Source organism: Ornithorhynchus anatinus, chromosome 10, assembly GCF_004115215.2.
Source record: "Ornithorhynchus anatinus isolate Pmale09 chromosome 10, mOrnAna1.pri.v4, whole genome shotgun sequence".
Classification (NCBI taxonomy): Eukaryota; Metazoa; Chordata; class Mammalia; order Monotremata; family Ornithorhynchidae; genus Ornithorhynchus; species Ornithorhynchus anatinus.
In genome coordinates, this window is record NC_041737.1 from 51556123 (window position 1) to 51611444 (window position 55322).

A 55322-nucleotide genomic window follows, 5' to 3' on the forward strand; every position below is an offset into this window, starting at 1 on the left:
GCCGAAGGTCACACAGAAGACAGAGTCGGGATTAGAGCCCAGGTCCTTCCGACTCCCGGGCCCAGGCTCTATCCGCTAGCCCACGCCGCTTCTCTCGGGATCCGATTATCGTGTATTTACCACATTATCAGTAAGCGCTTGACAGATACCACAGTAACTGTAATAATCGGCATCCGACTGGGGAGGGGACGCAGGCAGGCAGCCTGCCGGTTCTGGAGATTGCAGTTTGGAGAGGATTTCATTTGCCCTCAGCCCTTCAAGGGCGGGAAGGAGTCCTAGGATCTGGGGGGAGAGAGAAGGCCCAGGAGGCCCCTCGGACAGAGGGCCGCCCAGGCGCCCACCCCCACGTGGGCACGGCTGCCAGCCTGACCACCCCCCTGGGGGGATCGGAGGCATCGGGCCTCGTCTCAAGGGGTCGGGCCGGCCACCAGGGTTTCTCCGAATGTGCAGCCCTGTCTGGCGAGGGAAGGGGGCACTGGGGAAGGTGGTTGGCCGGGGGAGGGGGATTGGTGAGGGGGAGGGAGGGAAAAGGGAAGTTCACGCTCAGGGTTCGGGTACAGTGATCTGCATACAGCAAGCGCTCAGTAGATTCCATTACTAGATTGACTGAACGGAGGGAGGGAAGGGGAAGAGTGAGAAGAAGCGGATTAGTGGAAGGGGAAGAGGGAGAGGAAGAGGGCTAGAGGAGGGGGAAGGAGAAGAGGGAGGGGGAAAGGCTACAGGAGGAGGCAAGAGAAGAGGAAAGGTGGAAGGGGGCTAGGGGAAGGAGAAGGGGGAGAGATGAAGGGGGCTAGAGGAGGAGGAAGGAGAAGAGGAAGAGATGAAGGGAGGCAGAGGAGGAGGAAGGAGAAGAGGGAGAGATGAAGGGGGATAGAGGAGGGGGAAGGAAAAGAGGGAGAGATGAAGGGGGCTAGAGGGGGAGGAAGGAGAAGAGGGAGAGATGAAGGGGGCTTGAGGAGGGGGAAGGAGAAGAGGGAGGAAGCAAGAGGGTGGGAGGAGGAGAAGAGGGAGGGCGGAAGAGGGCTAGAGGAGGGGGAAGGAGAAGAGAGAGGGAGGAAGGGGGCTAAAGGAGGGGGAAGGAGAAGAGGGAGGGAGGAAGGGGGTGGGAGGAGAAGAAGAGGGAGGGTGGAAGGGGGCGGGGAAAGCGGAAGAGGGAGGGAGAGGGGAGGAGGAGGAAGAAGAAGGAGGGGGAGAAGGGGGCGGGGGAAGAGGAAGAGAAAAGGGGAAAAGGGGAGGAGGAGGAAGGTGCGGGGGAGAAAAGGGCGGGCGGCCCGGCCCGGCCTGGCCCGGCCCCTCCGCTCCGCTCCGCCGGCCTGTCCCTCCCCGCGGCCTCCGGACCGCCCGGGCCCATCCTCCGGCCTGCCCATCGGCCTGCCCATCGGCCTGCCCACCCCTCGGCCTGCCCACCCCTCGGCCCCTGCCCACCCCCCGGCCCCTGCCCGCCGCTCGCCATGGTGGAGCAGGGAGACGAGGCTCCGCTGCTGCGCTGGGCCGAGGGCCCCGCCGTCTCCCCGCCGCAGCGTGCCGCGCAGCGTGCCCCGCAGCCCCGGGCCGGGGCCGGGGCCGGGGCCGGGGCCGGGGCCGGGGCCGGGGCGGGCCGCCCGGAGGAGGAGGAGGACCAGATCGTGGCCGTCTTCGTCGTCACCTTCGACCCCCGCACCGGTAAGCCCCCCCCCCCCCGCCCCCCAGCCGCAACCGGCCCCGACCCCCGACGCCCGTGCCCGCCGCGGCCTGCCCGGGACCCCCGCGGGGAGGCCCGGCCCCATCCGCACATCTGTAATTCTACCCATTTATACGGATGCCCGTTTATTTGTTTCGATGTCCGCCCCGCCCCCCCCCCCCCCCCGACTGTCAGCCCGTGGTGGGCAGGGATCGCCCCGCCATTGCCCTATGGTACTTTCCAAGCGCTCAGTGCGACGCTCTGCGCACTGGAAGCGCTCGATAAATACGATTGAACGGATGAATGATCCGGATGGACGACGCCCCCGGAGGTCCCTTGGAAGTGAGCCCCCCGGGGTGGCCGGAGGCCGGCCATTCAGTTTCTCGGCCTGGTCCCGTCGCCCTAGGCCGCCCGTCGCCCCCCGGGCCCCTCCCCTCGTCGCCTCCGCCCTCCCCAGGTAGCTCGCCGTGCCCGCCGGCGCCCGGGCCGGAGGCCTAAGGAAGAAGGCCAGACCCGTCGTGACGGGGAGCGACGCCCGCGGAGTTTCGGCCCGACTGCGGGTTCTTCCTCCCGGACGGGTTCCCGCCCCCTGGAGCGAACCGCCCCCCGGCAAACCCCGAATCCCTGACCTCCCACCCGGGCCGGAACCTCCCCCGGTCTCGCTCGTGCCCGTTGGGCCAAGGCCGCGGGGCCCCGGCGGGAGCGGGGAGGCCGAGCCCCGTCCTGGGGTTGCCCGCTTGTCGAGGCCGGGCGGCAGAGGGTCGCCCCGACCCCCGGAGACCCCAGGGAAGAAAGGAGAAGCGGGGCCGGGACCCCCCCGCCACGGGAGGCCCGTCGGAACCGAAGCCTTTCGCGTCTGCCCGAGCCCCCCGCCGCCCGCCGCCACTCCGTTTTGAGGGTCTCCGAGGGGGTCTGTTGGACGAGATCGCTGACGTGAGCTCTCGTTAGCGAGCGGGGAGACGGCCCCGGGGTCACGATACCGGTACCCGTTGGGCGCTTTACCGCGCGCCGGGCACCGTACCGGACGCCGGGGCGGACACCCGCGGATTAAACTACCGAAGAACGCCGGGGCGGACGCCCACAGGTTAAACCGGACGCAGTCTCTGTCCCATATGGGGCTCACGGTCTCCGTCCCCGTTTTACGGCTTGAGGCCCAGAGAAGCGAAGTGACTGGTCCGTGGCCTCACGGCGGACAGGTGGCGGGGCCGGGGTCAGAACCCGTGACCTCTGACTCCCGGGTCCGCGCTCGTTCCGCCGGGCCACGCCACCTGGGGTGGATGGCGGGTGCGGGTTGGGTTTGAGGCTGACGGGCGAGGGCTCGGTGCCCGGCTGAGCGGAATCGGAGCTGACCCTGTGGGCTGGGGAGGGAAGGGCCCCCGTTTCGGCCCCGTCCCGTACTCCCCTCGGGCCGAGCGGAAGGCTCGCGGCTCGCCCCCTTCCTGCCTGCCTCGAAGCCCAGTACCATAGACAGATCCCACTGAGGTGGCCGCCCGGCCAGCAACACCCCCCTTCCCAGACAGCTGGTGATGCGGGCCGAGAGGGAGGCCCGGGGGGGAAACGAGAAAGCGCCCCGTGGGCCGCACGGAGAGCCGGCCCGCCTTTCGGCCCGACCGGGCCCCCTTCCGGGTCCTGGACCTGGGCACGGCCCGGTGGGGTTCACGAGGAAGAAGAGTCCCCCTCCTTCCACCGGGCTCTCTGGGCCTCTGCTTCGTTTCGGGAATGGAGCCCCCGATCGGCTCCCGGTCCTCCCCGGCCCTGCGCCTCGATAATATGGGACCGGAGCCGCCGGGTCCGGAGGGGCCAGCCCATCCCCGGGATCGGTGCGGTCGCCGGTGCGGCGGAGGGGACGGGCCGCGAGGGTGTTGGCTTGCTAGCGTCGAAGGCGGGAGGCCCCGGCGACCGGATTGCCCAAGGCCCTCTCCTTTCACCACTTTGTTTCCTGTCAGGTGTCTCTCGGGCGTGGCGGCGCTTTCGCCCGGCTCCGGCCGGACTCTGAGCCGGCGGAGTCCGCCGAACCCGCCGGCCTGGGAGCCCCAGTCGGAGGGATCCTGGCCCCGGGGTCGTTAAGTGGAAAGGAGAGAGAGTCAGGCCCCTCACCTTGAGCTGGGGAGCCTATGGGCCGACTGGCTTATGTATTCGGGACACGCCGACGGATTTATTCGGAGCCCGAGCGCGAGCTGAAGTTAGACATTTAGGAGAAAGTCCCAAGGACTGGGCTAGCTCGTGCTCACGTGGCAGAGGGAGGCCATGGAGCTCCCCCTTCATCCTTTGACCGCGAGCCCCTCGGGGCGACCGAATCCCACATCCACGTATTTTTTTTCCCAGCGCTTTGCCCACAGTAAGCGTATAATCGATACCGCGACTACTGATGCGAACGGGAAGGCCACACCCCCCTTACGGCTAAGAGTTCTCTAGGGGGGACTTGGTTGCCGGAACTGTCGCGTGACTTTCCCTTAATGCCGTGTTTACCTTGAATTAAATAAACAGAGGAACCGGGAGCTCAAATCCGGGTCGCCGATGCCGTGGGGCGAAACGGGAGAGGGTAGAGGAAGGGAGAGATTGTAGTTTGAACAAAGGTGATCTGTGGAGCAGCGGCGACTGTAGCTTGGAGCGGGACGAGGCCGGGGGCAGGGGGGCCAGCGAGGCGGCCACATGGGTGTGGCAGGAGATCGGACCCGAGTGGCGGCCGTTGGGGTGGTGAGGAAGGAGCGGGGAATGTTGTAGAGGAAGAACAGGTAGGATGGAGAAGTTTAAAAGGATGTGAGAGCGAAAGGGCAGCGAGGAATCGAGGTCTAGGGTGTATTTAAGTCAGTGGCCCGATCCTGTTCTGTCTTTACTACGTCTCAGATTCTGACCTTCTCCATCCAAACTGCTTCCGCTCAAAGTGCCTGTCATTTGACTACTGCGTCGGCCTCCTTGCTGACCTCCTTGCCTCCAGCCCTTCCCCATCTCCAGTCCCTATTATACTCTCTGCTGCCCACATCATTTTTATAAAAAAAAAAAAGTTTAGTCCACTCCTCCCCACTTCTGAAAAAACCTCCAACGGCTGTACACCCGTCTCCGCGTCCAGCGGAAACTCCTCCCCGTCAGCTTCGAGGCGTCGTTTTCTATGGTATTTGTTGAGCACTTTACAATGTGCCGGGCACTGTACTGAGCGCTGGGGTAGATATAAGATAATCAAGATGGACCGAGTTCCTGTCTTACAAAGGGCTCTCGGTCTCAATTCCTATTTTACAGATGAGTTAACCGAGGCAAAGAGAAGTTAAGAGTGACTTACCCAAGGTCACCCAGGTAACAGTTGGCAAAGCCGAGATGAGAACCTCAGCCCTCTGACTCCCGGGCCCGTGCTCTTTCCACTAGGCCACACTGCTTCTCATTCAGTCAGCTCTTCCTCCTACTTGACCTCCTTTCCCATTTCAAACCAGCCCACAGACCTCACTCCGCCGATACCAACCTACTCCCCGTGTCTCGATCTCGTCTCTCGTTGCCGCTCCCGTGCTCACGACCCTTCCCTTCATATCTAACAGACTCCGTTCTCCCATCTCCAAGGCGTTACTTAAATGCCATCTCCTCCAGAAAGCCTTCCGTGAGTAATCCCTCACCTCCCCACTCCCTTCTCCATCACCCATGCGTACCCCCAAGCATATTGATACTCACCCCGCCCACACAGCGCTTAATTACAGATCCTTATACTTAGTAAGAGATTAGTCAGGGAAGGCTTTCTGGAGGAGATGGCTTTTCAGGAGGACTTGGAAGGTGGGCGGTCTGCCTCAGGTGAAGGAGGCCGGGGGGGGGGTGATCCAGGCAGCGGGAGGGTGGGAGCGAGGGGGGTCGCCGCAGTGGCCCGTTCTCGCTGCCCTGGCCGCGGCCGCCCCCCCCCCCCCCCCCCCCGGCTCCCCGTGACTCATCAGCTCTGGTCTGTGGTTTCCCGGGATGTGTCCGTTTGTGGCAGCCATTGGCTATAGAGACCTGCTCCCGCCCCCCTTCCTGGACCGCTGACCCCGGCCCACCTTGGCTTCCCACGCCCCGCGCTCAGGGCCTCCTGCCAGATCCCGAGCGGGGCAGTGGGACGCAGGTGAGTCGCTCCCGTCGCCTGGGCCCGTCCAGGCCGGCTGTCCTGGGGAACGGTGGCCCCACCTGAGCCGGGCCCTTCTCACCCCCCAGGCAACATGGTGGAGTGGTGCTTGCCCCAGGATATTGACCTGGAAGGAGTCGAGTTCAAATCCATGGCCAGCGGGTCCCACAAAATCCAGTCAGATTTCATGTAAGTACGTATTCAGCTCCCTCTGCTCCCCCTCTTCCCTCGCCCCCCACCCCTCGTCCTCCCAGGAGGGCTCTTTCTAATAATAACTCTGGTATATGTAAAATGCTTGCTATGTGCCAGGCACTGTACTAAGCGCCGGGGTTGGATACAAGCAGATCGGGACAGACACAGACATTCCACAGACGACGGAGGCGTACAGAGAAGTGACTTGCCCAAGGTCACCCAGCAGACAAGTGGCAGGGCTGGGATCAGAACCCATGACCTTCTGACTCCCAGGCCCGGGCTGTAGCCACTAAGCCACGCTGCTTCCCCTGACGTGTGTCCTGGGGCGGGGATGAAGGGTGGGGAGCCATCTTCCGCTATTAAAGGGGGAGGTGGGCTTCCTCTGGATTCTTCAGTCAGTGGTATGGATTGAGCGCTTACGTGCACCACTACAGTAAGCGCTTAGGAGAGTACAGTATAACAGAGTTGGTAGACATTACCCTTGCCCACTTGAACTTACAGTCTAGAGGGGATCCTTGGAAGTTTTTCAGTCCCCTCCTCCGTCACTGTGAAAATTCCTCATTCTCTTGGAATAAAGGAAGGCTGAGCCCTTCACCCCTCCGGTCGCCCCCCAACCTCCCCGGGATGGTTTGGGCGCCTGAGGAGGCGGGGGTCCTGAAGAGAGGGAGTCTCAGCCGTAGGTGGGCTGTTTCTCGGCTCTTGCTCCTCTCCTCCACCCGCTGGATCAGAGGTCCGTGCTGGGCGGACAGTTTAGGGGGATTGCTGCGGTCTCAAGGCGGCCGGGCCGGGCCGGGGGACGCCGGAAGTCAAGCCGGGGCGACCCTGGAAGCGGTTCCCTCCCCCGCCCCCCGGAGGGGCTCCCGGCGCGGAAGCTCGCCTCCGGCCCACCCCCGGGTCCGAGCCCGACGTTCCCCCGCCCCTTGTGACCCTGGGCCGTTCGGTCCCCAGATACTTCCGGAAAGGGGCCTTCTTCGGCCTGGCCTGCTTCGCCAACATGCCCGTGGAGAGCGAGCTGGAGCGCGGTGCCCGCATGAAGTCCGTGGGCATTCTGTCTCCTTCCTACACCCTGCTCTACCGTTACATGCACTTCTTGGAGAACCAAGTTCGGTAAGCGGCCACGCGCACGCGTGCGGAGGCGCCTGTCGTCGGGGCGCACGTCCACCCTCCGCGTGTCACCCCTTGTCCATCCTGGGGTCATCGCCGCCCCGGATTCTAGATATTCCCCCTCTGTCTCCCACCACCTTCCCCGCTCCGGTTTCTGAGGGCGCCCCTTCCCGTCGCCGGCTGGGAGGGCGCTTCGAGTTAGCCCAGACCGCCCCGTGATGACCCTTTGGCCCAGGACGTCGGGGCGTGGCCTCATCCCGGGGATGGCATCTTCAGGGGGCAGGGATGGGACCCTGGGGGCCATTAGTCTCTTTCTCCCTTTGGACACATGAACTTGCTAGAAAGTCCTTATCGACGACGATGATAATAGCGATACTAATACTAATGACTGTCCCGGGATTTTGATGATATCGGGGGGTCCTTTGGCGCGGCGTCCCGGCACCCGGTCTGGGGTGGGAGGGGATGGTCTCGGCGGGAGCGAGGCTAATCCGCGTCCGTGCCCCCGTCCCCTTGAGAGGTCCGGAGTTACCCCTGGGAAGGATGGCGGCTGCGGACTCCAGCCCTGCCCCCTCTGCCAGCGCCCCCCACGCTGGGCGGGTCCCTGTCCCGCCGGCGCTGTCGGGAGAGAGGAGGCTCGGCCTCCCCAGGGAGCCGGGAGGACGCGGGGCAAAGCCAGGGCCGGAGGTCGCCGGTGGCCGCCGGGCCGGCGGGGGCAGGGGTGGTCACCGTGTGTGCTGTGCAGACACCAGCTGGAGACGCCCGGATACTACTCTCACCTGGCCGCTTTCTACGAAGACAAGAAAGGCGTGCTCCCCGTGGGCAGGGACACCCCGAACCCCCAGCAACCCGTCCACTGGCTCCCCTCCCTCCACAGATACATGTACCCGGAGATGAAGGTGAGGTGGGTCAGGGCGGTGACAGCGACGCTCACTAGGTGCCAAGCGCTCTTCTAAGCCCTGGGGGTAGATCCAAGATCATCAGGTGGGACGCGGTCCCTATCCCCCGTGAGGTTCACGTTCTAAGGGGGAGCCCCGTTTTACAGATGGGAGTACCGAGGCCCGGGGAGGCGAAGTGACTTGCCCGAGGTCATGCTGCGGGGAAGTGGTGGAGCTGGGAGGGGAAGCTGGGTCCTCTGATGCCCAGACCCGCGCCCCTTCCACCGGGCCGCAAATAGATGGCGGAGGCCCTCTCGCTCACCTTTCCGCCCCCGGCCGGCCCCGTGGGCACCCGAGCCTCGCGCGGAGTGGGGCGCGGGGGGCGCCGGGGGACGAGGGAGGGGCGCTGGCGGAGAGGCCGCGGGGCCTCCCGGCCCGACACCCTGCGTCGTCTCCTCTGCCCGGCCAGATCACCCACCCGGCCGGCTGCATGTCCCAGTTCATCAAGTTCTTCGGGGAACAGATCCTGGTCCTCTGGAAGTTCGCCCTGCTCCGCAAACGCATCCTCATCTTCTCGCCCCCACCCGTGGGAGTGGTGTGCTACCGAGGTGATTGCCGCCGGCCGGCGGGGCGGAGGGAGGGAGGGGCCGGACGGGGCGCCGGGGGAGAGCCCGGGGGTCCTGGCCGAGAAGGGGGGGAACCCGGGCTCCGCAGGAGCAGCAGCGGGTGAGGAAGTTGGTGAGGGCGGGCGCCGGGGGCCCTGGACGGACCAGGCCAGACGGCTGGGACGCCGGGGCCCGCCGCCTTCCCGGACCCGGAATGTGCAAGCCCGACTCCGCGGGGGCATATCTCCGCAAACCTCCTTTCCCTTCCTTGCCCCCTCCCGCCTCTACCCCGACCTCTTTACCTCCCTGGACGACTGCTAAAGGTCGACGGTCCACGTGATTCTGAACCCTGGGGATTTTGGGACATCTAGTCAGGAAGAGCCTCCGGGCCAACGCCCCCGTTCCCATCCCCCGGAAACGGACGGGGGCGCGTCCGGCACCCCAGTTGGCTGACGGTCCCCGGCCCCCCCGACCCGTGTCCGCAGTGTACTGCTGCTGCTGCTTGGCCAATGTGTCTCTGCCCGGGGTCGGGGGCGCCGTGCCCGACTCCAAGCCCTTCTTCTACGTGAACGTGGCCGACATCGAGAGCCTGCAGACCCAAGGTTCCTACGTGGCCTGTGAGTACCGAGTCGCTCCCCTTACGCGTGCCCGCCCCGTCCTTGCCCCTTCCCCCCACCCCTCTGGGCCGGTCCCCCGCCCCCTCCGGCTCCATCCCGCCCCCTCCGGCTCCATCCCGCCGCCGGGGTGCCCGGGGACCCAGGCCGGGCTCCGACGGGGCCGTTTCCGGGGTAACCGCGCTGGGCGGGACGGGGCCCCGCGAGGCCGGAATCCCCGGCTGCTTCTCCCGCCCCCGGAGCGCTGACCCGGCCCTCCCGCCGCTGGAGCGTGAGGTGACGCGGAGCTGGCTTCCGGCAGGCACGACGGAGAAGATCTTCGAGGAGAAGCGGGACCTGTACGACGTCTACGTGGACAACCAGAACGTGAGGACGCACCACGAGCACCTGCAGCCCCTGCTGAAGGTCAACAGCGCCGACAAGGAGAAATACCGGCGGCTCAACGACCAGAGGTGACGGGAGACGGGGGCGGGCGAGGGCCCCGGTGGGGCTGGCCTGGCGGGGAGGGACATCCCAGGGCGGGCCGGCCGGAGGGCTGGGTTTGACTAGTTCCCCCGCCCCCAGGCAGATGTTGCTGTATTCCCAGGAGGTGGGAGAAGACAGCACCTCCTGCGAAGAGGATCTCTTCATCCTGTGAGTGTCCACCCCGCTCCCCAGTGCATCAGACACTCGGGGAGCCCCCGGGGACCCCGCGGACGGCCCCCTGCCCAGCCTGGACCCAGCAACTCTTTAGCCAGCCAGGGCCGGGCCCGACCCGGATTCTGAGGGAGGGGAGAGTCGGGGTGTCCCGTCTGATCATCTTCACAACCGTAATCATCATCATGGTGTGCGTAGAGATGCGTAGAGCGTGCCAAGCGGGAGGAAACCCAATCTCTGTCCTCCGAAGGGGGTCGCAGCCTAAGGAAATTAGATTAAGGGACTGGGATGGCTTTCGTTCATTCATTTGGTTTTGAGTGCGCACTGTACGCAAGGCACTGTACCGAGCGCTTGGGAGGGTACACTGTAACAACAGACAGACACATTCCCTGCCCCAAACGAGCTTGCTAAATACCGTGACTGCTATCGCTGTGGTTTTCGAATGGTAGTTGTCACGCATCTACTATGGGCCGGGCACCGTTCTAAGCAGAAGGTGGATACGAGATAATCGGGTTGGACACGGACCGTGTCCCGAGCGGGGCTCACGGCCGTAATCCCCATTTTACAGATAACTGAGGTGCAGTGAAGTGAGGTGACTTGGCCGAGGTCACGCGATGGACGAGTGGCAGAGCTGGGATTAGAATCCCGGGACCTGGGACTCCCAGGCCTGTGCTCTTTCCACCGGGTCCCGCTGCTTCCCTGGTCTCCTCGTCCCGGGAGCTCCGGGTGGGGGCCGCTTTCCCCGTCGCCCCCCGACCCCGCAGTCCCGTTAGGCTTGGGGAGAGTACGTGGGGCTCCCTCCCTTCCTCCTCCAGTCCCAGGCTGGGCCCACCATCCTCATTACCCTCCCCAGCGCTTAGAACAGTGCCTTGCGCAGACTAAGGGATTAACGAATGCCATCATTATCATTATCGGTGGTATATATGGAGCACTTTCTCTGTGAGAACACTGTACTGAGCACTGGGGAGAGTACAAGAGAACAGAATTGGCAGACACGTTCCCTGCCCTTCACGGACCAGCGGAGTCGACCCCCCCCCCCCCACCGAGGATCCCGGGGTGGGGGTCCCGGCTCAGGCAGGCTCCCCCACCGGCCTCGGTCGGTCGGCCCGTCCGTCCCCGGTGAGACGGCCCCTTCTCCTCTCTCCCTCTGCGCGCCGCCGCCTGGGGCCGGCCCCCCTCCCGCCGCCCTCCCGCCGCCTCCCCGATCAGCTTCTTCATGGAGCAGAACAACCGGATATTCCAGACTTTGCTGGAGGTGTCGGCGAGCCAGGATAAGACGCTGACGGCCGAGCACGCCCGCGGCATGGGCCTGGACCCTCAGGGGGACCGGAGCTTCCTCATGGACCTCCTGGAGGTGTACGGCATCGACGTCATGCTGGTCATCGATAACCCCTGCTGCCCCTAAGGGGCGGCGGCACGCACCCGCACGGGACCGCCCCCCGAACGGTCCGGGGGCCGGCGGTGCCCGCTCCCGTTTTTATTTAATAGGTTTCTACAGAAAGGTATTTATAAAGCTCCCACCCGTGGGATCTTTTTTTTCCATTTTCCTCCCGGGCCCGCCACGCACCGATCTCCTCCCCGTCCCGGCTCGGACCTCTGGCTACCGACACCCGCCGCGCTGCGCCGCCGCCGTCGGGGCCCAGTCCGCCCCGTGAGGCTAGAGGTGGAGGCGGGGGAGGTCCGGCCTCTCCGGGGGGGTCCGGGCACGGGGCGGGGAAGGGATGGGAGCGGCCTACCCGAGGGGAGACCCGGGCCCTGGGCCGTTTCCCCCGGCGTCGGTCTTGGGAGTCGCCCGCCGGCGGTTTCGGGCATCACCCGCGGCCCGGCCTCGGGCCCCGAGGCGCTCCCGCTTACGGACGGCCCGTGCCCGCCAGGTTTCTCGAGCGCGGGGGGCCGAAACGAACGCTAGCTTGTTCTCTAGGACTCAGAAGAGGTCAAGAGTTCAGCGAGATCACCCGGCCTACATTTCCCTTTTTGCGCTCGAGTGGCGGTTCTCGTTTCCCACGTTTCGGCTCCCGCCGGCGGTGAGTTCCCACGGGCAGCGACTTCCCCGTTCGGTCCGGCCGAGAGCGGTCCGAGTTCCACGGTCGGCGCCGGGGGGCCGGGGGAGGTCCCGGCCCAGGAATCCCTCCTCCCTCGGTCCCTTGACCCCGGCCCGGAGGGAGAGGGTCTCGGGAGCCGGGGGTCCCCGGCAGCCGGGGAGGAGGGGGTGCAGGGTTGGGGCGCCGTGGTCGCGGAGGGAGCCACGGGGTTGAGAGTGCTCGTCTTGTTCCCCGGTTTGCCGGGGTCGGGGCGCGAGTCCCAGTGGATAATAATCATGGCATTTGTTAGGCGCTTACTATGGGCCGAGCACTGTTCTAAGCGCTGGGATAGATACCAGGTAGGTTGTCCCACGTGGGGCTCACGGCCTTCGTCCCCAGTTGGCAGATGAGGTAACTGAGGCACAGAGGAGTCAAGTGACTTGCCCAAAGCGGCAAGCACCACCCTCAGCCCGATACCAGGCTGCCAGCGGTGCCGGGCAGGGGGCTCTCGGGCCACAGATCGGCGTGTGTGTCGGGGAGGGGACGGCAGCGGGACTCGGGGGATAGGGGTGAGGGGTCCCCGAAGGGCCGCTGCGTCTTTAGCTCCAGTCAGCGTCCGGACTTGGGCGGGCTTGGGCTGGGAAGCGGCCAGGCCCGTGGACGCCGGCCCCGGGGACCGCGCTTCATTCTGGGGAGATGGGGCCGAGCTCACCCTCGGCGCACCGCGGCTCCTCCCTCACGAGCGGCCGGCGCGGCCCGCTCGGTGGCCCACCGGCCTACTGCTCGAGGGCCGCTCCGCCGCCTCCGCCGGCGGTGCGCGCCCGCCGTGTGTGGGGCTCCGGGAGAGTGTCCCGAGGGGCAGGGACCGTAAGGAATGCCCACCTGTGTATTTTCTTCAAACGTGCTATCTGTTAAGCGCTTACTGGACGCCAGGCACCGTCCTAAGCACTGGGGTGGATACAAGTTAATCAGGTTGGACGCAGTCCGTGTCCCGCACGGGGCTCACGACCTTAATCCCCATTTCCTAGATGAGGTAACCGAGGCGCAGAGAAGTGAAGTAACCTGCCCAAGGTCGCACAGCAGACAAGTGGAGGAAGGGGGTTGGGAACCCAGGTCCTTCTGACTTCCAGGCCCATGCGCCAACCACTGGGCAACTCTGCTTCTCCCCCACTACACAGTACCGTGCGAGTGCTTAATAAATACAATCATCACTATTATTATTAACAGACCGCCTCCTACGCTACGGTAGGTGGTAGATAGGATCCCCACCCTTGTGGAGTTTACAGTCCGCTGGCAGGAACGCCGTCGAGTGTGGCGGCTTAGGTGGCGGGGGCTCGAGCGGACTCTGGGGGCGGGGGGGGCCTCTTCCTGAGGTCAGGCCCCTCCGGGGTCACCGGTGCTAAAGAGAAGCCCCCGACCCACCCGGGGACTGAGAATAAAAATTACGGTATTTGTTAAAACGCCCGCTGCGGGCCGAGCGCTGTTCTGAGTGCCGGGGTGAATACAGGGTGATCAGATTGTCCCACGTGGGGCTCGGTCTCAATCCCCATTTTACCGATGAGATAACTGTGGCACGGAGGAGTTGAGTGACTTGTCCAAGGTCACGCAGCGGACAAGTGGCGAAACGGGGATTAGAACCCGCGACCTCTCCAACCGGGGCTCTCGCCACCAGGCCACGCCGCTCCTCTCGACCCAAGCTGAGGGCGGGGGCTGGGATCACTGAATCCCAAACGCAGTCTCCGGCTCTTTGTAGTCCACAGCGCTTTCACTTCATCTCATTTTATCCTCACAGGGTCTCTGTGAGGAAGGGGAGCCTGCGGTTTTTATCTCCCCCTTTTATAAGTGAGATCCGGGGCCCTGGGTTCTAATCCCAGCTCTGCCACCTGCCCGCCGTGTCCACTAGGCCAGGGCCCCGTCCACTAGACTACGCTGCTTCTCCCCGCCGACCTGATTGCATCGTCTCTAACCCGGCGCTTGTAAAAGTACTTGGCAATCAGTCGATCGACGGTATCGGTCGGGCATTTACTGTGTGCGGGGCACCGTATCAAGCACTCGGGAGACTACAACTCAATATAACATATTCCCTGCCCACGACGTATGGGCGAGAGCACTTAAGAACCACAGTCATTATTGTAAAGTGCTTATTTTTCACCCGGGGCCGAGGGCCGATCCGGGTCTCTAAGGTCCCGCCCCACCCCGGCTCCCCGACGGGAAGAGACCGGGCCTCGGTGGGTTAGGTGGGGGTGCCGTACCTAGGGGTCGGTGGGGACTCTGGCCAACCCCAGGTTCTACCTCAGCAGCCGGGGCGGAGTTTGTCTGGTGCGTCAGCCGCAGTAGGGAAGAGCCAGGGTTCCCGGGGCGGGGCAGGGTCCCCGGGCCGGGGGGGAGACCCTGGCTCCCGGGGCCCGGGCCCACACGGGGCCGCAGCCGGGCGTCTTCTCACCGCCACCGTCGTGGATGCGGCGGGATCCTGAGATTGGCTGCTTTGAGCCTTCAGTTGGAAACCTAGAGGTGTTCTTGCTAGTAAAAAAGCAATCTGTGAGGGGGTGGGGGACCCCCAGGACCCCCCGACCCTTCTCCCGGGCACCAAGGTGTGGCTCAGATGCCCCATCCCCGTCTGCCCCTGTCTGGTATCTAACCCCCTTCCCTTCTATCCCGTCTGTCCTCCAACCCCATGCCGGTCCCAGTAACCCGTCCCTGTCTAGCGTCTAACCCCGTGCCGGTCCCCGTACCCTATCCTTCCCTGTCCCCGCCTCGTTTCTGACCCCGTCGGCCCCCTCAAGCCCTCTCGCTTGTGAAGCCGCTCCGGCCCCCTCGGCGCTCCGGGAAGGGGATGGGCCACCGGAGCCAAAAGGTCAGGGGCAGAAGGAGCATTTGAAGAGGGTGCGTCTCCCCGTCCCGAAGGCCGGATCACACAGCGGGGACCCCGTTCTCCACCCCCACCCCTCCGCCCCAGGATCAAGCCTGAGAATGGAGGGCAAGGAGAAAGCACCGCGCCTCGGACCGAGCCTCGAGGGGCGGAGCGCGGCCCGATGGGCGCCTGTCACCGAGGCCGCGGCCGCCGCGGCGGCGAAGGGGCGATAGGACTGGACCCGGGTGGCCAAACTGGCCCTTCCTGCCTCCCGCTCCCTCTGGGGCCTGGACCCGCTCCGGCCCCCCCCCCCGCCCTTTCTCCCCCCCCAGATAATGTGATTTTTTTAAAGCAAAAATCTCGTTCTGTATTTTTACTATGACCGATGCAACAGAGTATGTTTGTTCTACGGGGCTAACGGATTTGGGAGCAGCCGGGTGGGGGAGAGGAGCGCGGGACTTGGGAACGAAGTCCGTCTTTTTCTTACGTGAGATGGGAGGTTTATTTTTGTATCCGACCACGACGGGGGCCGGGCGGACGGGGGAGGCTTTCCGGGGCCCGGTCCGGGAGAAGCGGGCAGGGGCGGAGGCCACGCGTCTTCTAGGGGTGGAAGCGTCACCTGAGGGGACAGCGGCCCCCCGGATGCCCCGACCCGAGGAGAACTACTGATCCAAAAGGTACTGACTGTGACTATTCTGCTTGGGACCAGATTCTTTTAATAAACCCTGCCAAACTAAACCGCCGTTGTCCTCGTGCTTGCTGCTAATGTGCACGTTCCTAATGTGGGGTGGGGAAGACCACGGGATGGCCAGTGACGGGGAACAAGGAGGGTAGAGGATTGGGGGGAGACAGGAAACGGGGAGGCCCTGCTTTGTCGGGTGACTAAGGCCGCTCTTTTCGGAGGGTCCTGGGAGGGCGGGGAATGTACCTCCTCTCCCAAGCGCTTAATACAGTGCTCTGCACACAGTAGGCGCTCGATAAATACCACTGACTGATTTGGGAGGAGGGAGCTGGGGTGGTGGCGGTCTAGGTCTAGGAACCCGGCCCTCCGGTTAAAGGTTGCAGGAACAAGATAGGACTTACAGAGCCGGGGGAGCTACGGGGTGGGTTTGGAATGGTCCCTTTCTCCCTTAAACACGATAATAGAAACGCAACCTCCCCCGAACAGGTCCTTGGGGTGACCGGCCCCAGAAGCCGCCCCAGGTCTCGTGGGCCCCGATGGACACCTTTGGGAGAAGGAACCCATCTCAACGGGCCCCAGGTGGGCCACTGTTGTGGGTGAGATGCGGTCTCCCCAAGGAACCTGCTCGCGCCAGGGCGGGGGCGGGCGTTAAAGGCGGCGGGCCGCCCCACCGGGAGGCCGGAGTCCACCCTCGACGAGGATCCAGCCAAGTCCCTACCCCGGCTTACGTTCTCCGGGCCTCGGTCCCGGCCCCGCCCCGGAGCGCCGGGGCCGCACGGACGGGGCCCCGGGGAAGCAGCAGGGCACCTGTCGAACTCCTCGCGGGAGCCCTCACTGGGCGGCGGTGGGCCGGGGCAGCCGGGCGCGGATCGTGGGGTCACAAAAGAAGCGCAGTTTCCGGGGCAGCAGCCTCACCTCCACCGGCATGGCTTCGTACTCCTCGGTGTCGATGCCGAATGAGCCCCCCGTGCCCTGCGGAGGGAGACAGAGCCCGGTCGGAACGCCGGCCGCAACGGCTCGTGCCATCCTCGGGCTCTCCGACTGGGCCGGGCTCGTCGGTCGCCTGGCGGTGCTGCGGCGTCTTTGCCCGGGGAGGGGAACCCCCGACTCCCCTACGTCTTCCCTCCCCCTGCCCGCCGCTCTTGGGCGGGGCCGGGCTGCCCCGGGCCCAGATCTCCTGCAGCTCTAAGGTCTGGCTCTTTCACAGGGTGAACGGGCACCTCCCCGTCAGGACGGGGAGGTGAAGTTTTCTGAAGGAAAGCAATCCTTAAAAACGAAACTCTAATAATAATAATAATCATAATGAGGCATTTGAGCGCTTACTACGTACAGAGCGCTGTTCTAAGTGCTGGGGGGATACAAGGTGATCGGGCTGTCCCACGTGGGGCTGACGGTTTTAATCCCCATTTTCCAGATGGGGTAACTGAGGCACAGAGAAATGAAGTGCCTCGCCCCAAGTCACGCAGCTGACGAGCGGCGGAGCTGGGATTAGAACCCATGACCTCTGACTCCCAAGCCCGGGCTCCTTCCACTGAGCCACGCCGCTTCTCTAAATTAAAGAAATATCTGTTAAGCGCTTACTATGTGCCGAGCACCGTTCTAAGCACTGGGTTAGATTCAGGGTGATCAGGTTGTCCCACGTGGGGCTCACAGGCAATCTCCATTTTACAGATGAGGGAACTGAGGCCCAGTGAAGTGACTTGCCCAAAGGCACACGGCTGGTAAGTGGCGGAGCGGGGATTAGAACCCATGACCTCGGACTCCTAAACCCGTTCTCTTTCCACTGAGCCTCGCTGCTTCTCTCCTCTGGGAGGGGAGAGGTCCTCGAGCTGGCCCCGGGCCCCCCCGTCGGCTAGGGGAGCTCCCGCTTTCCCGGCACGGGCCGGCCGCTCCTAGAAGTCCGGATCCCTTCCCGTCCCCTCGGCACCGTACTCGTCCGCTCAACTGTACATATTTTCTTTACCCTATTTATTTCAGTGACTTGTACATCGCCTCGATTCTATTTAGTCGCCATTGTTTTGACGAGACGTTCTTCCCCTCGACTCTATTTATCGCCATCGTTCTCGTCCGTCCGTCTCCCCCGATTAGACCGTGAGCCCGTCAGACGGCGGGGACCGTCTCTATCTGTTTAGTACAGTGCTCCGCACATAGTAAGCGCTCGATAAATGCTACTGAATGAATGAACCGAATGAATTGGACGGACGGCCTGCCGCCGTCCGACCCGAGTCTTCCCGGGCCCGCCCCGTGGGCCCTGGAACGGGCTTCCTGACCCCGCGGCCTCCAGTCTCTCACCTCGGGAAGGAGCAGTGTGCACCTGCTGGCTTGCAGGCACTGCGTTCCTTCAGGGCACAGCTGCGGGTCGCTCATCTTCTGACTCCTGTTGGTCAGAAAGGAAAGTCATCAGCGACCTCCCCGCGGAGGAACTGGCGGGGAGATCTCCGGGCTCCCCGAACCCGTTGCCGGAAGCCGACTGGGGCCCGGGGCCCGGGATGGCCCCCTGTCCCCAGCCGCGTGTCCCGAGCCCCGCCGCTGACGCCTCCAGAGATCCGCACCAAGTTCGCTTGTTGGAAACACAACCCTTTCGGGTCGTAAGGCGACGGTACAGCAAAGCCTCGGGCCATGCCGCGTCCCAGCTGGAAAGGCAGACCAGCAGGACGTACGCCCGCCGGGAAGGCGCGGCCGTCGGCGGGGAAGGTCCCTCAGCGACAGACCCGAGAGCACGAGGGACGGTGGTTGCGCACGCTCCCTGTGGACTGAGGCTCCCGCACCCGCCCTTTCCACGTCCCATCCAGCGAGAGCCGAACTCCGCTCTCTCTTCCCTCACTTCCTCCCTTCCCCGCCAGCCGGACGGGACCAGAGCGGCGGCTGGATCGATCCGTTATCCTAACGACGATGGGACATCAGAGATGACGGACGTCGGCGACGGACTCTCGAGGAGCGGCCTGGAGGCTCGGTTGATTCTTCGTCTCCCCCGGCCTCCATTTCCACTCTGCGTTTCTGGGCCAGGCGCTTCCATCCACATATCGCCGTCCTTGTTTCTAAGCGCCGGCTCACGTCACTGCCCCTTACCTTCTTCCTCCTGCTCAATTTAGACCGCGAGCCCCACGTGGGACGGGGACCGTGTCCGACCCGACTGACTCGTAGCTACCTGCGGGGCTGAGGACGGTGCTTGACCCATAGTGAGCGCTTCAATACTATTCGATCGTATTTACTGAGCGCTTACCGTGTGCGGAGCTCTGTGCTAAGTGCCGGGGTAGGTTCAAGGTAATCGGGTTGGACGCGGCCCCTGTTCCGCACCGGGCTCACAGTCTCAATCCCCCTTTCACAGACGAGGTAACCGAGGCACGGAGAAGTGAAGTGACCTGCCCGAGATCCCACAGCAGACAAGCGTGAAGCAGCAGAGGCAGCGTGGCTCAGTGGAAAGAGCCCGGGCTTGGGAGTCAGAGATCATGGGTTCGAATCCCGGCTCTGCCACTTGGCAGCTGTGTGACTGTGGGCAAGTCACTTCTCTGTGCCTCAGTGACCTCACCTGTAAAATGGGGATTAAGACTGTGAGCCTCACGTGGGACAACCTGATTACCCCGTATCTACCCCAGCGCTTAGAACGGTGTTCGGCACATAGTAAGCGCTTACCAAATACCAACAACCACAACAAAAAACAGTGGCAGAGCCAGGAATAGAACCTGGGGCCTTCTGACTCCCAGGCCTGCGCTCTACCCACTAGGCCACGCCGCTCCTCTACGTTTCTCTGTTTCCGCTCCACGTTACGGTGCGTCCAGCGCTCAGTCGCAGTGCTCGAAATACACGTTCCCCGCCTACTCCGAGCTGTCCGAGCTGAAGGAGGCTGGCCCGCCCGGGGGAGGGGAGGAGGGGCTCCCGACGGGCGTCCGGAGCCGCAGAGCCTCTCTGCGAGTTCGGGGACGGCCTCTGAGCCGGAGTGGAGGGGGCCCGGGACCTCCCCCCTCAGACCTCTTGGTTGGCTCTCCTGTCGGTGGCCCGGGCTGGGGAAACGGTGCGTTTCCGGTCAGAGGAGTCCGTCCAGGCCCACCGGGTTGGGCCTCGGATCCAGACTCTTTTCTCCGGCTTCAGCTCCACCTCGCCGGCCCTACCGCCCAAATCCCTGATCCTTCTCCTCGAGAGGCACCAGAGGGAGTCCCGGGATCAGAGAGCCAGCGGGGAGAGAGGTGCCGTCGTGGGGGACGAGGAGAGGGCAGAGCCCCCGTCTGAGGAGGACCTGGAGACCGGCCGCCGGGGCGGGGCGCGGCGGGACTTAACCCGGGCTGGAACTCCCCGAGGAGGGGTGAGGAGGGGAGAGCCGGGGAGACGTACCGCCCGGGGGCCGAGGGGCGGCAGTCCCCTCGCTCGTCCCTCCCGGCTCCCGTTCGAAAGCCTCGGGGCGAAAGACCCGGAGCCCCGGGGTGTCCGGCCGCGCCCCGGCTGGCCGGCGGGGCCGAGGACGGACGCCGAACCGCGGGCGGTCACGCGCCGCCCGCTCCCGCGGACCTCCGCGCTGGGGGCCGCGCGCGCTTACCCCTCATCGCCTTTCGAAGCGGAATGACGGGAAGAAACCACGCCCGAGCCCCCTCCGCCCGCCCTCGATTCCGGTTCCCGCGAGCCCCGGGACAGGAGAGTCGCCCGCCCCGCGGAGGGGCCCCCGTCCCCACGCCCGCCACACTTACCCCACGCTGACGAAGTCTCCTTTGCTGATGGTGTCCGGCTCAATGCAAATAGTCATGGAGTCTTCGGTGCGCTGGAGAAGGGATCCGGGAAAGCCCGCGTCAGAAGCCGGCCGCGGGAACGGAGGGGGGCGGTGGGCCCCCGGCCCGGAGGGCCTCGGGGCTCGGCCTTTGGAAGTATAAAATGGGGGCCCGGTTCTCAGAGCGGCCTGTCTCGGGTGGCAAGATGTCTCTTCCCACTCCGGTCAGTTGTTCTGAGAAGCCAGTGGATGTGGGGGGCAGTACCTGACTTCTAGGGGAGAGGAAGAGAAAATGGAGACCGCAGGAAGCCAGAGAAAGCTGCAAGGGATAGGAGAGATGGGAGAGGAGAAAGAAGGGTTGGGAGAGAGATGAAAGGGGAGAGGAGGAAAGGGGGGGGGGAGAAAAAAGGGGAGGGGGGGGGGGAGAGGACCCAGAGGAAAGGGAGAAGGGGAGAGGAGAGAGCGGGGAGAACAATACCCGTTCTCCCTCCTAGTTAGATTACAAGCCCCCTCTGGGCGGGGGCTGGCTCTAACCCGCTCATAGCGGATTTATTTATATTAATGTCCGTCTCCCCCTCTGGGATCTAAGCTCCGTGCGGGCAGGGAACGTGTCTACCGACTCTGTTGCACTGAACTCTCCCCACATGCTCAGTACAGGGCACTAAACACAGTAAGCACTCAATAAATACCACTGATCGACTGCATCTACCGCCGGGTGTTCAGTACGGTGCTTGGCCATAATGAGCGCCTCACAAATATGACGACTCTGGACAGAAGGGAGCCCAGCCCCCGCTCGTCGGTCCAGAAGCCCTCAAGCCCATACGCTTAAATGCCTCCTACGGACCGTCGCAGCCAGCCCCGTTCAACAAGTCGGGGAGGAAGACACGTCGGGACGGGCAGAGGAATGAAGCGAGGGTTGGTCCCGAGGCATCCCCGACGAATGGGGGGTGGAGAAACGACCCGGGCGGGAAGCAAAATGGGTGCATCCTTAGACCAGGCAGCTTCTCGGGAAAGCGGCTACGACCATCACGTTCCCAGTCGAAGAACGAGGGTGCGCTCGCACTCTCTCTCACATCCGTCCCCCACCCCCCACGCGGTAGCCAGACAGGACGGACACCGCCTCTCTCGGCCCCTCCCGACCCTCCGAACCGACCCATCCACCCTCCCTTCTCCCTCGCAGGCCGGAACACTCGGAGTTATAGGAAGGCGAGGCGGGCGGGTGGATGGCCCTCTCTTACCGTCGGGTCGAGCCGACTGTTCTGCGTGGTGATGGACAGCTCAATGGTGGACAGCCCTACTTCCTCCCAGGCCTCCGGGGTCACTTCTTGGGAGATGGCTGTGGAAACGCATTATGGATGGGTCAGTTTCCCCCACCGGCGGCCCTCCGCTGCAGACACAGATGTCCGGTGCTGCCGGCTGCTCAGGTCCGCTGCTTTTTCCATGCTGTTTTTGCTGCTCCTGCCCTCCTTCGGCTCGATTCACTTCCCACCCCTCGCTGAAGACCGCGGAGGCGGGAGGGCGCAGAGCGGGAGCCCTGTCCCTGACAGAGTCCCACTGGCAACGAGACGGAGCAGGGAGCGAGGAACAGAAACTCCCTCTTTTCCCCTCAACTCCCTGCCCAGGGGTTCCCCAGGTGGGAAGGAGAACTCGGGGGTGGCCCGGTGCCATTTTCATGGATGATATGACAGCTGGGAAATCCTTTCGGGGACTGGCACGCTCTTATTTCTATCCTCAAAGTTGTGTCAGTCCTTTCCACGACAGGGCTTCGCACTCCTCCCTCGGGAAGCAGCGTAGCCTGGTCTGGAAGCCAGGGGACCTGGGTTCTCATCCCAACTCCCTCACTTGCCCGCTGAGTGACCTTGGGCAAGTCACTCCACGTCTCCGAGCCTCAGTTTTCTCATCTGTAAAGCGGGGATTAATTACCTTTTCTCCCTCCTCCTTAAGGCTGTACTCCCCACGTCGGACAGAGACTGTGGCCGGAGCACTGGGCTAAGCACTTGGGAGAGTACCGCGTATCAATACAACGGACACATTCCCCGCCCGCGACGACCCGACTATCCCCTTTCTGTCCTGCATCTACCCCAGCGCGTGGCCCAGAGCAGGTGCTTAAAGAAGCCCACGGCGGATATTCCAACTGCTCACCGGTCTGAGGGCGCGTCCAGTAGGAGGTCAGCCTTCGGTACAGCCTTCGGTACAGGGGAGGCCGGGGGGGCCTCTCTTCCGGCTCCTCCGGGGGTCTCTCGGTTGGCCCCGTGTACAGGATGGAGGCCCGATGTATCTGGGGCCACTCCTTGTCTCCCAAAAGAGAGGAGAAAGTTCAGACGCCGGTCAGGGAACTCCCCCCGCTTGGGAGTAGCGGAACGGACAGAAACCATTCGATTCTCTCTAGACCGTAAGCCAGACGAGTCGGTGGTAAATCTGGGGACCGAACAGAAGCCTTCCTACTCCCAGACCAGTGCTCTCTCCACTAGATCAAGCTGTCGGCATTAAATGGCTTGGCTGCTGTGTGGTGGCTCGGCTCATAAATCGAAAGTCTCCCCATCTGCTCTGGAGTGCAGGACTCAGCCGTCACGTCTGCCTCTCTCCCTCCTCCCCGCCGATCCTGGCTGTTCGGCGAAGGATGCGGTTACCGGAGGGGAAGAACCTCAGACGAGAAGAGAATCCACAAGGGCCGAGGATCCAGCGACGGACCGCTTGGTCCGTTGCTTCTCTGATGTTGATCTTATAACTTTGGGTTTCTCTGTCCTGGAGGCAAAGCTACACCAAAAGAGTGGTGGGTTTGCATACAAGGAATGCCATCTGAGTGGGGTTGCCCTGAGGTACATTAGTGGCCCCCAGAGATAATATTAGCTACTCCCCCCTCATCTGGGGATCAACCTTTCCTTCCAAATGTGGGGTAGAACGGGGATAGGCGTTTTCGGGGGTAGACGGGGTCCGGGCTTTGAAGAGCTAACAGATCACATATCACAAACCACCGTTTTGGGTCTTTTTCGCCCCAAGAGGTCCAGCTCAAAAAGCCGTGGGGCCGACCAGCCTACAGCCCCCTCATCGTGGGCTCCTTGCTTCCCCCGCCCCCATCCCCGAAATCCCGAACGTATCCACGCGTAAAAATCCAGTGCAGTGAGCTACTGATTTGGGGTTTTGCCCCATCTGAGTTTCGTTTACCTTAAGAGTGCTGAAGAAGTGAGCGGCTTTGGTTTTCAGAGGCCCCAGGTACCAGTACCTAGAAAGAATTCGGACGAAAGGAGCTGGGATGAGAAGGGTCACGATTCCCGGGTTAGCGTTCACCAGTCCAAAGCCCCGCTGGTGGAGGGAAGGCGCATTTCGACGCTGGCTATTAGTGCTTAATGTCTACAGTTCTTTTTCTTCTTCTTATTACTAAGGCTGCTTCTCTTTCCCGAGTACTCTGGACGACGGTGTGACTTTGTAAAGCGCTACATAAAGGCATTTGATGACGACGACGAAAAACGGAGGCTGGAAGAAGCATCCTCGATCGTCGTCAGCATCACTTTCCCCATCTCCAGCGCTAAGAGCCTCAGAGAACGGCATCCCGTCCGGACTAAGGAGACCTCGGTCCCTGCCTGCCCTTGAGGAGCTCGCAACCTTACAGGGATCCAGACATTCGGCTGGGTCAGCCCCTGATCGATCCCAACCTCCGCAGGGTGAGAAGACAAGGGGGGTGATTTGGGTTCATTTCCCTGCCATTCGCGGCTTCACGAAGGCTTGCAGCGGGGCCTACGGGGAAAGAACACAGGCCTGGGAGTCAGAGGGCTCGGGTTCAAATCGTTCCCGTGAGAACCCGAGCAAGTCGCTTCACTTCAAGGACCTGTTTCCTCACTTGTAAAAACGGGGATAAGGTACCCGACCCTCCCTCCCGCTTAGACTGGGAGACCCTTGTGGGACAGGGATGGTGCTCGATCTGCTTATATTGTATCCAACCCAGTGCTTAGTACAGTGCTTGGCACAAGTAAGAGCTTCCCAGATACAATTATTATTATTCCACTACACTGTAAGCTCTTCTACTAGAGCGGAAGCTCCTCGAGGGCACCTTGATGGTGTCTTCCAAATATACTACATTGACCTCTTCCATGTGCTTAGTACAGTGCTCTGCACCTAGTAAGCGCTCAACAGATATCACAGATTGATGGTCTGATTGTCGATCTTTTCAATCTCTTCTAAGGCCAGGCTACGATGATCTACGGGAAGTCGGACACGCAGACGATCTGCAAGAGGGGGAAGCGGGTTGGAAGGGGCAGGGAAACGTAGATTTCGGTATTGACGTATCCATTCTACGTTAATGTCGGTCTCCCCCAGACTGTAAGCTCGCTGCGGGCAGGGCACGTGTTTGTGAATTCTGTTGTACTGTGCTCTCCCAAGCGCTTAGTACAGTGCTCTGCACACGATAAGGGCTTAGTAAACATGATTGACTGGTTGATTCTAACCCCACTCCATCGACCTCAACTCCCTGGGGCCAGGGATTGACTCTTCTCCTTTCCATCTCCTAGCCAGATGACCCTTAGGGTTTCCATCTGCTTCCAACTAAGATACCGGTCTCTGGCCGGGCAGCCAGATCAATTTCCCTCTTTCTTCTTCATCGACATCGAGACGGCTCATTTATTCCCCGCAGTCGCCCTTCTCTTTCCATCACCCGCCGCGGTCTGCTGCTCCATTCCAGCAGGCCAGGGAACCGCCAGCACCCCAGCCCGTCCGTTTCGGCCCGGGCGTTCGATGGGGGGAACCCCGGCCCTTCCGAGCCCCCTGGGGGATTCTGTTTCTGGCGAGCGCTTAAAGGCAAATCTTCCGGGGCGAGTTCTGAATCTTTCCCGCCTCCCCGCTGAGCGGTCTGGCCTGGTCCACCACTGCCCTGACCCGATTTACTCCCGGAGGGCCGCCGGCAGGAAGCTGAAATGACCGAAAGGCGGGGAGAGCCACGGACCCCCTGGAAGCAAGAGATGCGGTGCCAAGATGATGGGGAAAGAACAGTTCAAATTTATGGAGCGCCAAACCCCAGCCGCAGGTGACACGGAGAGAGCGACGCCCTGGGAAAGCTTCCTCGGGAGGCAAGCGCTCTGGAGGTCAGAGACCCGACCCATCCACACGCCATCCTCTTACTTGCTAACTTTGACACCTGCGTCTCTGTAGGATCCCCATCTGAGCCCCGTCAAGGCGAAGACCGGCTGCTCCTTTTCTCCCTGCGACAGAAAGAAGGACAAAGTCAAACCGACCCCTAGCCTGGCACCTGACTTCCTTCCTTCCCTCCCCAATAAGCCTCCAGCCCAGTTTCAGGCCTTTTTTTTCCTCAAAAAAAAAAAAAAAAAAGGTATTTGTTAAGCACTCACTGTGTGCCAAGCGCTGTTCTAAACGCTGGGGTAGATATGAGTTCATCAAGTCAGACACAGTCCTCATCCCACACGGGGCTCACAGGCTAAGTAAGATGGAGAACAGGTCCTGAATCCCCATTTTGCAACAGAGGAAACCGAAGTATAGGGAAGTTAGGGACCTGCCCAAGGCCACTTAGCAGGCAAGTGGCAGAGTTGGGATTAGAACCCAGGTCCTCTGGCTCCCGGGTCCATGTTTATCCACTGGGCCACGCTGATTCTCAAGGAGAACTGAGAACTGGAAGGGGAAAGGGGATGGACCCGGGAGGTCACGTCATCTCCTGGCAGCTCTGAGCCCCCAAGAGTTGGGCTCCCAGCGGCCAATCGGGGTCGTGGGCGTGCGAGGGGCATCTCGCTTTGTCCGCTCACAAGACCAACGCGTACGAAAAAAATTAAACAGGGGGAAAAAAAAAACCATAAAAGGAAGGGCCCGTCAAGCACGCCGGGGAGATTTCGTCTGCATCTTAAGGTTCTCTCGGAAAGACAGACTATTAATTCCACTACATACGCAAGAAGTGTGGTAAATCATCTCAGACAGCTATTACGATGCCCTCTCCGCTCCTCCGGCACCGACGGGGTTTCTGCATTCGTCCCGCGCTCTCGGTCTCGCGTTAGCTTTTCCCCAGTTCAAAGCCTCCCATTTCAGGCAATCATTTAACCGGGGGGATGCACGACGGGGCGCGTGGGCCATTTAAATGGCTCCCGCAATAACCGATGAGGTCACGGTGGGGAGTCTGGGCAGTCCTGAATGAGGGATAGGCTAGCTCGGGTCCGCAGAGAGAGGCGGAAACCGAGAGCAGCAGCGGCAAGGGCGGAACTGGACTTGTTTTCTTTTTTAGAGCATTTACTAAACGCTTACTGGGTAAGTACCGAGAACTGTACTAGATACAAGCTAATCAGGTCGGATACAGTCCCCGTCCCGTACGGCGTTCACAGTCTTACTCCCCGTATTACAGATGAAGGAACTGAGGTCCAGAGAAGTGAAGTGCCCTGCCCAAGGTCACCCAACGGACAGGTGGCAAAGCCAGCATTAGAACCCAGGGCCTCACGACCCGGGTTCTAATCCCAGCTCCGCCACTCCCCCCGGCCACATTTCCCCGAGACCAAAAGGCCGACGGTCAACAGGGAGGGGCGGGGACAGAGACGCGGAAAGGGGAGGGGTCACCTTGATCTGCAGCACATCTAACGGAACCGTTTCTCCTTTCACGATGGCCAGCGTCGCGGTGGTAATGCCCCTAGGAGAGAGTGAAGCAAAATCTGCCCCAGTGCCACGGACGCCATGACTCGCTGGGGGTCGAGGGGAGGGTGGGAGTCATCTCCAGCGCTCCCAACTTCCCACCGGTCAGAGATGAACGGCCGGCAGAGGCAGATCGAAGCCGACAGGGCAGGGGAACCCGGATCTGGAGGCAGAAACGGACGGTCGCAGCTTTCAGAAAAGCCGGGGCCGGAACCCAGCGGCACCGCCGTACGGAAAATGGGGACAACTGACGGGCCACCATCTGGCTCCTGCCACCGCCCAGAACGACAGCCAGACGGTAAGGCATGGCAGACGTACCCCTCCCGAGTCATACGCCACCTTTCACCTCTCCCCGTCGACCGCAAGCCCCTCGCGAGCAGGGAACGCAGCCACTTGATGAGAAGGAGAAGTGAGTGTATTATTATCATTACTGTGGTATTTGTCAAGCACTTACTACGTGCCGGGCACAGAACTAAGCGCTGGGGTGGAACGGGAGCCGACTGGGTTGGACGCGATCCCTGTGTGGCTCACTGTCTTAACCCCACTTCACAGGTGAGGTGACGGAGGCCCAAGGGAAATGAAGTGACTTGCCCAAGGTCACACGGCAGACAGGATTAGAGCCCAGGTCCTCCGGCCTCCCCGGCCTACGCTCTACTGCGCGGGCTACGCTACCCTGTTGTGTTGTGCTTTCTCAAGGGCTCGGTACAGTGCTCTGCTCCCAGTCGGAGACCGATACGTAGGATTGAATGAATCTGCTGGTGACCCAGCCCACGTCCAAGACACTCCCATCCTCAGAGTGGCGCAGGCTGGAGGCCCGGCAGCCATTTTAATGCCTTTAAAGCGGGGCTGCTCTGTCTCTTTTCACCTCAGATGAAATTTTCACCCTTAAATGGTGCCGGGGGTCTCGATGGAAGAGATGGAACGAGCCCCAGTCCATCAGTGATATTTTTTAAGCGTTTACTACGTGCAGGACGCTACACTAAGCACTCGAGAGAGTTCCATGCGACAGAATCGGTGGATGGGTTCCCTGCCCCCAACGGGTTTACAGTCTAGAGGGGAGACGGCCATTAATATGAATAAATTATTTATAATACGTATGAATAAGATATGTACATAAGTTTTGAGAAGCAGCGTGGCTCAATGGAAAGAGAGTCAGAGGTCATGGGTTCTAATCCCGGCTCCGCCACTTGTCCGGCAAGTCACTTAACTTCTCTATGCCTCAGTTCCCTCATCTGTAAAATGGGGATTAAGACCGGGAGCCCCACGTGGGACAACCTAATTACCTTGTATCTACCCCAGTGCTTAGAACGGCGCTTGGCACATAGTAAGCGCTTAACAAATACCATAATTATTATTATTATTATTTTGTGGGGTCGGGTGAATATCTAATATCCAAAGGTCACAGATCCTAGCGCATAGATGATGCAGAAACAAGAGATTTCCCATCTACCAACCCTATTGTATCGCCCCCTCTCACGGGCTTGGTCGGGGGCTCTGCCCACAGTAATCAATCAATCAGTGGTATTTATTGAGAGCTTCCTACGTACAGAACATTACTCTAGACGCTCGTGAGAGCACGACACAACAGAGTCCGCAGACACGGCCCCTGCCCGTGCTGAGCGCTCAATTCACGTCACCGAGTGACTGAATTAACGATTCTCTTCTGCAACACGCGCCCCGGAAGCCTGGGTGCTGTTGTCAATTTCGCCTCCATTTCCCGCTATTCCAGAAGCCCCCGCTCTCTACAGGAAGTATCCCACTGCTCACCGCCCCGCCTCACGTTGGCCCGTCGGCCGCTCGCCCTCCTCCCTGTACCGCTTGAACACGCCCAGGCCCAGGTTTAGGTGGAGATGAACCGTCAGCCCGGGGTCCCACAGATTAGACTGTAAGCGATTACACTGTAAGCCCATCAATGGGCAGTGATTGTCTCCATCTGTTGCCGATTTGTACATTCCAAGCGCTTAGTACAGTGCTCTGCACATAGTAAGTGCTCAATAAATACTACCGAATGAATGAATGCCGTTCGAGCATACGGCTCCACAAGGTCACGGAGTCGGTAACCCATGCGTAGTAATAAAAGCGCTACTGGAGAGAACGGTGGTACTCGTTAAGGGCTATGAGGGCAAACGCTGTGCCGAGCGCTGGGGTAGGCGCAACGCGAGCAGATCGGACGCCATCTCCGGCCCACCCGAAGCTCACAGCCAGCCCTTCCACACTGCCCCGTGTGGGACCGGGGCTGGGTCCGACCCGATGACCTTGAATCCGCCCAGCGCTTAGCCCAGGGGTTGGCACACGGTCAGAGCTTGACAAATACCACCGTGATTAGGATCAAGTCCGACCGCTGTCATTATCCAACGCGAAGGGCAAGTCTAGGACTTTTTGACCGAGAGACGGGGAAAGAACAAAGAGAAACCCCAAGAGCCCGGCCTACTAGACAGTTCCGAGACCTACGGGTCTAACTGCGACCCATCGACACCCCAAAACCCCCTTACATTTTGCTGAACTCCACCGTCTAGAGCCAGGGCACTTGCCGGACCAGCTGGACTTCACGAAGTTGGGAATGGGCGGGAATGCAAGATAGTGGGGAAGTGGAGGCCAAGGGCTTCACTCAGCTCATCCAACGGCGCAACTGGGATCGGAGCCCGGGTCTCAACGTCTAGTCCGTTCATTCGTTCATTCGACCAACCGTACTTACTGAGCGCTTACCGGGTGCGGAGCACTGTACCGAGCGCTTGGAAAGAACAACTCGGCAACAGACAGAGACAATCCCTACCCGACAACGGGCTCACACTCTATTAGGGGGGGAAGACAGACAACAAAACAAGTAGACAGGCAACAGTGGCACGATAGTCCACGGCTCTGGCTGTTAGACTCGAGGCTGGCCAATTCAGACTCCGAGTCACCTGACTTTAAGGGCCACGGCCACACCGGTCAGTCACCTATAATAATTGGGACCACTGGAGGTGGGGGTGGGAAGGGAGAGTACGTGTGTGTGTGTGTGTGTGTGAGAGAGTAACACAGCAGGGGAGTGCGATCAACGATCAGGCGAAGAGGCTCAGAACCCAGAAGACGATTATCCCCGCCCTGATCCCGAGATTCAGGTCCGCCATCTTAGGTCCTCCTCCTCTCTTTCACTCGAAATGGAGATTTGAGGCCGAGCCTACGACCGGGTCACGGTTCCCAGGTCCATCCCCGTTTCGGACCGGCCTCGCACATCACCGGCCGACGCTCGCCGGACCGGTCCTCCCTGGGTGGCCGAACCATTTTTGGTTGTGGGCGGGGAAGGTGTCTGATGTTATACTGTACCCTCCCAAGTGCTTACGCTTTGCACAGAGTAAGCACTCAATATGGTGATTATGATTATTATTATTAATAATACCGGGCTCCACGCCCGCTGGCCGGCTCCCCCGCACGCCGATTGCCGGCCCCTTCTTACACACACACTTACTGGACTCTGTTTCCACTGGCGGGGAAGAGCGTCCGGCTCAGGTTGCTGGATTGTCCGAGGGGAATGAATCCGATTGGGATCCGACTGAAGGCGGCCTGGGGAGAAGAGGAAGGTCACGTTCGGGCCTCCTGGGTCGACCGGCCAGCTGGGCCTGACATCATCTCCCGGTCCCATCGCTACCACCCGATGTCGGGAGCTGGACGCGTCTCCGAGACGGGGTGCCTGATGAATAAATGACTCAAGGCTTGGCAAGTGGGCCCGGGGGCCACCGGTGCCAACTGATTAGAAACAGCTCGGTGCAGTAATTACGGCACTGATTAGATGCAGATTGGCAGAAACGTACGGGCGGGGAAATGGAAGGGGCATATTCCCCGGCCCGCTGACAGCTGCGAAAGCCAGATGAAGAGAGGCAGCATGGCCTAGCGGATGGAGCGTGGGCCTGGGAGACGGGACCTGGGTTCTAATCCCCGCTCTGTCCGTAGTCGGCTTTATGGCCTCGGGCAAATCACTTCTCCGGGCCTCAGCTACCTCATCTGTAAAATGGGGATTAAGACTGAGTCCCAGGTGGGACACGGATCGGGTCCAACGTGATTAGCTTCTATCTACTCCAGCGTTTAGTAGGGTGCCTGGCACACAGTAATCACTTAACAAATATGATTTTAAAAAAAGAAAGAATCCAGCTGAATCACTGGCTCACTGTGCCGCACTTTAAACCTCACTCACTTGCTCAGATTTATTGGCTGGGTTGTTCGGGCTCACCCCGGTCGTATTTGTGAGAGATGGCTTTCGTTGACATTTACAGCGAACGTGGAGTCTGGCGGGGGCCCCTCTGCGGGGTGGAAGCCCGCCTGCCCGACGAAAATCCGGTCACGTCCCCGATGCCGGAAAGGAGAGCTGGAGCCCCCCCGACGATAAATCGTCCAACCTGCGGAACGGTGCGGCAGATCAATGCGAACCGAGGGCTCCGTGTAACTCCCCAGATAACGACTAGACTGTAAGTCCGTCATAGGGCAGGGATTGTCTCTATCTGTTGTCCAATTGTTCTTTCCAAGCGCTTAGTACAGTGCTCTGCACATAGTAAGCGCTCAATAAATACTACCGAAGGAATGAATGAATGAATGAACAGTGAGGCCTTCCCGTCCCTCTGCACCGTGACGCTCGCTCGCGATCGTCGCATCCACGGCCGCCTCATCCCGCCGTCAACTGCGGCAGTCTCCTGACTAGGGGCATCTCGGATCCCCTCCGGGATTCGTCTGAATCCAGTGACTACAGCGCAGGAGGGCCGGCTCCTTCCCTTCGTTTTTTTCTTTACGGTATCTGTTCAGCGCTTACTATGTGCCAAGCACCGTCCTAAGCGGTGGGATAGGTACAAGTCAATCAGATTGAACACAGTCCTAATCCCCACGTGGGGCCCACAGTCTTAATCTCCATTTTACAGATGAGGGAACTGAGGCAGGGAGGAAATGAAATGACTTGCCCAAGGTCACACCACAGATAGGTGACAGAGCTGGGATCAGAACCCAGGTCCTCTCACTCCCAGGCCCGGGCTCTTTCTCCCAGGCCACGCTGCTTCTCAGAAGCCTCCGTGTCGCCACTCGGCTCGGCCGAGTCTTAAACGACATCGGCGGGCAGCGCGGGCCCGGGACATAAATCTGCCTCGGTGACCTTCTCTGACTTCATCCACAGGGCTTCCCGAGGAAGGCCCGCTGAGGAAAAGGCAGGTGGGGGCAAGGGGAGGTAGGCTGGTCTCGAGTCACCGGCCTCCCGGCCGCAGCTCTTTGCAGATGGCTCGAGAAACGGCTGCTTTGCTAGGCGGGGCTGATTTTCTAGGGAAAATCCAGAAGGCGATGGGAGGAGGCAGTGGCCGGGTAGATCTGATCGGGTTGCTGAGCTCCCGGCCAGAGGACTGCTGAGACACTCCTCTCACATAAAGAGGGAGAGAGATACAGGCAGAGATGGGGAGAAAGGAGAGCGGGGGGAGAAGGAGGGGTGGGGGAGAGCGAGACACACACACAGCAAGGGGAAAGGGACAAAATCCCGCCACCAACCACCGCTCACCTCATCTTCTCTCCGGAGGAGTCCGGTTACGATCTGAAAAGCGACAGGAAAGGTTTCTGGCCATTAGCCTTACCTGCGGCCTGGGGGTTTCCGGTCAATTTCCAGAAAAAGCCGCAAACGTCCCACCCGGCACAAACTGGGTGCCCTTCAGAGGCGGCCGCCATCTGACGAACGTTCTCCGAGCTCACAAGGTGGAAGGGGCGAGACCTTTCAGGGCGGTAAACCTGTGGCCCGTGGGAAGGTGAGAGTCCGTGTACTTCGGAGGGGAGGTACCAAAATGGAGGTCCTGACCGGGGGACCAGGATCGGCCCTTCCGGAAGGGAGGTCCGGAACGGGAAAATCATCTTTTCTCCGAGCTGAGTCATTCCCGGCGGAATCCCGTCGAACTTCCAGAGGAACGCAGAGTTCCTCCTGATGCTGAGGGTGGACGGGGGGGGGGGGCGCCGGGAGAGGACAGTGGGCAGAGATGGGGCACCTGGAAAGCCTTAACCTGTTTTCAGAACGTCAGGAGCACCCCGAATCATCTTCGGCCTCCTAACCAACCCCCGGATGCGATGGCCTCAAGCGTGAGTTCATTCTCCCGCCCCGCTCCCGTCTCGGCTCCGGTTTCCAACGGGAAGCAGGCGTACCTCCTGAAGGGTGCCATCTCCTCCTGCGACAATGATCATGTCCGTGGTTTCCATCAGTTCCAGCAGCTTCTTGGCTTGCCCCTCGTAATCGGTCTAGAAAACCAAGAGAGCCTGGGGTCACGTCCTCCCTCTCGAGACCACGCGGCCAAAGTTAACGCTCAGGAAAAACACACACGCCCCCTCCCCGATAAATATACACACCAAATCCGCTACCCAACTGGTCTCTCCTTGAATGTCAACGAGCAGCATACGCTCCGGACGACAAACTATTCACGTCTGTCTCCCCCTCCGGACTCTAAGCTGGTCACGGGCAGGGAACGTGCCTGCTGATCCTGTTGTACCGTACTCTTGCAAGTGCTCAGTACAGCCGATCGATCACATTTATCGAGTGCTTCTTGCGTGCAGAGCACTGTACTAAGTGTTTGGGACAGTGCAATACAACAGACGCATTCCGAGCCCCCAGCGATCTTACGGTCTACAGGGAGAGAGGCATTAATATGAGTAAATTACAGATATATACATAAGTGCTGAGGGGGGGTGAATAAAGGGAGCAAATCAGATGATGTAGAAGGGAGGGGGAGTAGAGGAAAAAGGGCTTAGTCGGTGCTCTGTAGAAAGTGCTCAATAAATACCACCAATTAATTGATGGAATGACCACGAGCCTAGCGAAATGTCCTGATTAATTTCCATTTCCATGCTATCTTCCCCGCTAAAACGCTGGGCCGAGTCCGGTGAAGGGTCTGGGCATGTTTCAAACCGATCAAACGGTCACTCAATTACTGAAGTCCTGCCTCTGGCCTGGAACGCCCTCCCTCCTCCAATCCGACAGACGATGGCTCTCCTTGCCTTCAAAGCCTTATCGAAGGCCCCTCTCCTCCAAGGGGCCTTCCCCGACTGAGCCCCCCTTTCCTCTTCTCCCACTCCCTTCTGCGTCGCCCTGACTGGCTCCCTTTGTTCATCCCCCTTCCCAGCCCCATAGCACTTGGTTGCATATTTGCGATTTATTTATTTATTTAGATTAACGTCTGTCACCCATTCTAGACCGTAAACTCAATGTGGGCAGGGAGCGTGTCCGTCCACACCCTCCCGAGCGCTTAGTTCGGTGCCCGGCGCACGGTAAGTGTTCAATAAATACAATTAAATGAACGCGCGAATGAATCCGCTCCGAACCGGGGCCCACTGGGGCCGACAATTTGACATTTCACGCGACTACTGCCCGTGATCCCAGCCCGTCCAACTCTGTAAACGAGTAGTTAGTTCCCTGGGGGCCGAGCCGTGAAAATCCCGCCATCGAGTGCCGGCCCGAAGTCGCTTCCATCCGGTCCCAGGCCCCCTCCTCCGGGGTCCCCTCCCGAGCGGGGCCCTGGGGCAGCCGGGGTGAGGGAGCATCCCCCCTCCGCCCCCGCAGCCCCGCTCACCTTAACGACGGTCACGTCCAGGCCAGACAAGTGAAGAATTGGGGCCACGTTCTTCTCGAAAAGGGACCTGGCTTTTCTGCAGGGTAGAGAGAGGCAGAGAGAGAGAGAGAACGTAGAGAATCAGCAGAGCCCAGTGGAAAAAAATCGGAGGACCCGGGTTCTATTCCAGACCCTGCCGCTCGCTTGCTGGGTGACCCTGGGCAAGTCATTTCACTTCTCTGTGCCGCAGGTTCCTCATCTGCAAAACGGGGACGTGAGACACCCGTTCTCCCTCCGACTTAGACCGTGAGGCCACGTGGGCCAGGCACGACGTCCGACCATCTTGCGTCAACCCCAGCATTTAGTACGGTGCTTGGCACACAGTAAGCACTAAATGAACACTACTTTCAAAAAGGGCAACATTTTATCTGATTGTTTCCTTCCAAAAGTGAACAGAAAACCCCACACCCTTCAACCCGGCAACACGATTAGAGTCTTCTCCATCGCCAGACGGCAGCCCAGGGGCAGAGAGGCCTAGACTGAGGGCTCCCTACCGAAAATTCACCTACTCCAGGAGGCCTTCCCAGGCTAAGCCCCCCTTTTCCTCTACTCCCCCTCCTCTCCCATCACCCCGACTCGCTCCCTTCGCTCTACCCAACCCTCCCCCCGCCACCCCTCAGCACTTAGTACGGTGCTCTGCACGTAAGTGCTCAATAAATACCACTGACTGATTTATTCATTCAGTCGTATTTACTGAGCGCTTACTGTGTGCAGAGCACTGTACTAAGCACTTAAAAAGTACAATTCAGCAATAAAGAGAGACGATCCCTGCCCACCCCGGGTTTACGGTCTCATCCAAGTCCGCCTGGCTCCACCAAGCTCCTCTAGGGTGGGGACCGTAAGAGCTGAGAAGCGGCAGCTGTGTTGAGAAGCAGCGTAGCTCAGTGGAAAGAGCATGGGCTTGGGAGTCAGAGGTCATGGGTTCGAACCGCAGCTCTGCCACTTATCTGTGTGACTGTGGGCAAGTCACTTCACTTCTCTGTGCCTCAGTTACCTCATCTGTAAAATGGGGATTAAGACTGTGAGCCTCACGTGGGACAACCTGATGACCCTGTATCTCCCCCAGCGCTTAGAACGGTGCTCTGCACATAGTAAGCGCTTAACAAATACCAACGTTATTATTATTACCGTATCTTCTACTTCCGTGTAGCTCCCAAATGGTTATTCCAGTGCCCCGCACAGAGCAGGGGGGTCAGCAGGCCTTGCAACTTCACAGGGGAGTGTTGTGTACCCTCCCAAGCGTTTAGTACAGTGCTCCGCACACAGTAAACGCGCAATAAATACGATTGAATGATAAGGTGGCGGCGGGGGGGGGGCGGGTGCCTTCACCAGAGGGACCAGAGGGGCCTCCGGGAGACAGAGCAGGAGCCGAATCTGCAAACAGTGACAGGAGGATGACTCTGTTTGGACAGCCCCGGTCATCTCCTCTGATCGACGCCTCGGGCCTGCCCACCGTCTGATCGACGCAGTCTTTAAGAAGACCAAGGAGGAGCTCCCTTCCTAATATCCGGCTAAAAACTTGAAAAACAAGTCCCTCCAGTAAGTAATTTATCATTCATTATATAATTATGGAGCTAGAGAGTGCTAGTACTAAAAAAAAAAAAAACCTCACTCATGTTCTTACAGCACGTTCTAATTTTAAGGGAAAAGAAAAAAAGGGGAATCACTGCTCTTTTATGTATTATTTACCAGGCCAACCCCCCGAACGTTACCTGCTTTCTTAAAGTCCTCATGCATTTTACAACTGGCACTACATAATGAAATAGCTAGATTAATTATAAATAAAATGACAGGATACAGCCAGGAGAATGAAAAAAATCGGAGCCTTTAAATTATGGAAACGACGCATCTTTCTGGGTTGCTTCGTCTCGATTCCTCCCAGGTCGCTTGGAAATCTAACATAGTGCACCGAGAACTTCCGGGGTCCACAGAGTCACCACACACTTAAGTTTCTATTCTGGTCATTCACAGACAACTGGCTCTTTTTTCGAGTCCATCAGAGGATGCGGGAGAGGTGGAATTTGAAACTTTGGGGTCAAAGGCTGGTTGTTTCAAGCTAAGGTCAGGACTTAAACTTTTTTTTTTTTTTTTTACCTTAACAGATAAACAGGCCAAGAGCCCAAGTGACGGGAGCCAGATCCAGAAAAGCATAATAATAAAAATGGCATTTAAGTGCTTATTTTATGCCAAGCACTCTTCGAAGCCTGGGGTGGATAAAAGATAATCGGGTCCCACACTGGCCTTAAGTCTGCGTGAGACAGAGTACGGGTATTGAATCCCCGTTTAGCAGCCGAGGGAACTGAGGTCCAAAGAAGTGACTTACCCAAGGTCACACAGCAGGTAAGTGGCAGAACCCGGATTAGAACCCAGGTCCTTCCGACTCCCAGGCCTGGGCTCCAGCCATTAGGCCACAGTGCTTCTCTAGGAGTGTGGTGGTTGGGCCCCTGGGGAAGAGCTGCCTTGAGTGATTGATTATGGTGCTTACTTAGGGTTTACTAGGTGTCGAGCACTATGCTAAGCACCGGCTGGGTTAGATACAAAATAATCACACTGGACACAGCGTGGCTTAGTGGAGAGAGCCCGGGCTTGGGCGACAGAGGTCGTGCGTTCTAATCCCGGCTCCGCCACTTGTCTGCTGTGTGACCTTGGGCAAGTCGCTTCACTTCTCTGGGCCTCAGTTAGCTCATCTGTAAAGTGGGGATTAAGCCTGTGAGCCCCAAGCGGGACAAACTGATTACCTTGTATCTACCCCAGCTCTTAGAACAGTGCTCAGCACATAGTAAGCGCTTAACAAATACCATTATCGTCATTATTATTATTACATGGGGCTCAAGGGTTGAGTAGGAGGGAAACAGGTATGGAATCTCCATTTTCCAGATGAGGAAACTGAGGCGCAGAAAAGTAAAGGGACTTGCCCAAGGTCACACGGCAGGCACACGGCAGAGCGGGGATTAGAACCCAGGTCCTCTGGCTCCCAGGCACATGCTCTTTCCACTAGGACGCACCGCTTCTCCGAGTCCCAAAAGGGGCTCACAACCTGAGGTGGGGAGAGGTGTCCGATTCCCACTCTAGAGTGGAAGAGACAGGGCCCCAGAGAGGTTAAGTGACTTTCCCAAGGTCACTCAGCTGGCCCGAGTGGTAGAGCTGGGATTAGAGCCCAGGTCTCCCGGCTCCCGGTCCCCGGCTCGGCCTCGCCGCCTCTTATCTTGGTGGAAGGAGGCTGCAGCCGGGAACCGATGGGTCTCGTGTTCCGTCTGTCCACCGGCTACCCGCTTCTGGCTAGTAGGCCAGAGTCCCCCGGGGAGACGGAGACCCCAGAGGGGCTCCTCGGCCCAAGAACGCTCGTTCGGGGCGCGCCGGCCGGACGCCTCCCTCCCTCATTGACCCGTGCCTCCCCCTTGACCCTCCCCCGGCCCTCAGGCCGTTGGCCGCGGGTGTAGGACAGACCCAAACCGAACAAAAGTGCGACGAAACTGGCTCTGGCGTAAAAGGAAGCCCTCTCACCCTTTGCAGGCTGCAGGGTTGAGAAAGACCGTCGCCTTCTTCAACTGCACGCTCGGGGGAACCAGCTGGTTGCCAAATACCTACACGCCGACAGAAAGGAGGAAAAAAAAGACTTAAAAAGGGACTTTTCCTCCTCTTTTGACAAGTCCTTCATTACCAGTGATTTTCCTCTTTCCCTGACCGGGACTCCTTTCCTGAAGAGATCCTGCATTCGGCACTCACAGACTCCCGCTTTCTGGGCTGACCTTTCGGCCCCTAAAATCCAGGAAGCAACGGAGATGGTTCTCAGAGACCTCGGGTCCTGGTCTTCCCTTCTCTCCCCCAGAGTTTACGCCAGCCCGTCTCCCCGCGGGCCCCCTTCTACCTAATCCGGGGCCCGCTCCTTGACGATAGGAGAGGATCCAAGGGTTCTCCCTTATCTCGTTCCCCACCCTCGGCGGGACGGCCTCGTCTCGCCCCTTTTGATTTCCCAGGTGTGTGGCGTATAAAGCGCCTTCCTGTTTCAGGATGGCAACTCTGCCAGCTTCCGCGCACGGCACTCTGCCTCCCTCCTCCCACCAGGGCCACCAAACGGGAAGCAGTGTGGCCTAACGGACAGAACGGGGCCCGGGAGTCAGGAAGACCTAGGTTCCGGTCCCGGCTCCGCCGTCCGACTGCTGGGTGACCTTGGGCAAGTCCCTTCCCTTTTGGGGGCCTCGGTTACCTCATCTATCAAATGGGGATTAAGACTGAGCCCGATGCGGGACAGGGACGTGTTCGACTCCATTACGTTGTATCTACCACAGCGCTTACATAGCGCCTGCTAAGCAGTAAGCGCTTAATAAATACCACAATCATTATTACTGCTTATGTCCACTCCACCCCACGGGGTGTTAGAGCTCTAACGAAAGCCGGTACTGAGGGGCTGGAAGAGCCATCTTTCGGGAAGCAAACCCACCGCGGGGCCCTGTCCACCCTGTCCAACCCAACCCAAGTGTTCTTCCATTCCCGTTCCAACAGAAAACGGGGCATCGGCAATCTTCACCGTTTAATCGACGTTAAATAGCGGCCCCCTCCGTCTGGAGCTCCCCAGTTTTTATCTGCCCTCTCAGCATGAGACCCTCTTCAAATTAATTAATTAGAGACGTGAGTACGGTAAAGGGAGCGCCATTCCAATAAAGCTCTGAATTCTCTCCACCTTTTGGCCGACTGAGAACTTTGAAAATTACTTTCTCCAGGCGACAAACCAGGAGGAGGAAAGAACCGCATTTCTTCAAACCTATTGATTTTCATTTCTGTTTTGCCTTGTTCCTCTTGACTGCCAGGGGATAAAAATACTTGGAAATAGGCCCTCAAACTAGTCATCCCCTTGATATGAATTGGTGGCGGGGTGGGAGGAGAGGGAGGGGAGAAAGTCAAGCGAATCCTTGAGGATGCTTTTGACTTGAGAAGCGTGGGTTCTGCCAGATACTAAATTCATACTCTTTTCCCTCTTTCCCAGCTATCTGCAGGCTCATCTGTTTCTGAAGGAAACTGAATAAAAGAAGGCCTGCGCTTCAATGAATGAACAATCAGTCATTCTCCGGGAACAGTTCTATATTTCCAAAGTCCTCCCCCGTCACGGGGAAGTCAGGCTGGGAGAAAACTTGGCATCCCCGTCTACCTTCAATCAAGTCTCCAGGTGCCTCCTGGAAAGGCCTTCGGGGGCCCGGCCAAGCTCGAGTAAGTCTCTAAGGAAGCCGCAACATACCAGAGAGCGGTTGTGGGAGCAGCACTTACTGAGCACCTACTGGGTGCGGTGCACTGTATTAGATGCTGGTGATGTAGAAAATAACCCAGTGACACGTTCTATTTATTGTTCTATTTATTGTTATCGTTTTTGTCTGTCCGTCTCCCCCGATTAGACCGTAAGCCCGTCAATGGGCAGGGCCTGTCTCTATCTGTTGCCGATTTGTACATTCCAAGCGCTTAGTACAGTGCTCTGCACATAGTAAGTGCTCAATAAATACTATTGAACAAGGGAAGCAATGTGGCCTAGTAGAAAGAGGCCGGGCCGGGGAATCAGAGGACCTAGGTTCTAATCCCGGCCCCACCACCGGTCTTCTGGGTGACCTTGGGCAAGTCGCTCTACTTTTCTGGGCCTCAGTTACCTCATCTGTACAATGGGGATTAAAGTCTCCTCCCTCCGATTAGACCGTGAGCCCCGTGTGGGACAAGGACAGTAGACGGTCTGATTGTCTTGTATCTACCCCAGCCTTGAGAACGCTAATTGAAACATAGTAAATGCTTAACAAATACTTTTTTCTTTTTTAAGAAAGGAGCTTCTACTGATGGGAATGTGAGGAGACAAACCCTCCCATCTACTCTAGCTTGTCCAACGCTGACTCCATTTTCCAGTCTTGATTTTTCTATTACTACCGTGGCCTCATTGGCTAGCTACCAAAGCTTCATCCCGGAAGCGGATATTTCTAGCAGCTACTGAGGGGCAGCGTGGCCTTGTGGGACGAGCCCGGGCCTAGGAGGAGGACCTGGGTTCTAATCCTGGATCTACCCACTGCCTGTCGTGTGACCTTGACATACAAGCCCTTTCCTGCACCTCGATTTCCTCCTCTGTCAAATGGAGATTCGATGCCTGTTCTCTCACTTCCACCATTTTTTTTATGGTATTTGTTAAGCACTTACTATGTGCCAGGCACTGTACTAAGCACTGGGGTGGATTCAAGCAAATCAGCTTGGACCCAATCCCTGTCCTGCATGTGGCTTTCAGTGCTAACCCGTTTTACAGACGAGGGGACTGAGGTACAGAGAAGTGAAGGGACCTGCCCAAGGCCACAAGCAGACAAGTGGTGGAGGCGGGATTTCCGCCAATCCCACTTCCAAGTCCTACTGAAGGCTCACCCCCTCCAAGAGGCCTTCCCAGACTAAGCCCCCCTTTTCCCTCAGCTCCCACTCCCCTCCCCATCGCCCCCGACTCGCTCCCTTTGCTCTACCCCCCCCGTTCCCGCCCCACAGCACTTATATGTATTTCTAAAATTCTATTTATTAATGCCTGTTTACTTGCTTTGATATGTAAAGGTATAGATCTATAATTCTATCTATACTGATGCCGTTGATGCCTATTTACTTATTTTGATACCTGTCTCCCCCCTTCTAGACTGCAAACCCGTTGTGGGCAGGAATTGTCTCGACTGCTTTTTAGAACAGCCATCAGTACAGTGCTCTGCGCACAGTAGGCGCTCAATAAATACGACCGACTGAACCCCATCCCAGGCCCGTGCTCTATCCGCTAGGGCACGTCCACACCCCTGCCTTCTTTTCTAACCTCCCCGTGAAGCTTCTCATCAGCCGACGGCCGAGTCCCGACGAAGTGCTTTGCGGTGGAATGCGTGAAAAGCAGTTATCGAACTTGGGAGGGCTGGTTTGCCGCCAAGGAACCAGAGGAATCAGGAGACACAGTTGCCGGAGCCTCCTCAACAGAGAAACGGCCTGATCCCACACACTCACTCGGAGGCTTTCAAGAGCCATCTCTAAATCCAGGAACTAGAACCACGTGCAGAAACTGGGGTGTGTGTGTGATGGGGGTCGAGGAAAGGTTGGGAAGGAACACCCCCCCACCCCGGCGGCATTTCACCTTCAGTCGAAAGCCAGCTGGAAGGGATCACGCCGGCGTTCGATGGTTTTTATTACAATAATCGTCTCCTACGAGAAAGCAAGGAAGACGAAGAGACTAATCGATAATCCTCTGGTTCTTTACGACGGGGAGAAATCACTAACTACTCCCCGGGTGGAAACTCTGGATGTAGACTTCTCTAAAGCTAACATTCTGTCCCCGCCGTTCTTGCCATAGGAGCCGTTTCCTCCGGGTCACAAGGAGCAACAGCAACAGTGCTATTGGTAAGCACTTACCGTGTGCCAGACGCTGCATTAAGCACTGGGGCTGGATACCAGATAATCGGGTTGGTCCCCGTCCCGCTTGAGGATCGCAGCCTGCATAGGAGAGGGGAGGATTGAATCCCCGTTTTAGACGCACTAACCGTGGCCCGGAGAAGTTCAGTGGCTTGCCCAAGGTGACGAAGCCGACGAGGCGTGGATCTGGGATTAGAACCCAGGTCCTCTGACTGCCAAGCCTGGGCTCTCTCCACGGGTCCACGCCGCTTCTCGGCTTTGGCTTATTGGCTTCACTCTGCCCATGGCGGGCACGCGACTGGCAGGGGCCGACCGATCGCTGGCGCTGAAACTCATTCCGCCCCCGCAGGCCCACAGTCACAAGACCTGGGTTCTAATCCGGGCTCTGCCACTCGTTTGCTGTGTGATCTGGGGCAAGTCACTTCACCTCTCTGTGCCTCGGTTCCCTCATCTGTCAAATGGGAATTAAGACTGCGAACCCCGTGAGGGACAGGGACTTTGTCCCACCCGATTACTTTGTATCTATCCCAGCGCTGAGTACAGTCCTTGGCACGTAGTAATGCTTAACCAATACATCAATTGTTATTATTACAAAAATGTAATTGATTGATTTATATTAATGTCTGTCTCCCCCCAGGCTGTAAGCTCGATGTGGACAGGGAATGCGCCTGTTTACAGCACGCTCCACCCTCCCAATTGCTCAGTGCAGTGCTCTTCACAGAGCAAGCGCTCAATAAATACGACAACGGACGAACGAAAGTTCACAGGCCTGAAGCAGCAGGGCCGAGACTCATCTGTCCTGAAGGTGATCGTCCTCGCCACCTTCTCTGCCTCTCACTCCCACAGGGGAGTCCAATCGTCAAGGGGACATTTGATAAAGTCACCCATTTTTTCTGGACCTCAGGACGCTCCTGTGTAAAAACCCAGATGATTTAGACCGGGGAGAGACTGTAGAGATAGGGGAAATAGAGTGCTCGAGGGAGAGAGTGGCTTCGGGCAACTTTTCCAATCTCTGCAAATCCTCCAGACGGGGCTATCGGCACCGGTCGACTTGGTCGTGTCTGGGCCTTGTGGCCCTGACTCAACCTAATCAGAAAGGCGCAAGGAGGGAGAACGGAGAGCTCTGGTCATTTAAAGATGAAAGAGATTTCGCAGCAGCCAACGATCCCAAGATTTCCTATTCTCCCCCGCTCCCAACCCACACACAAAGGTTAGTTCCTCCCATCTGTTGTTCTGAGCCCAAAATGTGTCGCGTGAGGTTTCGGGCAGACAGGAACGGGAGTGTCGGTGGAGGGAGGGCGTAGCTTCAAAATCCAACTCGAATCCACCCTCCTTAAAACCTCCCCGGGCTGAAAGGAACCACCCTCTCACGTCCAGGGGGCACCTCGGATACAGATACGAAGAAGACAGAAACAAAGAAAATAAGAGGGCAGAGCCAACGGAGAGGCCAGGGAGTCAGGAGGACCTGGGTTCTCATTCCGGCTCCGCCACATGTCTGCTCCCTGACCTTGGATGGGTCGCTCTGCTCCTCTGTGCCTCAGTTATCTCACCTGTAAAATGGGGATGAAGACTGTGACCCCCCCCCACCCCCCACGATGTGGGCCAAGGATTGCGTCCAACCTGATGATCCTGCATCTAGCCCAGCGTTTAGAACGGTGCCTGGCTCATAGTAAGCGCTTAAAAAACGCCATTTAAAAAAAAATGCTAGCGCCTAGCATATAGTACGTGCTTAACAAATGCCATTTTTATTTTTAAAAAAGGAGGGGAGAGGGAGGGAGCTGGCTCAGCTGATCGCTGGCTCCCGGCCAGGTTCTCCCTGCCAGAGGAGGGGAGAAACCACCCCAATTCCCCGATTGAGAGGCTCCACACGGAGCCCGGGGCCTGCTAAGTCCTGCACCGCCGAGATAAGGAAGCGGGAGGGCTTAATCTCGTTTTATCACGTTAAATGGAATTACCTGGGCTTCTTGACAGGCTGCTCTCCTTAGCAGGTTATCGCTACCGAAGGAAAGAAAAGAGAATGGAGGTTAGCTATTGAAAACAGACGCGGGATCCAAAATACAGTTCAATGAAAAGAGGTCTGTTTGGCAAGACCGAGCCCGGGCCCCTGCAGTCCGGAAAAATGTCAGGATGAGACTTCTTAAAGGGTTGTTGGACGGGGGGGGGGGGGGGGGGGGGGGGAGAGTTAGGGGTTGGAAATCCGGCCTCGGGGCAAAATTCAGTTGGGTCTTTCCAGAGGCTTCCATTTTCCTCTCGCCTGGCATCTGCCAGAATAAAGAGGATGATTTCTTAGCCATCTTTGCCTCCCTGCTCCCCCCCGACCGCCGCCTCTCCCACCTAAAACCTCTACCCCACGGGGCTCACGCCGCCGGGATTTCTGTGAACTCATAAGTGGAAGATCTGAGGTACGGGTAACTGAGGTAAAGACACTCAATTTGTAAGAGCGAAACAGCACCTGCAACTCTGAACTCTGCTATTAATGAGAATCACAGCACCGCTCGAGTGCTTACACGTAGCCGGCACTTACAAACGAGATTTTACAGATCGGACAGAATCCCCATCCCCAGGAGCGCTCGCGATCTCTCTCAGCCCCGTTTTACAGAGGAGGGAATTGAGTGACAGCGAAGTAGAGTGACTTGCTCAAGGTCACACAGCCAGACGGGTGTCGGAGTGGGATTGGAACCCATGACCTTCTGACTCCCAGGCCTGTCTTCTATCCACTAGGCCATTCTGCTTCCCAAGTGGGTTAAGTTCTTAACAGATACAAGGGCTTAGTACAGTGCTCTGCACATAGTAAGCGCTCAATATATACTATTGAATGAATTAAAAAAAAAATTACAGTCTCCCGGCTGCCAGTCCCCAAGAACCCAAGGGGACAGAGCTCTCACCGGCAAGATCTTTTCAGTAGGAGAGGACGGTGCGGATGGGACTGCCTCTGTCCCTGGCAGGGCCAACCGACCATCTCCGAGCGTGCTCCGGGCTGTTACAAAAACGGCGCTCCAAGGGGGCGGAGGAGAGGCTATTTCGGCTTCCTCCTTTTCCTTTTCTATGCTCTTTCCATCCCGTCGGGGATTTAGGACTCTCTGCGTGGTGACGAGAATCCACGGCTATTCTCGGCTCCGAGCGACAAACCGAAAGGAAACGAGAAATGAGCTGGTCTTTGCTCTAGGCCGCGCCTGTAGGAAAGAGCCACCCGCTGACCTAAGTGCCATCCGGGGGGTTTAGGGGAGAACCGCTAAGCTGTGGGGTCCGGCCGGCGTCGGTTGGAAAAAACCAAACAACCCGACGCTGAGGAATAAAAGCTGCATCCTCGGCTCCAACTGGGAACGACGTTTTCACTAGGATCACGTCCGCGGTCGAGGGAGAGGGAAGGTGAGGGATCCGAGGCCAAGCCGAGAACGCTGGCGTGGAAAGGAACCCCGAGAGGCCAACTGGGGCAGAGTGAATGCCAGAGGGCTCTTCTCCTTTCAGAGCGATCTCTGGGCCGGCGAGTAGTGTGAGGGTAAAGGAAAATGACTCTGGAGATGGAACCGAGGTGAAATTTAGGTTAAAAGAAAAAAAAAATCAAAGCTACATCTGCCAAGTGAATTCTTATGCCCAAGGAGCTTCCTGAAGTTGGGGACGGTTTGCCAAAAGGGGACCCGGACAGAAAGCGTTTAGAGAGCGGCGCGCTCGATAACGGTACGGAGGGTCCTGACGGACCGATCCCGGTGCGCCCGGGCTCCGGGGACTTGAATCGGTCTAATCCTCCGGGCAAGGGGTTGCTCTGAATTCATCCTGAGCCCTGGCCCATGTTTTATTTATCACCGGAGCACTGCAGAGTGAGATAATCAGGCAGTTATCACAAGAACAACTCTGCACGGAATGGGAAAAACCAAGCATTTAATAGCCGACTGATCCATCCCGGTCCCTGAAGGAGACGTTTCCCCAATCCGGCTTCCGACAGAAACAATTCCCCCCACATCAGCTTTTCCCCCAAGAACGTGCAGACACAGCATCCGGACCCCCGCTCAGCTCCCCGCATCCAGCCTGCCAGATCCGCCGGAGGCCTGGGAAACAGGAGGGAGCCCGGGAAGAGTTTGTGACTGAGCGGGCGGGTATTTCGAGGGGGGTAGGAGGGGCATCCCTCGGTGACCGAGATGCCCCCAAAACGCATAGCTTCAGCGGGCGTCCGGCAGGTCGGGCGGACAACTCGGGCCGACGGACCTCTGCTTTCGAAAGGGGGAGATAATCGCGGAAACCGTTTAGCGACGCTTCTGAGAGGAACCAGGTGAAAATACAATGAATTAATAATGTTGGTATTTGTTAAGCGCTTACTATGTGCAGAGCACTGTTCTAAGCGTTGGGGGAGATACAGGGTAATCAGGTTGTCCCACGTGAGGCTCGCAGTTAATCCCCATTTTTACAGATGAGGGAACTGAGGCACAGAGAAGTGACTTGCCCACAGTCACACAGCTGACAAGTGGCAGAGCCGCGATTCGAACCCATGACCTCTGGCTCCCAAGCCCGGGCTCTTTCCACTGAGCCACGCTTTTGTTCAGCGCTCACTACATGTCAAGCACCGGAAGAGGTACGAGTCTGGTCGGGCAGAATCTCTGTCCGACATGGGCGAATCCCCATTTTACTGATTTCTCTGGGCCTCAGTTCCCTCAACTGTAAAATGAAGATGAAGGCTGTCGATCCCTTGGGGCACATGGACTGAGCCCAACCCGATTACCTTGCACCTACCCCGGCGCTTAGCACGGTGCCTGGGACATAGTAAGCGCTTCACAGAGACCTCTTTGTTTTTTGCTTTTTTAAAAAAAGCACAGCTCATGTTTTCACTGAAAGGAACTTTTAAGTCCTCTTCTAGCTGATCTGAATTCCAAGGCGCAGAGCTTGGGGAAAAATTAAGAGCGGACCAAATCCCCCGTCACGACGATGATTCCCAAACCAGTCGGCTGAACGTATACGTGAGCAAAACCGGGTTAACAGGAATCTAGAAAATGAGGATTAAAATGTAAATCTTCTCAACTCTTTTCCGAAGCGGGTCTGAGATTCAGGCCAGCGAACGGGGGGGAAAAAACCCCCAACTATCTCCAAGAGGAGTGTTGTTGCTGTTGATAGTCTCGTCTGGTAGAGGTTCCAGGGAGCCGAAGAAGGTGTAACCCGCTTGGAATTCCTTTCTATCCATTCCGTGGCACGGACAGGTTCTTTCACGAGCCCGTCGCTAACAAATCTAGTTCAAGAGCTGCTTGAGGGCAGGGATCATCGATTCAGCCGTCGATCCTATTCGGCGTCTCTCCTCTCACCGTAGGCGACAACGCTAGCCTCCAGACCTCTCACGGGACGGTCACCTCGACACCATCCTTGACTCGTCTCTCTCATCCCCCCCACGTACTCAATCCGTCACCGAATCCTTTGGGTTCTTCCTTCACGGTATCGCTAAGATGGTCCTTCCTCTCCATCCAAACTGCTATCCCTTATCCTATCCGGACTACTGCATCAGCCAGTGTGGCTCAGTGGAAGGAGCCCGGGCTTGGGAGTCAGAGGTCATGGGTTCGAATCCCGCCTCTGCCCCTTGTCAGCTGGGTGACTGTGGGCGAGTCACTTCTCTGGGCCTCAGTTCCCTCCTCTGTAAAATGGGGATTAGCTGCGAGCCTCACGTGGGACAACCTGATCACCCTGTATCTCCCCCAGCGCTTAGAACATTGCTCTGCACATAGTGAGCGCTTAACAAATACCAACATTATTTGTTATTATTTCCAGGTCTGTCTCACCCTCTACACTCTCAGCTCTTTGTGGCAGGGAAAGCGTTATAATATACTCTCCTAAACACTCAGTACAGGGCTCGCCATACAACATGTGCTCGATTTATGCCATTAACTGATTGAGATCGAGTACCTCCTATGGGCAACTCAATCGATCAGTCATTAATTGAGCACTTACTATGTGCAGAGCCCTGTACTAAGCGCCTGGGAGAGCACAAAACAACAGAATTAGCGGACACGTTCCCTGCCCACACGAACCTGCGAAGCACTGTACTGAGCACTTAGGAAAGCAGAATAGAGTTAGCCGCCGCCATCCCTGCCTCCGGTGAGTTTGCAATCTGGAGGGATCGTGTCTGTGTCTGTTAATCCGACTGTTCCCTCCCAAGCGCGGAGTTCCGTGATCTCTACGTGTTGAAGGCACTCGATAAATCCCACTGATTACTGGTGGAGGGGGCGCAGAGGGAGAAAAACCTACAGATAATTAAACAATCCAGGAACGACAGATATCTTTATTTTGCCGGGAGCTCGGTAAATACCACTGATTAGGCGAGGAGGGGGGAAAGCCCTAGAAACAATTAAACAATCCAGGATCCAACCTTCAAAACGTAACAGACGATCGGTTAAAAAAACCCCCGCGTAATTTACCCGCACCAACTCAGAAGGGCAGGAATTTTTATTTTGTCGGGGAGTTGGCTTCCCGTCGGACAGATGGAGGCAGCTGGAATGTTGCCCTGGTGCCTCCCCGTCTGTCGAGGCGCGGGGAGAGACTGGAATGCGCTTAGTACAGCGCTCTGCCCACAGTAAGCGCTCAGTAAATACGACTCAATGAATGAATGCTATCACATCACAGGTACCGTCCAGCTCCGCTTTGAGGCGAGGAACTAATCTCCCTCATTCATTCGTTCAATAGCATTTATCGAGCGCTTACTATGTGCGGAGCACTGTACTAAGCGCTTGGAATGGACGATTCGGCAACAGATAGAGATAATCCCTGCCCACTGACGGGCTTACGGTCTAATCGGGGGAGACAGACGGACACCTCCCTGGTGGGAGACGGTGCTAACGCCCGGCAGCGGGAGAGCCTCTGTCTTCGAGCGGCAGCTCCGTTTAAGGGCTCCCAACCATCCCCAGGCACCTCCCCGCGTTTCTCCCAACCCCATCCCTTTCCCGGCTTCGATGGGAAGACGGTCCTCCCACTCTATCCCCGACGGAAAGGTGGAACCTGAGCTCCGGCTGAATCTGCCAGTCCGTGGAACTTATCGGGGAAGCAGAGCTACAGCCCTAGTGGCTACAGCCCAGACCTGGGAGTTAAAGGGACCTGGGTTCTAATCCCGCCTCCACCACTCGCCTGCCGGGTGACCTTGAGCAAGCCACTTCAGCTGTCCAGGCCTCGGTTACCTCCTCTGTAAAACGGGGATGAAGACCGCGACTCCTCGCCATGTGCGACGAGAACCGTGTCCAGTCTGACCGTCTTGTATCTAGGGCTCGGTACAGTGACTGGCACATAGTAAGTGCTTAATAATGATTATAATAATGTCGGCATCTGTTAAGCGTTTACTGTGTGCAGGGCACTGTTCTAAGCGCCGGGGGAGATACAGGTCATCAGCTTGTCCCACGTGAGGCTCACAGTTAATCCCCATTTTACAGATGGGGTCACTGAGGCGTAGAGAAGGGAAGTAACTTGCCCACAGTCACCCGGCTGACAAGCGGCAGATGCGGGATTCGAACCCATCGCCTCTGACTCCCAAGCCCGGGCTCTTTCCACTGAGCCACGCTGCTTACCAGATTCCACACAGAAACTATTAAGCACTTACTGTGTGCACAACACTGTGACACTGTAAACTCGTCCCTCCGGACCGTAAACTTGTTGAGGGTAGGGAATATGTCGTTTTATTATTGCACTGTCCTCTCCCAACCACTCAGTGCAATACTCCGCACACAGTAAGCGCTCAAAAAATACAACTGAATGAATACAATGCCCGGCACATAATAAGCACTTAAATACTACATAAAAGCAGAATTATTGAGCACTTACTGTGTGCAGAACACCGTAGACTGTAAGCTTAAGGGCAGGGAATATGTCTGCTTATTGTTGAATGGTACTCTCCCAAGCGCTTCGTACAATGCTCTGCACCCAGCAAGCGCTCAATAGATACAACTGAACGGATACAGTGCCCGGCACATAGTAAGCGCTTAAATACTACATAAAAGCAAAATTATTAAGCACTTACTGTGTGCAGAACACTGCCGACTGTAAGCTCGTGGAGGGCGGGGGAATATGTTTATTGTTGCATCGTCCTCTCCCAAGCGCTTCGGACAACGCTCTGCACACAGTAAGCGCTCAATAAATACAACTGAATGAATGAATACAGTGCCTGGCACATAGAAAGCACTTAATACTACATAAAAGCAAAATTATTGAGCACTGTGTGCAGAACACCGTAGACTGGGCTCGTTGTGGGCTCTGCCCTCCTTTCACCTCCCCTCTAAGCCCCCTCTCCCTTCCCCTCAGCACTGTGCTCATTTGTATATATTTTTATTACCCTATTTATTTTGCTAACGAGGTGTACATCCCCTTGATTCTATTTATTGCTATCGTTTTTGTCCGTCTCCCCCCGATAAGCCCGTCACTGGGCAGGGATTGTCTCTATCTGTTGCCGAATCGTCCATTCCAAGCGCTTAGTCCGGTGTTCCGCGCGTAGTAAGCGCTCAATAAATACTACTGAATGAATGAATATGTCTGTTCATCGCCACACTCTACCCTCCCAAGCGAGTACAGTGTTCTGCAGACGGTAAGCGCTCAGTAAATGCGACCGACTGAACGAGCAAACCACGGAACAAACTGGGTAGACACGTCCCCTACCCACCGTGGGGTTCACCCCCGCTCCACCCGCTCCGGTCTCGGAGAAAAGTCGGAAATTACCAGTGTTTTCCATAGAGCCAATGCCCGCCCCAGGTCAAGAGGCAGACCCCGGCCGTGGTTTTCTTCCAGTGGTTGCGCAGGGATCTGGCCAGCTGGGCCATCTCGCACGGGCCCAACAGCCCGGGCAGGGGAGGAGGCCGCCGATCCCGACTCCTGGAGGCGATCAGCTACAAATAATGAAATGCATCCGGTCAGGAAGGTTCGACGTCGGGAATCCGGTCCCCTTTCTCGCGTCCAGCCCCCCGAAGAAGAAATAAAACCCTCACCCAAATGACCTAGACGCAAAAGTCCGGGCGCTCCTCTACCCTCGCTCCTCACACCTGCCCTGGCCGAAAAGTTCTTTTTCTTCCCCCCCCAAGGACCCCCGCCTCGCTGATCTCGCTTCGTCCTAACGAAGGGTCCCTCCGGGTGGGGAGAAGCCAGCTCTGTTATTGACACTGTCGTGGCTCAGTGGAAAGAGCCCGGGCTTGGGAGTCAGAGATCGTGGGTTCGAATGCCGGCTCTGCCACTTGGCAGCTGTGTGACTGTGGGCAAGTCACTTCACTTCTCTGGCCCTCAGTGACCTCCTCTGGAAAATGGGGATGAGGGCTGTGAGCCTCATGTGGGACAACCTGATTACCCCGTATCCACCCCAGCGCTTAGAACAGTGTTCTGCACATAGTAAGCACACAGTAAGCGCTTAACAAATACCAACATTATTATTATTATCTGTAAAATGGGGATGAAGACTGAACGCCCCGTGTGGGACAACCTGATGACCCTGTATCTACCCCAGCGCTTAGAACAGTGCTCTGCACAGAGTAAGCGCTTCACAAATACCAATATTATTATTATTAGAACAGTGCTTGGCCCATAGTAAGCGCTTAACAAATACCATCATCATTATTATTATGATGGAGCCACGGGAAGCTGCGTGGCTCAGTGGAAAAGAGCCTGGGCTTCGGAGTCAGAGGTCATGAGTTCGACTCCCGGCTCTGCCACTTGGCAGCTGTGTGACCGTGGGCAAGTCACTTCACTTCTCTGTGCCTCAGTGACCTCATCTGTAAAATGGGGATTAATTGTGAGCCCCACGTGGGACAACCTGATTCCCCTATGTCTACCCCAGCGCTTAGGACAGTGCTCTGCACATAGTAAGCGCTTAACAAATACCAACATTATTATTATTATTATTATTACTGAGATTATGACCTTGTATCTACCCCAGTGCTTAAGACAGAGCTTGGCCCATAGTAAGTGCTTAACAAATACCATTATCATTATTTCTATGATTACGACCTTGTATCTCCCCCAGCGCTTAGGACAGTGCTTGACCCATAGTAAGCCCTTAACAAATACCATCATCATCATTATTACTGTGATTATGACCTTGTATCTCCCCCAGGGCTTAGGACAGTGCTTGGCACACAGTAAGCACTTAAATACCATCATTATTATTACTGTGATTAGGACTTTGTATCTCCCCCCGGCGCTTAGGACAGTGCTTGACACATAGTAAGCACTTAACAAATACTACCATCATCATTACTATGATTATGACCTTGTATCTCCCACGGCGCTTAGGACAGTGCTTGGCCCACAGTAAGCACTTTAATACCATCATTATTATTTCTGTGATTAGGACCTTGTATCTCCCCCGGCGCTTAGGACAGTGCTTGGCCCATAGTAAGCACTTAAATACCATCATCATTATTATTATTACTATGATTATGACCCTGTATCTCCCCCAGCGCTTAGGATAGTGCTTGGCCCACAGTAAGCACTTTAATACCATCATTAGTATTTCTGTGATTAGGACCTTGTATCTCCCCCGGCGCTTAGGACAGTGCTTGGCCCACAGTAAGCACTTAAATACCATCATCATCATTATCATTACTATGATTATGACCTTGTATCTCCCCCGGCGCTTAGGACAGTGCTTGACCCACAGTAAGCCCTTAACCAACACCATCATCATTATTATTACTGTGATTGCGACCTTGTATCTCCCCCAGCGTTTAGGACAGTGCTTGGCCCACAGTAAGCACTTAAATACCATCATTATTATTACTGTGATTAGGACCTTGTATCAACCCCAGCGCTTAGGACAGTGCTTGGCCCACAGTAAGCGCTTAACAAACACCACCATCATTATTACTATAATTATGACCTTGTATCTCCCCCAGCGCTTAGGACAGTGCTTGGCACACAGTAAGCACTTAAATACCATCATTATTATTACTGTGATTAGGACCTTGCATCTCCCCCAGCGCTTAGGACTGTGCTTGGCCCATAATAAGCACTTAAATACCATCATCATTATTATTACTATGATTATAACCTTGTATCTCCCCCAGCGCTTAGGACAGTGCTTGGCCCACAGTAAGCACTTAAATACCATCATCATCATTATTATTACTATGATTACGACCTTGTATCTCCCCCAGCGCTTAGGACAGTGCTTGGCACACAGTAAGCACTTACATACCATCATTATTATTACCGTGATTAGGACCTTGTATCACCCCCAGCGCTTAGGACAGTGCTTGGCCCATAGTAAGCACTTAAATACCATCATCATGATTATTATTCTAACCCTGTATCTCCCCCAGCGCTTAGAACAGTGCTCTGCACCTAGTAAGCGCCTCACAAACACATCATCATTATTATCAGAACAGTACTTGACACGTAGTAAGCGCTTAACAAATGCCATCATGATGATGATGATGATAATGACCTTGTATCTACCCCAGTGCTCAGCACATAGTAAGCGCCTACCAAAGATCCCGCCTGCCCGGCCCCACAACGGCCCTCGCGGCCGCCTCGCGCCGCCCAACGGCTCCGTCCACGCGCTTCCGGTTCCCGACTTCCGGCTTCCGGTGTCGGCCCCAACTCGTTCCCCCTTCCCCCCCGGAAACAACTCCCCCCCCCCCACAGGTTCCGCCCCTTTTCCCGTTCCCCTCCCGCGGAGTAAAGGCCATCGGAGCGAACCATGAGCGGCGAGAGGAGGGGCCACCGTGGGCTGTACCATCTAGGGGAAAAGGGGGGGGGCGGAATCTGCTTTAGGCCTGCCCATTCATTCATTCACTCATTCAATCGTATTTACTGAATAATAATGTTGGTATTTGTTAAGCGCTTACTACGTGCAGCGCACTGTTCTAAGCGCTGGGGGAGATACAGGGTAATAATAATAATGATGATGATGGTCATTAATAGTAATGGTGGTATTTGTTAAGCGCTTACTATGTGCAAAGCACTGTTGATGATGATGCTGGTATTTGTTAAGCGTTTGCTATGTGCCGACCACTGTTCTAAGCGCTGGGGTAGACACAGGGGGGATCAGGTCGTCCCACGTGGGGCTAACAGTCTTAATCCCCATTTTACAGATGAGGGAACTGAGGCACCGAGAAGTTAAGTGACTTGCCCAAAGTCACCCAGCTGACAAGTGGCCGAGCCGGGATTTGAACCCATGATCTCTGACTCCAAAGCCCGTGCTCTTACCACTGAGCCACGCTGCTTCTCTAAGCGCTGGGGGGATACAGGGTGCTCAGATTGTCCCACGTGGGGCTCACGGTTTTAATCCCCATTTTCCAGATGAGGTCACTGAGGCCCAGAGAAGTGAAGTGACCTGCCCACAGTCACACAGCTGACAAGTGGCAGAGCCGGGAGTCGAACCCATGACCTCTGACTCCCAAGCCCGGGCTCTTGCCACTGAGCCATCATTAGCAGAAGCAGTGTGGCTCAGTGGAAAGATCCTGGCCTTGGGAGTCAGAGATCATGGGTTCGAATCCCGGCTCTGCCACTTGTCACCCAGCTGAGTGACTGGGGGCAGGTCACTTCACTTCTCTGGGCCTCAGTGACCTCATCTGGAAAATGGGGGTGAAGACTGGGAGCCTCACGGGGGACAACCTCATTCCCCTGTATCTCCCCCAGCGCGTAGAACAGTGCTCTGCACATAGTAAGCACTTAACAAATGCCAACATTATTATTTGTTAAGCACTTACTATGTGCAGAGCACTGTTCTACGGGCTGGGGGAGATACAGGGTAATAATAATAATAATAATAATAATTATGGTATTTGTTAAGCACTTACTATGTGCAGAGCACTGTTCTAAGCGCTGGGGGAGATACAGGGTAATAATAATAATTATGGTATTTGTTAAGCGCTTACTATGTGCAGAGCACTGTTCTAAGTGCTGGGGTAGATACAGAGTAATAATAATAATAATAATTATGGTATTTGTTAAGCACTTACTATCTGCAGAGCACTGTTCTAAGCTCTGGGGGAGATACAGGGTAATAATAATTAAGGTGTTTGTTAAGCACTTACTATGTGCAGGGCACTATTCTAAAGAAATAAAATTGTGGTATTTGTTAAGCGCTTACTATGTGCAAAGCACTGTTCTAAGCATTAGGGGGGATACAAGGTAATCAGGTTGTCCCACGTGAGGCTCACAGTCTTAACCCCCATTTTACAGATGAGGTCACTGAGGCACAGAGAAGTAAAGTGACTTGCCCACAGTCACACAGCCAACAAGTGCCTGAGCTGGGATTTGAACCCATGCCCTCTGACTCCCAAGCCCGGGCTCTTTCTACCGAGCCAAGCTGCTTCTGTGAGCGCGTACTAGGTGCGTAGCACTGTACTAAGCGCTTGGAATGTCCAATTCGGCAACAGATAGAGACCATCCCTGCCCAACGACAGGCTCACAGTTTGGAAGAGGGGAGAGGGACAGCAAAAACAAAACAAGTAGTCAGGCGTCGATATCCTCAAGATAAATAGAATCCTAGGTATCTACACATCATTAATGGAATAAATAGAGTAATAAATAATAGATACAAATATAGACAAGTGCTGCGGGGAGGGGAAGGAGGGAGAGCAGAGGGAGGGAGAAGGGGGAATGAGGAGAGGGAGCAGAGGGAAAGGGGGGCTCAGGCTGGGAAGACCTCCTGGAGGAGGTGGGCTCTCAGGAGGGCTTTGAAGAGGGGAAAGGAGTTAGTCTGGCCACCAGAAGCGCCCGGGCTTGGGAGTCCGAGGTCATGGGTTTGAATCCCCGCTCTGCCACTTGTC

The 55322-nt window shown here is 57.6% G+C and overlaps 2 protein-coding genes across 7 annotated transcripts; one reads left to right on the forward strand and one right to left on the reverse strand.

The window, feature by feature from the left end:
* The first annotated feature begins 1432 nt into the window (after nt 1-1432).
* Nucleotides 1433-11303, forward strand: DENND11 (DENN domain containing 11). Of its 3 annotated transcripts, none has more exons than XM_029074120.2 (9): nt 1433-1662; nt 5825-5924; nt 6876-7034; nt 7774-7927; nt 8376-8514; nt 8997-9128; nt 9427-9577; nt 9690-9758; nt 10971-11303. In XM_029074120.2, exons 1-9 carry the CDS (start codon nt 1452-1454, stop codon nt 11164-11166), a joined length of 1311 nt encoding a protein of 436 aa, XP_028929953.1. In that variant the 5' UTR covers nt 1433-1451; the 3' UTR covers nt 11167-11303. The 3 variants fall into 3 exon arrangements, with proteins under 3 accessions (XP_028929953.1, XP_028929954.1, XP_028929955.1); XM_029074121.2 differs by lacking the exon at nt 1433-1662 and adding an exon at nt 4995-5246; XM_029074122.2 differs by lacking the exon at nt 1433-1662 and adding an exon at nt 5618-5735.
* A 3671-nt stretch (nt 11304-14974) lies between these two features.
* On the reverse strand, nt 14975-53115 carry AGK (acylglycerol kinase). 4 transcript variants are annotated; one of them, XM_029073492.2, is made up of 16 exons: nt 53032-53115; nt 50278-50444; nt 43563-43602; nt 37723-37802; nt 34180-34255; nt 32762-32854; nt 32133-32165; nt 30075-30169; nt 26555-26624; nt 25124-25203; nt 23177-23234; nt 22154-22301; nt 21250-21347; nt 19995-20065; nt 17608-17692; nt 14975-16287 (listed from the first exon to the last, which is right to left on the reverse strand). In XM_029073492.2, exons 2-16 carry the CDS (start codon nt 50376-50378, stop codon nt 16147-16149), a joined length of 1269 nt encoding a protein of 422 aa, XP_028929325.1. In that variant the 5' UTR covers nt 50379-50444; nt 53032-53115; the 3' UTR covers nt 14975-16146. The 4 variants fall into 4 exon arrangements, with proteins under 4 accessions (XP_028929325.1, XP_028929328.1, XP_039769178.1 ...); XM_029073495.2 differs by lacking the exon at nt 53032-53115 and adding an exon at nt 44493-45860 and having other exon boundaries at nt 50278-50328; XM_039913244.1 differs by lacking the exons at nt 37723-37802; nt 43563-43602; nt 50278-50444; nt 53032-53115 and adding an exon at nt 35006-35104.
* Nucleotides 53116-55322: the final 2207 nt, after the last annotated feature.

Bases quoted from the DNA above. Each gene is read 5' to 3' on its own strand.
- DENND11 (XM_029074120.2), top strand. From the start codon at position 1,452: ATGGTGGAGCAGGGAGACGAGGCTCCGCTGCTGCGCTGGGCCGAGGGC. The intron at 8,515-8,996 runs GTGATTGCCGCC...CCGTGTCCGCAG, and splicing joins GGGAGTGGTGTGCTACCGAG to TGTACTGCTGCTGCTGCTTG. The intron at 9,129-9,426 runs GTGAGTACCGAG...GGCTTCCGGCAG, and splicing joins CCAAGGTTCCTACGTGGCCT to GCACGACGGAGAAGATCTTC.
- AGK (XM_029073492.2), bottom strand. From the start codon at position 50,378: ATGGCCCAGCTGGCCAGATCCCTGCGCAACCACTGGAAGAAAACCACG. The intron at 37,803-43,562 runs GTAATTCCATTT...GTCGGCGTGTAG, and splicing joins CAGCCTGTCAAGAAGCCCAG to GTATTTGGCAACCAGCTGGT. The intron at 34,256-37,722 runs GTGAGAGGGCTT...TCTACCCTGCAG, and splicing joins AACCCTGCAGCCTGCAAAGG to AAAAGCCAGGTCCCTTTTCG.